The 72,089-nt window shown below is 40.4% G+C and overlaps 2 protein-coding genes and 1 non-coding gene across 4 annotated transcripts; all 3 read right to left on the reverse strand.

The window, feature by feature from the left end:
- Positions 1 to 19,791: 19,791 nt before the first annotated feature.
- LOC121313240 (sorting nexin-31-like) lies at positions 19,792 to 43,621 on the reverse strand. 2 transcript variants are annotated; one of them, XM_041245571.1, is made up of 14 exons: positions 43,442 to 43,621; positions 43,260 to 43,334; positions 40,998 to 41,112; positions 40,581 to 40,645; positions 37,764 to 37,874; positions 34,377 to 34,467; positions 33,327 to 33,414; positions 30,241 to 30,310; positions 29,958 to 30,050; positions 29,183 to 29,386; positions 27,744 to 27,854; positions 26,986 to 27,063; positions 26,530 to 26,589; positions 19,792 to 22,829 (listed from the first exon to the last, which is right to left on the reverse strand). In XM_041245571.1, exons 1-14 carry the CDS (start codon positions 43,499 to 43,501, stop codon positions 22,731 to 22,733), a joined length of 1,320 nt encoding a protein of 439 aa, XP_041101505.1. In that variant the 5' UTR covers positions 43,502 to 43,621; the 3' UTR covers positions 19,792 to 22,730. The 2 variants fall into 2 exon arrangements, with proteins under 2 accessions (XP_041101505.1, XP_041101506.1); XM_041245572.1 differs by lacking the exon at positions 27,744 to 27,854.
- Positions 43,622 to 49,164: 5,543 nt separating this feature from the next.
- On the reverse strand, positions 49,165 to 62,972 carry LOC121313241 (polyadenylate-binding protein 1). Its single transcript, XM_041245573.1, has 15 exons — positions 62,152 to 62,972; positions 59,929 to 60,122; positions 59,566 to 59,681; positions 58,908 to 59,038; positions 58,613 to 58,707; positions 57,990 to 58,127; positions 54,030 to 54,125; positions 53,459 to 53,731; positions 53,003 to 53,093; positions 52,752 to 52,868; positions 51,867 to 52,018; positions 51,630 to 51,714; positions 51,176 to 51,306; positions 50,013 to 50,111; positions 49,165 to 49,564 (listed from the first exon to the last, which is right to left on the reverse strand). The coding sequence occupies exons 1-14, from the start codon at positions 62,342 to 62,344 to the stop codon at positions 50,019 to 50,021; spliced, it is 1,905 nt and encodes a 634-aa protein (XP_041101507.1). The 5' UTR covers positions 62,345 to 62,972; the 3' UTR covers positions 49,165 to 49,564; positions 50,013 to 50,018.
- Positions 59,140 to 59,276, reverse strand: LOC121313718. Its single transcript, XR_005950028.1, has one exon. It is a non-coding gene; the product is annotated as a small nucleolar RNA SNORA5 (small nucleolar RNA).
- Positions 62,973 to 72,089: the final 9,117 nt, after the last annotated feature.

Consider the following 72,089-nt stretch of genomic DNA (forward strand, 5'->3'; position numbering starts at 1 on the left):
AAACTTGTCACTTCTCCCTCGTCTGGCAACTTGCCAAAAAAGTGAGTTAGGAGCTCCTGGTATTTTTCCCAAAAGCCCTATTTATTATCGAACAAGGTGCTACACGTGATGGTAGCATCTAAGTTGAGCCCATGGTGATTTTTCTGGTCAGGGTCATTTTTTCACTTTAGGTTGACCTTTGCCAGGTCACAGCTCGAAGGAGAAATAATAAAAAAAAAAACAACATTATTAGCATTTCTGAACTCAGCAGGCCCGAAAACCCCCAGGTGAATTTATTAGCAAAATCTGAGACGGTGGGGCAACAACATGCCCCATTTCCTGTTGAGGTGATGTGGAATGATACAAAGATAATTATACAAACTTATACTTACCTAGAATTAATAGTTTTAGACCCTGCCATTGTCATATGTAGTTGGCAGGATTTCGACTATATCACACCAGACCAATAAACCATGAGTGTACAGAACCCACCTGCAGTAGTGCCACCAGTGAGGGACAATGTTGTGGCCCCTCCATTAGTTGATACTATGGTTACTCCCTGGATGATTGGAGCCCCGTAGATCCCAAAGTTCGAGGGGATGGATAGTGGAGTTATGTTTGGGGCATGGCAGGCCCAGCTATTGGCCATGCTTCGGTCACAAAATTTAAGTGGCGAACAGTAAGTCGATTTGATAATTTACGCATTAGAGGGGGATGCAACAGAGAAATGTTGATTTTGACCTCGGCTGAGCGTACTAACTGATTCTTCAGTTGTAGTCAGACTGGGAAAGAGACTGTGGGTGCTTACACTCTCTGGTTCCGTGAATTGTTTCATAGGGTGCAGAAGAGGAGCCCAGTGGACCCGGGAATGCAAGATGTGGTGCTCAGAGCCAAGTGGATCTTTGGACTACAGCCAGGAGTGATACGCCAAGTATGTCGAATACCTGCTATGCTCTTCTCTGAGGTGTGCCTGGAGTTATAGATTTTGGAGGAGGAAGCCGTGCAGAGATCAGAGGAGATGGTCAACTTCACAGCAACATGGGGAGTTCCCCTCTCTAGACCTATTTCGATACTTGGAAGAATGAGGTACATGCTGAACTACTATCTAACGGCTTGGAGATACTGTATGTCCCCCCCCCCCCACAAAAGTGAGATGGTCCTACGGACCCTAGCCCATGCTTACGACAAAGTAGGGAGGCAGAGGTCAAAACGACAGGAGGCCGGCAAAATGCGCTATGATAAAGGCATCTGAGCAGCCTCGCTGCTATCTGGAGAGATAATTCAGATACCAGGGCCTCCCAAAGAGAGAGTCGAGGGAGACCTCCTCAGTTACCTAGGGTAAGGAAAATTACATTGTTTGGATGTCAATAGCCAAACGGGGAGGAATGTCACAAGTGACTATAATTAGGGTTGTGCATATTATGTTTTGCTTTGTTTTTGCTTTTGTATTTATTATATTAGTATTTTTGTTTTTTACACGTATGTTTCACATTTTATTTTGATTATTGACAAAGGGAGGCACATTGTTGCTTATTTTGTACTGCTGTGTTTAAGTTATTTATGGTTAAGTGTGTTATTATTTGTAATGCAGCACAGGTGATTAGAGGAAGAAAATAGTCCCATTCCCCAATTCCAAATGCACTATCATTGACAGTCCACATAAAAAAGGGAACTAAAAAATACAGAAAGGGAGTGTGCGGGTCCAGTGAAAAGCAAAATACAAAATACTACAGATTGGGTTAAGTGCAGGATTAAATACAGTAAAATAGGGAGCAGGTAAGCACAAGTTAAAGTTCATTAAAAGCAGAGTGCTATATTGTCCAGAAGGGAAGGGTTGAGTGTTACAGGTGTTGTCTGACAAGGTCTATCTTGAGGATGCACAGGAAGGTGGTCAGGGACTGGGCAGTCCTGACATCTATAGGAAGGTCCTTCCACCACTGCGGGGCTCTGGAGGCAGGGGAGGGTAGAGGAGGTACAGCCTTCTAGTGCAGGTGGAGCAGAGAGGTCAGGTGGGGGTGAAGGGAGAGATAAGGGCCTGGAGGTAGCCGGGTGCAGTTTGGTCAAGGCATTGGTAGTCGAGTACAAGTCTTGAACTGGATGAGAGCGGTGACCAGGAGCCAGTGGAGTGAGCGGAGCAGTGGAGTAGCATGGAAGAAGTGAGGCAGAGAGAACACCAGGTGAGCAGTGGAGTTCTGGGTGAGCTTGAACGGACGGGTGGCGGACACAAGGAGGCCGGCCAGGAGGGAGTTGTAGTAGTCTAGGTGGACAGTACCAGGGCCTGGACGAGGATTTGTGTAGAGTAGTTGGTGAGGAAGGGTTGGATTATTTGTATGTTGTTCAGGAAGAAAAGGCAGGTGTGTGCTAGAGTGGAGATGTGCTGGGAATAGGAGAGGCAGGGGTCGAGGGTTACTCTGAGGTTCTCAGCTGAGGAGGAGGGAGAGAGCGTGATAGATTCCAGAGGAATGGAGATAGAGAAATAACATCAACTTTTTGTTTGATTATATTAACCTGGGTCTACAATATATTCCCTCTGAGCAGCATATCATGTCACCTTTTCAGATTAGTTTACTTTCATATACAGGTGTGTGTTAACAGCATATTTAACAGGAATTGCAGGGATTTTTGCCTTAGGCCTTTGCTATGAAGCCACTTAAGCTTTCAGTGGAAGGTCCAGTTATTTTCATCTAAATTCAGGCTACTGTTAACATATTAGAATGTAATAGTATTATAATAATTGAACTAAGTCTGACCTCTTTCTCTGTTCATACAAAATCCAGTGAAAGCAGGTTTTAAGACAACCTACACTCTTGCTGCCAATTTTAGTGTTGGTTAATATGAAACACTACCGTAAGCATTTGTTAATACTATTATTTTAAACCAAATTTTAGCTTAACTCAGTAAACCATCCTACACATTATGCTCTCATCTCTTCTTGCTGCGTTCTAATTAATTTCTGTGATATACAGAAAAATATTTATTTTAATATAAACTCCTACCTTCTTTTATCCGAAAGGTATTTTCTTTGTTAATATTAACAAGATCGCTCATTATAGAAAGGACCTTGGCTTTTAAATTGCTGAACACCAAAAAACCAAGCTTCACTGGTAAAGACCAATTAGTCATCTCCAACACTACTTTTACTACAAGCAAGTAAGGCCAAGGTCACAAAATTAGTTATTTTCCTTCAATCGATTCACTGTATATTTTAAAGTTACAGTTTATACTATTTTGTCTTATTGTCCTGCTTTTTCAAACATAATATTATAACAGCTGTATTATTTCAAGTCCTTCTAGTTTTTCTAGAATATTTGCTTTTAACTCAAGGGCGCCTTTTTTATCAAGTCTTACTACTTATTCCAGATAAGATACATGATTGCTTATCTATTTAAACTATACGTTTATTTAGCTCTAAGAAATATAGAGGCAGTAAGACTGGTTCAAATATTCGGTTTTTATTATTTTAAAATACTTGCTTTTAAAGCGAACTTACTTCTTTCTGTAAATAAGAGACTTGACTGTGAGTATGTTCTTGAACCCATTAAACTGTACACTGGTTTTTAGTTTCCCTATTGTATGACTTACATTCTTTATTACTTTAAAAACCAACCATAGTAAAACACACATATTCATTTGTTTAGATTGATGTTATTCCTTTTTTGCTCAGCACAGCAATTCTCTCCAGAAAGTTGGCTACTTTTTTCTCATCAAACTGGAATGAGCTAACAAGGTCTGGCACGTAAATCAAAGAGTTGCTTTCATCTGATAACAACCTGCCAGAAGCAGGTCAGCAGGACCTCTCCAGCAGGCTCCGTCACACAAGTTGCACACAAAAGCTACTTACAATATTTCCTACTTGGTATACAGATCTAAAAAAGAGTACAGACAATATTAATATAATTATTGACAAAGAGTATATCATATTATTTCAATCAATACATGTTAGTTTAAAGCATCCAATTCATATCTAATAAATCAGCCCGTTCCCAGCAGGATTCAAACTCTGCACCAGGCTCAACTCAGACCGGTTCTGTGAACACCATGACAGGCCTTTTCATCCAACGCTTTACATCATAGGTGTTGGCAACAAGGGTCTTCACTTGATACCTGCAAGACACTTTTACACGTTTGGCAGAAACACCCTCTTTACATTCTAGCTTACCCAAATGAGCCCATGTCACTGGTTGACCACTGTCACAACCCACGCATTCAATTCTCTTTACATCCCGTGGGTCCACATTCAGCTGTGAAAATAACATCCCTTCAGGACTATTACATTCAAACAGAATTTGACAGTGTCTGACTAAGTGACTACAGGCTGGGCAAGGCTTTCAACTGCTCTGCTCTGTCAGTCAGCTCTGTACCATGAACAATGGTTCTGGATTTATAACTGTTCTCTTGATATATTTCATGTTGTTCACAGAGGGTAATTTTAGGAGGCACGCCCTCCATCCAGAATACAGAGGTGGGTCAAATTTTTTATCTATCACTCGGTTTCTAACCTGTTTTCTCTTGCACATGGTGGGCAGACTCATTGTAACTGAATCTGGGTCCATTAAAGAACCGCTCACCCTAGTAACTGAGACCTGCTATACAAAGGGTTCCAATGATTTATAGCACAAAAGGGACCCGTCAAGGCTACATGTGACAGTAGTTAACAAGCAGTCAACATTGACTCATTCTACACAGGGATCCTTACTAAAGACGTACTCAATCAATTAGTGCTAAATAAAAATCATCAATAAAGAGAAACACATGTGGAAAAAAAAGTTTCAATAATTAAATGAATTGTGAAAAAAAACTTTTACAATCAGATAGTGAAAGAGAAAAAAAAATAGCAAAAAAATAAAATGACATACTGATAAGAAAAAAGAAAAGAAAGACTCAAACCGGGATTTGTCAATTGGTGACATAAACAGCCTGTGAAGTTCATTACCCTGAACTACAAGATGTTAAATGTGGTACCAGTTTTTATTGGAATAAAATTGAGAGCAAACAACCCACCCATTTGTTATTTTTAAAAGCACCTTTATAAACCAAGTGAATTTGATAATTATGTTACTCTTATAATGCATTAAAATATGTATGCATAAATGTGTAAATTTAAGTTTAAAAATAGCATACAAACCTGTATGGCTCTTGCCAAATTCTAAACTGTTTTGGATCCTTAGGAAAACTGAAGATTTTTTTTTTTTCTAACTGTATAGAAGGAAATTATGTTTTTCTGAATATGCTTCATGCAGTATCCATGTTTGAGTTCAATCCATTATTTTCAATCCATGCTTTTTTACAGTACCAATCAATGATTATGAGAAAACGCCACTTACTTAAAAGTTATATATACGATGATACTGTAATGACCCGTACCCTTGGAGGAGAAAGCAGAAGACATATGTGTATATGTAACAAAGTGCCCGCCCCTGTGTATATTATCTGTTATGTGTTGCGTGTGGTGTGTTTAAATGTTGGTGTATAGACATTGGTACACGGGATATAAACGGGTCTGTGTAACACGAGTGTTTAAAAATGTATATGTGTATTTAGGCACGAGGATTGCACAGCACTTCACGTGCAAGTAAAATGTAGTAATATGTGAGCACGGGGAATTGCACTTTATTAATTCACGTGCTGGGATTCAAGTGAATAATTAATTGGTAATTGAATCCCAGCACAATAGTATATATAGATGCACGTTGTCACATACTGGCGGTTGGGTGTTCGGTGAGCGGAGAACGGGATTGGAGACGGAGGAAATAAGTAAAGTAGTAATAATAATAACAAAGTATCTGCTCACCGTGTTTGTCAGTGTAACCAGTCCTTGCCGGGGTGCCTCCTCTGCAACCAGGACCATCTCTTTGCCAATTGTCCCTTCCGCTGCCCCTACCAGGAGGGAGAGGAGGAACTGCCACGGAAGAGGAAGGCAGAGGTCCCACCGCTGTCTCCACAGCCGCACCAGTCTCCTGCAAGGGAGGAAGAGCCGCACCAGTCCCCAAGTGAGGGAGAGCTGCACCAGTCCCCTGTTTCAAGGGGAGACTACACCCCGCTCCCCCCTCCACCACCAGGAGACTACACGCCGCTCCCACCTCCATTGGCAAGAGCAGAGCAGCAGGAGATGCCTCTGCCTCCTCCACCGGCAGGGGGAGGGCAGAGTGCTAGGAGCTGCCTCTGCCACCTCCACGGCCAGGGGGAGAGCAGCAGGGGCTGCCGCCGCCTCCGCCACCTCCACCGGCAGGGGGCAGAGCAGCAGGAGCTGCCTCTGCCTCCGCCACCTCCACCGGCAGGAGCAGAGCAGCAGGAGCTGACTCTGCCGCCACCGGCAGGGGCCATCAATACCGTCCTCCCCGAGGCGGAGAGTCCTTCGCCACCTCCACACGGCAGGGGGAGAGCATCGAGCTACGGAGTGCCCGCCTCTCCCACCTCCGACCGGCAGGCAGGGAGAGCGAGCAGGGAGGTGCGTCTGCCCTGGGACGCCAAAGGAGAGCCATATCCGCTTCAGGGGGGACTTACCAGCAGAGGTGAAGGGGCGCCTTCCACGGGTGCGTGCCGGTGGTATTTCTGCACCAGGACTGCCTCTCCTTGCCACTCCCGCAGATTGTGAATGTCCTGGCTTGGTCCCTGGTAGAGAATTCCTGCGTGGTCCCAGGAAGGTAAGAAACACGGGGATGTAACCTCCGAGGGAAGGACAATGCCAACAAAGTAGGACACGCAGCAGAGGTCCCACCCTCCTGTCTCCAGAGCCGCACCAGTCACCTCCAAGGAGAGGCAGGAGCTGCACCAGTGCCCCTCCAAGTGAGGGAGCAGCAGCAGCCAGTCTGCCCTGCAACCTCCACCGCCAAGGGGAGAGCACTACACTGCCTCTGCCTCCCACCTCCACCAGCAGGAGAGAGCAGGAGGAGCTGCCTCTGCCTCCGCCACCTCCACCGGCAGGAGCAGAGCAGCAGGAGCTGCCTCTGCCTCCGCCACCAGCAGAGGGAGAGGAGCCTGCTGGGTGCCTCAGAGCAGCAGAAGCTGCCTGGGTCCCTCCAGCAGACCTGCACCGCCTGCTGGAGCAGAGCAGCACCAGCAGAGGGTGAATGCCTGCTGGCCACCTCCAACCCACCAGCAGAGGTCCTGGAGCTGCCTGCTGCCTCCGCCTCCTCCACCGGCAGGAGGAGGGGGAGCTGCTGGTTCCCTGTCCACCAGCCTCCGCCATGCCTATGCCTGCTGGCATCGCCTTTCCCACCAGCCGCTCTGCCTCTGCCTCCGGCTGCCTCCACCGGCAGGAGGAGAGGAGCAGGAGCTGCCTCTGCCTCCGGACCTCCATCAGGGGGAGAGCAGCAGGAGCAGGTCCCTTGCATAGGCTGCTGAGGGAAGCACGGGGAAGAACCTCCCGGCTTCAGTGGCCGAAAAGAGGGCCAACACCCGCACCCCAGCTTGTCCTGACTGCCTGCCTCGCTTCGCCCAAGGATGCCTGCCTCGCTTTGCCCAAGGATGCCGCCACCAGCAGGGGGTTGGCATCGCCCTGCCTGCCGGCATCGCCTGGGGTTGTCCACCAGCATCGCCTGTGGTTGCCTGCTCTGCATCGCCAGGGGTTGCCCGCCGCCACGCATCAGGGGGAGGAGTACTGGAGGCCGCCAACCCCAGCAGCAGAGCCGCTGCACGGAGAAGGGGGAGGAGGTGGTATCACCACCTGCCAGAGGGTGAATGCCTGTCTGGTCCAACCCCAGCAGCTGTTCCACTCAGCAGGGGGTGAATGCCTGCTGGGTCCCTGTCACACCGGCAGAGGGTTGAACCCCACCAATGCCAGAGGAGGGGGAGAGGTCTGGAACCACAGCAGCAGTTAGCAGGACAATGAACTCCTGTGGGCCCCTGGAAGCACCTTGAATGCCTGCTGGGGAGGAGGTCTCTAGGAGGTGCCCTTCCCTGCCTCCACCTCCATCAGGGGGGGAGTTGGCAGGAGCTTGCCTCTCCCTAAACAGCAGTCTGGGCTGTGGACTAGATGGGGGCGTACGGAGACCCTCAGCACCGCATCACACAGCTGTTATGGGTGCCAAGATTGACCACCACGAATGTGTCCGCTGCTAGGACTACACTGGCAAGGGGCAGGGGGTCTGGAGATTGCCAAGCCCCAGCAGTTTAGCAATGAGGTCTGGAGACCTCACAACCCGTGTTTGGGTAGGAGGGGGAGGAACCCCTGGGCAGCACGAGTGTTTAAAAATGGAGATTGTGGGGGAGGCATGAGACCTGCACTCTGCAAGTAAAGTGCAGGTAGAACGGTATTGAGCACGGGGAATTTCCCCAACACAATAGTACAATAGATGCACGTTTCCGTCTGCTGGGTGTTCGGTGAGCAGAAGTTTGGAGTCTCTCACAGGCTACATCTCACAAGGTATCTGGTCAGTGTCTGTCCGTGCACCGTTGTGTTAAGTTTAGTCTTTTTTCGTTTGTCTAAGGGCTCCTGTTTTCGTGTTTGTTTAAACCTTTTATCCTGTATTAAGCCTGAACCCCCTTCTCCATTTCTCCATTTCCATCTCTCATTCATTCGGCTTTCTTTACACTAGACTCTCACGTAGGTGGTATTTATACCCATCCCTGACTGCTCCCGCCCACTCCACAAACACAATAAAACAATAACTCCTTCCGTCTCTCCCAAGCCCCATTTGTTTCCAGTCTCTCACAGGCTACATCTCACAGGCCATCTTTCCCCAGGGCTCTGTGGCTAGGCTCCTCTCCAAGCCTGAACCCCCTTCTCCATCTCCATCTCCATCTCTCATTCATTCGGCTTTCTTTACACTAGACTCTCACGTACAGACTGACTAGCCGGGTCTATCCCTGCTCCTGTCCCCATCCTATGTGGCGTGGTTGCACCCTTACAATACACGTAACACGTACACAGGACAAGACAGACGAAACAAACAAATGGGACAACATACAAGTCCAGCAGACACAGAACAGTGTCTGGGTCGTTACAACACTATAAAGATATTAACGGATTTTGTAAGGGTTATTGTAGCTGCTAAAATAATCATACAGTAGTTTTTATTGTTTACGGTGACACTGCTAAAATTCCATACATGCCTGCAGCTGCAGTTTAACAAGTTAATTTCCATTTTAAGTAATATCTTGTTCCCTTCAAACACGTCAAAGGAGATATTCAGAAATAACGAAAAGTTAATCAAAACTATGAAACGCAAGCAAATATACCATCCTAACACTGAGGGGAGAGCGCACAAATATGCCTAGTTACAGCTCTGCTTTGGTCAGTGAGTTGTCATCTGTATCGTTTCTAAGCAAGAGTTGACAGACGTTCACAGACGTTCACAGCAGGAAAGCTTGCATAATATTGTAGCGTTGCATGGACAATAAAGGCAGGCTCACACAGGTATTTCAGTTTCTCGAATGCAGTGGGGCTCTATGCAGTGGGGCTCTCGCATGCTGCTTTACCAGCCAGCAGTATAACTACAGCTGAGCAGCACAGTGCTACTCAGACTGTGACAAAATAATCAAATAAACAAAAAGAAAGTCCAAAGCACAATGTTGGGCCGTGTACTACAGCCAACTAAGCGCAATCTCAGGTTTCTTTTTTGGTTCTCTTAGTCCTGCTTCTCTCTGGCTCTCTTTTGCTGTTTCTTCTCCAGTTCTCTCTCTCTCTTCTTCAGCTCTCTTTCATCTCACACCACACCATTTGTCTCAGCAGCCTGCTACTTATCTCCCACCCCCGATTTGTGACAACAATGTTGCAACCAGGTTCAGCAAGCCAAGTTTCTGATTGGTGGCGACTCTCCCATCTCTGACATCCCCGAAAACCTGCTGCAATTGAACCTTTGACTGGGTCACAGAACCTTCCCGAATGCAGCTACAGCAGACCCTGAGTCGTTACAATATTAACGTGTTTTACAGAACAGAGACAGAAGTGTTTAGTTTATTCCACATACCTTCAAAATGCAGACTAAGCTGTGACACACTGTGCTTGCTATTTGGAGGGTGGAACAATTCTACTAAAACACCAACAAACAAACAAAAACGTAGGAAAACGAGTGCAGGAGAGACAGAAGCTACCCTGGAACGTCTCGTGATTCGAGCTTTAAGAATGGAAAAATGGTTTTGCTGTACTTTTCTACTGTTCAATTAATACATGATTTAAATAAAACAATGTGTTGAGTTTAGTTGGAAGACTTTAAGAGCAGTGTGTGGTTAAAATCTCCAGAAAACCCCTTTTGTACTGTAACTCTAGACACTCACAACAGCTCAAATGCACTTTCACAGTTCATGGTGTACGTACCCTTTTTAAATTAATTTTACTGTATCCACCTTTACGGGTATATAGTTTTGTAGGATTTTTATCTTTTTTTTTTTGTTTTGTCAATATATATCCACAGATATACATTACACATAATAAGAAGTCATGATGGATGAATCACAGCATATTATTTTTAAGCTTATTGAATTATTTAGTTCAATATATGAAACCAATATTTTAATTGATAATTGCCAATTGTCATATATCAAATGATTGTAATGCTTTTCATCAAATTATATATAGAGAGGATAGCATACATGCCAACAGTCGCTATATGGTTAGGACAGTCCCAATTTCCTAGCAAATGTTCCGCGTTCCGATGCATAGGAAGAAGGCCCCGATATTTACACATGGATAAAAAAATAATTTATCCTGCACAGCAGAGTTAGTGAAAACCACACGCTGTGCTCTTCGTGCAGCTGACACATCTGCTGATCACTAACTTACCGGTATACAAAGGTAAGAACGCTTCATCGTGTCAATGTTTACTGTCATGCTGGTAGCGTGGTGTTGAGTTGAGGGGATATGTCTATCACTATATGATAGTGTTTTTTGCGTATGACCCCCTCCCATGTGTATGATGCGTATAACCCCCCCACCAGAGCCTTGCCCTCTTTACCTTCATGCATAATGAAGCCACAAGTGAGGTCAGCCTAGCCTTAATACTTTTAAATGAAAAAGCGAGAAGAGACTTAAATTAAGAGTTTGGCGATGTAAAATGTTTTATTAAATGTGTAAATATAAATCTAGCAGTTTATAGGTTTATAAATTATTTAATTATTATTATTATTTAACAAAAAAGCGTATGGTTTGACTAGATATTATTTAAATTTTTAAAAAGCTGACTAAATTCTCTTTTTGTTTTTTGTTTTGTTTTTTTGTGACTGGGTCACAGCTAATCCCTAGGTTAAATTGAGCCTCGTTAATGTATGGTGAATTCTCACAGTTGAATTTAATTACCATTAACTTAAGCAGATGAAAAACACAGACAAAGGGAAAGGATCAGAGTACCTCCTTGGTATTTCTCCCTGGCTGCATCTAGAGTTAAAACAGCAACATCTTCACAGTATTCTATGTATTTCATGTACTGTTGCAAATGCAACAGTCTTCTGAATCTAGACAATGTTCTGTTAAGTTTTTTATTAGATCTCCTGTTCAGAGTCATGTCTCATTTTACATTTGCTATGAAAGCAGCATTGCGTTACCATGTTGATACTTCTATTGCCTTTGTCTGTGAATAACGGTGTGAAGTGTTTCACTTGGGCTTCATTTTTAACCGATAAACAAAAACATTAAAATGCTTTTTGTATGTGCAGTGCAGTACGTCTGAGTACAAGATTTGCTTCTCAGAAGCACGTGAATAAACAAAACAAATGTATTTCTTCAAAATATGATTCAAGAGTTCAGAAATTCTATGATTCCAGTTACCGATACCACATATTGTTCATGAGTCAGTAGCTGTCATTGTAAAACCTAATGAAGGAGATGTATGTGTTTTTACAAAAGACAAAACAAAACAAAAAACCTTAGCCATGTGTCACAAAGACAGCTGTAGTGGGTGACGTCAGAGCAGAACCAGGAACCAACACAGAATAAACAGAGGTGGAGTTTGGTGAAGCTGAGCGATTGTTGAAAGAAGAACAGAACACAGGACACGGCACTTTAGCCAAAATAAAGAAACAAACAAAATGGACTACACAGACAAACACGGTGAGCTGATCTTACTTTAACGATTACTATGATTATTAGCTATGTCTCCAATCCCGTTCTCCACTCACCAAACACACAACCCAGAGTAAGTGAAAACGTGCTGCTTTTATGCAGCTGTACCGAGACTCGATTGCTAATCAATCATTCAAATGCAGTCTCGGTACAACTGCACGTGAATTAATAAAGTGCAATTCCCTGTGCTCAGATATTATTACAATTTACTTGCACATGAAGTGCTGTGCAATCCTCGTGCCTAAATACAAATATACATTTTAAACCACTTGTGTTACACAGACCCATTTATATCCAGTGTACCAATGAATATACACGAACATTAACATACTACATGTAACATACAACACCGATATACACACAGGGGTGGGGCAACATTCCCACATACCCCCCCCCCCCCTTGTGCATAGCACACAAGGCCTCAATGGCCACCTCCCCCCTTAAAATCCCAAAACAGGGACTTTAAGGGGTTCGTGGGTGGCAATGTTGCCAGTAGCCAGGCTGCTACTGGCCATGCTGTCAGCAGATGTGCTAACAGTGGGGCGAGTCTTTCCTCCCGCTGTACCACTGACAGTGGAAATGCTGCCAATGCCGAGGCTGTCAGCGGACGTGCTGACAGCTCCCAGACTGACTCCTTCAGCCGGGGCAATTCGTCCACTGCGGCCAGGCAGTTCTTCCCAGTACTTCCCTCAGCAGCCTATGCACGGGCTGGTGAGAACCGCCAGCATCTAGTCCTGGTCTTTCTGGTCCTCCTCGTGGTGGTGGGGGAATTGATACCAGCAGGCATTCATCCTCTGTTGGTGGAAAGGGACCCAGCAGGCATTCACCCTCTGCTGGTGGACGGGGACCCAGCAGGCATTCACCCTCTGCTGGTGGAGGTGGCGGAGGTAGAGGCAGCTCCTGCTGCTCTGCTCCTGGCGGTGGAGGTGGTGGAGACCGAAGCAGCTCCTGCTGCTCTGTTCCTGGGAGCAGCGTGTAGTCTCCTGGCGACAGAGGTGGGAGCAGCGTGTAGTCTCCTATCGACAGGTGGGAGCAGCGTGTAGTCTCCTGGAGATGGAGGCTCTCCCTCACTTGTCAGGGACTGGTGTGGCTCTCCCTCATTTGCAGAGGACTGGTGCGGCTCTCCCTCACTTGCAGGGGACTGGTGCGGCTCTCCCTCACTTGCAGGGGACAGCAGGTTAATCACCTTTGGGAGGTCTCTTTCCAGGCCACCGTCAGGGTCCGTCAGCCAGTCCCAGATCTCCCTCGATGGTGGCCCTCGAGCAAGCACGGCTTCTCCCACCAACGCTGGAGACGAAACCAGCAGGCACTCTCCCTCTGCTGTGGACGCTCCGACTCCACTTTTGTGGGCTGTGGACACACTGATTCCTCCCTCTTGGGCTGTTGATGTTCAGCCTCCTTACAAGCAGGCTGTGGAGGTGAAACCAGCATGCATTCTTCCTCTGCTGGAACAGGTGGAAACAGCAGGAATTCTTCCTCTGCTGGTGGAGGTGGAAACAGCAGTCCCTCGGGCTTTGGATTCCCGTGGTCCCCCCGTCTGGGTGCTGGACGCTCACGATCCCCCGTCTGGGCACTGGATGCTCACGGTCCCCCCGTCTGGGCGATGGATGCATGGGCTCCTCCCACTCAGGCATTACTTCCGCCTTTGTATATTGCGTGGGTCAGATGGCCAACGTGTGCCCATATGCCACACAGCCGCGGTACAACTCTGCCACGAGGTTCTTTAAAATAAAACTTCCAACTGTCATCCCTGACCTCCTCCTGCTGTCGCTGCAGTTGCTGCTGGAGCTTTTTCCTGCCACTCCTCACCTTCCTCTCCTGGGCCGGTTCCTCCTCCTCCTCCTCTTGAAAGGGGCAGATAGCCACCACGTGCCCATACACCCCGTAGGAAAGGCACCAGCCTTGGTCCCCCAGACCGCTGAGGAGCTCCTCCAGCTCAGTGCAGCCATCTCTCCAGCCTTCCATTTTTGTTGTTTTAAAAAAAAAAAAAAAAAAAAAAAAAAAAAACCCACTGCGGTTCCCGCTCTGGTCTGCGTCAAGGACGCGCTGGTAATCCCACGATTACACCACGTGTCACAAAGACGGCTGTAGTGGGTGACGTCAGACCAGAACCAGGAACCAACAAAAAATAAACAGAGAGGTGGAGTTTGGTGAAGCTGAGCGACTGTTTTCACTCAGCATTTAATAATGAAACAGACAGAAAATAAAAGGTTGAAAGATGAACAAAACACAGCACACGGCACTTAAGCCAAAATAAAGAGACAAACAAAATGGACTACACAGACAAACACGGTGAGCTGATCTTACGTTAACTATTACTATGATTATTACCTCTGTCTCCAATCCCAATCCCGTTCTCCACTCACCGAAAACACAACCCGAGTGAATAAAAACATGCTGCTTTTATGCAGCTGTACCGAGACTCGATTGCTGATCAATTATTCAGTTGGAGTCTCGGTACAACTGCACGTGAATTAATAAAGTGCAATTCCCCGTGCTCGCATATTATTACATTTTTCCTGCTGTGCAATCCTTGTGCCTAAATACAAATATAAATTTAATTCCACTCGTGTTACACAGACCCATTTATATCCTGTGTACCAATGACTATACACCAACACTAACACACTACACATAACATACAACATCGAAATACACACAGGGGCGGGGCAACATTGCCACACCATGTTTGATCAAAAGACTATAAAAGTAGAAGCTGCCAACTGAAGACCTTTTTGGATTTCTGGCTTTTTTTAAATGTAATTATATTTTCTCACAGCACTCACACTCAATCCCCAAAGCACTGAAGCATGCGTGGGTGAAGAAGCAGTCTGATCGCTGACCTCTACAAATCGTTTCCAGAAAGACTTTGACGCAGTGAACTGCTTGGACATACCATTTGTCAAGCACCTGAGTTTGCTCATTTAACTCATTGGGGCATTATGTCTTTGTTGATTCATATTTTGTGTTGCCCCAGGATGACATATGTACTGGTTTCTTAATGCAGGGCTTCTTCTGGGTGCCGCAAGCCAGTTTCAGGAGGGACAGGTTTGTTTATTCAATGTTAAAATAACTCGACACCCTGATGCCTGCTTTACTGTGCATTTATAAAATGAATTTCCAATGGGAGAGCTAACAGTACATAAACCATTATACAGCACAATGTGGTGATTGCAAAGAGAACATTTACATTGCTATGGACTAATTAGGTAGGGGCACTCAGTCAGGATGACTAATGTCATGTGGGGCTTTGAGACAAGAAAGTTTGGGAACCCCGATCTCACTGAATACACAAGGCGGTGCAATATATAAAACCCCAGTGCAGGTTGACAGCAGACAATCATCTTTTGGACATGAATTAACCACTAAATTAACTTGTTTTATTTGTCAAAAACTAGCATAACAAGCCCCTCAATTAACATTCTCTTGAACAGTCTCCTAAACTAGCAAGACAAGTTAAAACCAGCAAACTGGGATAAACCGGTGCTGTGCAGACCAGGACAAATCACTGCTGGTCTTTACTGGGATTTGCAACAAGGTTATTAATGCATTCACTGCAGATAGGTTAAAGTACGTATTCAAAAATATTGCATATACAGTTTATTATGTGGTGATGGATGCAAACAGCTGCAGGAATGCCCACGAAGAGTATATTAATGTAAACAATACTTTAATTACCCTTTTGTATAACTGAAACTAAAAGTTTACACAAACTTGCAAATTTCAAAATTTTGTTGTACAGTAAATTAAAACACACACACACACACTTTGTAATCTTTTTGCATTGATTTAGGTTTTCAGAGTTGGACATGAATAACATCAGGGCCCAGGAATATTTATAAACTCAGTGTAAAAATTATTTAAATGTTGGTTTGCAGGACATGTAAACCTTGCGGTACATGTTTGGTTTACAAAATGTTTACCAAATTAACAAATCTTAAATTCCATTATTGCCATGCTTTGATCTTCAGACCTCCTGCTGAGTGCATGTGTTCCACTTGTGAGATGACATTCAAACTGAGAAAACTGCAGTAATGCAGCGCTGGTTCTTATCACTGTATAGCATATTATAGGTCACGGCCCCTTAGGAACTCCTTAGAAACCCCTTAGGAACCTATTAGCAGCAACTACAGTCTGATCTCTGAGAGTGTCGTGCTCAGAAAGTCGATGAAAAATAATTTGAAATGTTTAAACCACAACAGGTTCTAGAAAAATAGATTAAGTGTGTTAATATCAGCTTTCAACTGTGTTTTGTTAAAATATTATGACTTATATGTTCACAAGTGTTCGGTAGATCCCTCTAATCAGATTGAGTGTACTTCTTACACTGACTTTGCTTGGGAGCTTGACAAACTGTAAGTGAGAAACACACTCTCAAACTGATTAGTAGCAGCCAGCAAACAGTTATAAACATAAAATAGACCCAAATTATATCTGAAACATAATTAAATGCATTTGGTTAAAAATAAAAATGGTACAAAGTGTTTCTCTAATAATATAGTGAATTGTATTCTAACCCTCTACTAAAGTATGACATATAACAAAACCTGATTGTAAGAGTGTTTACAGATGGTAAACAACCTTTGGCATTTACTGTAGAACAAGGATATTGTTCAAGGTATTTGTGCCACCACCACCACCTTGTATACACAGATATAAAACAGGGGGCTGTTTATGGAACTTACAATTGTGGATGCACTATTGAAAAATGTGCAACGGCATCTGTACCTGCGCTTTAGGCATGGTTTTGATCCTGTGCCCTTTTAAATGCACACAAGTTGGTGCTATAAATAGCCTAAATCATTGCTCACCCAGTGACCCAGAGAGTATAATTTATTAGCAATGCTATTAAAATGCAACGTGTTTACAGTGCATGGTGTTACTGTTTCTGTCAAACCCAGTCACTCCGTTAAAAGGGATTAATGTACTGAAGAATAAATGAGCTTTGACACGGAACCAGGCTTGAATTTAAAGATATTAAAATAAACAGTTATTTTGAAATGCTTAAAAACAAACAAAAGCCTTAAGGGAACAGTGTGTTCCACCTGATTAAATAAATATCAACCAACTCGCATTACATGAACACACTAATTATTAATGTTAAATAAGATTTGATTTATGTTTTGCTGTGCAGTGGAAAAGGCTTGCAATTTTCCATGGATTAAACAGGATCCCGCTCTGTTGTTAAGGCTGTTCCCTAAGATTTCTAGGTCATTGGTGCCTCCCAAGCCTCGCCTTGTATCTGTGCAGAGATGTATCCCTTTATTCTTGTCCTGGTCATTTCACCTAATAATAAATAGCCTTCATTTTTGTAATTGATACTTACTCCAGGGTCATATGTATTAAAGAAAAAGCAGCAGAGATAAGGGGCTTCTCAAAATAAGAACATAAGATCTTACAAAAATAAATGTAAACTACATCTAAAAATTAAAATAAAAACAGATAATCTAAAGTACCTCAACGGAAGTTAATACAATCTTTTAAAAAAAAAAAAAAAAAATTGTGACACAGCTGTCCTTATAGTGCTATTTAAGTCTAAATAACAAGGAAATTAAAAAAAACAAACAAAAAAAAAAACATGAGAAATCCTTTTTGCTTAACAGGAAAGACAACGACAAAAACTTCTCATTTAAACATGTATCTAATTTTATAATTACTAGATACTGAATACTTAGTGATTATGTTTCAAATAATTGGTTTGCTCCAATAGTAAATCCAATTTCTACTCAGTATTGGAGAATCATTGGCAGTTATTGGTATTCATGTAAAATGTTACCACTAGGGGTACCTCTGGATATTGGGGTGCTGAGTTGGTTTTCCATTTGCAGTTGACTCAGTCTACATTGCAAGCAAGACAAAGTTGCTTAATGCTAACTGGTTGCAAGAGTGTAGTCATAGGAACCGGCTTTTTCTGTTAGATCACATAGCAACTGCAGAACCATTAGAATTCCATTGAGATTCTGAGTAGATACTGTAGAGTGGTACAGGAATAGATCTGGATAACCCCACATAAAAGGACAATTTAGAATAGTACACATGATCTACACAGCATGGTTTTAATTCCTAATAAACTGAAGTGCACATGCACTGTCTAAATACCGAATTAGAAAGAACCTCCACCCCAGTGAAGCAGTAGCCTCACAATTGTGCTTTTCAGGACCTCTTGTTGCCGAGATGTATTAATCCATTGCCTGCGAATCACCCTTTAGCATTGAAATTGAAACGTGCTTTATACTGTTCTCACTAAGAGCATTAGCCCCATCCCAATTTAAAGTAACATAGACTTTCTACATTCAATTATATTTATTATACCCCAGCAAGCTTGGTGTGATGTTTTATTGTTTAAAGCATTGAATAAAAAAAGGACATCTTTTTCAAGTTCTCTTTACCTATTTATTCTTGGAAGTTTCACTTTGCTTGTAATTTACTGTAACATCACTGATAATTTCCATGGCATTTGCATTACAAGAAAAAGAGAACAAGGGGTTTTTCTAGTGTTTCAGTATGTTTAGACCATGGTCTAGTTTTCCCCATTTGCACACAACACAGTATGACTCACCACTTCCTTGTCTTAATTTTAAACTCAATAAACCACAGATAGTAAAGTTGGATACTGCAGTGCATAGACTGGTTAAATCTTCTTAGTGTGATATTAGTCATTACAGAAGCATATTAGGCAATCCTTCTGTATTTCACCATTCCACAGGAAAATACTTGTTTATTAAGAACTGATTTCAGAAGAAGCCTAATTTCTAATTTATGTTTCACTGTAATAGTTATCAGTAATTAAGCAGAAATATCTGGAACAGAATGAATTACAAGAGGAATACAGACCAGTCTTTGGAAGTAATGAGCCTGTTTTTGACCAAACTAATTAATGGCCTTAGTAATTGCGGATATGGAAATCTGCTGTGGATTTGTTTCCCCTTTGTTAAAAGGCATATTACTTTTATCTTCAGGCAGGTTATCGGGGATCACAGAAAGTTTCTCTAAATCAGAGCAACCCTCACATATAATTGGGTTATCCTCAAAAGTGAAAGTACGTGATGGTGCTTCCTCAGATGCTTGTCTGGTTATCTTTTTGTAAATGCAGTGTGAATTTCCTAGTTCCCTTGTTATGTCACTAAACTGGTTTTGACATGGCTAGTTTCTGACACAGATCTTCACAGTCTCAATAAGTTAGCAAATATCAAACAAAGGTCAATATCAGAAGCTTTAAAAAAAACATGAAAATAAACAACAAAAAGCAGAGAAATCTTAGTCTTAAATGAGCTCTTCTGAATAAACATAACATATGGAAAACATAGTTCATGAATGTCACTAAAAAATTGTTAAAATAGACTTGTGATGCTGTGCTGTTGTGCAGGCTTAATCCTTTTAATTACTTGAATTGTTTCAAATTATTATTACAAAAAACAAACAGAAACACCACCTACACAAACAAACCCTGTGGCTCAATGGCTATCCCTAATGCCTGAGTCTTGGGAGGCTATGAGGGCCACTGTGTGCAATGTAAGCTATTGTTTGTTGGAAAATTAAACCTACCATGTGGGTACATTGCTTCATATTTATGAACTTGCTTTAGTGTGGAGATGGTTACACTTAAATAAATGTCAGAACTGGACAATACATAAAAGTACCCTACTAATCACACACACACACACACAGCTATTTACCTTAACATTCAAATCTACAACTAATCTGATAACATAAAAAGCTACTTAAACATTGACTTTCTGATGCTGGTCTAGAGACAAGCGAAATCATAGCTGTGACAGGACACGGTAATGAAGGCTCAATTTGCAGCTATTGGACAGCAAATTAACAGGGAAGACACAATTGGTCCACAATTCTATCATTGGCTGGATCCAAATAAAAATGATAAATATTTCCACAGCAGCGCTTCCCTGCTCCCAACATTAATGAATTATTCTCTGCTGAGTCAATAATATCCGTGAAAACGGGCAAAATAATATTTATTTGTCAGTGTAACCCATGTGCTAGGACTAAAACGCTGGTTCACCCATCATACAGCAGCAGTCTACCTTAAAAGTGGCTGTAAGGCTTCAATAACCTACAAGACACGTTGTTAGCAATACAGGTTCACATGAAGTGTGCCACTTAAAAAGGTAGTCACAAGAAATGTGGTAAATGACAGAATAAGTGAATACATAGATAGTTTCCATTTGGATATTTTTATGCTGTCAATTTGCCCTGCCCATGTATATTTTATGTTTATATGTTGCGTGTGGTGTACTAATGTTGGCGTAAATGTATTGGTGCACGGGTAAGATGTGCAGCATAAGTCTTATAAAATGAATATTTGTATTTAGACACAAGGATGGCCCAATCTCTTTGTCCCATTTGTTAACTTGTTTAGGCCAAAGTGCTTTTGTGTAGTGTTTTTCGTTTGTTTAACCTTTTTATTTTGTTCATTTAATAAACAAGCAAACAGCACATTTACCATTTCCCCAGTCCGCTGTGGATTCCTTTCATTTCACTCACAGTGCTGTACGTTTGTTCCGGGTCTGATGTCACCGCTCAAGCCAGCTTGCCAGTCAAACAACAGGCTAAATGATTTATTTATTTAAATCACTCAATAACCCTTAGTAATTATGCTCCGTAGGAATAAATAGCAGAGTATATGGAGGGAATGGCATTATACATATGATTAAGATTATTATATAAGAGGCAGGCAACTTCTGTCCACAAGGGCCAGTATAGACAACATTTAGATAAACGATTAAGAAAATAGTGAAAGTTTCAGCAAACATTTACGCCAAAGTACAAAAATAAAATGTTAGCATTGATTGCTGTCTACTGCACATTTCACATTATTTACATAAGCAGTATTTATTGCTGTAGTTCCCCAAGATGTTCTTGTTCATATCCTGAATATTTATTACACAAGTCTAGCAAACATACTTTAGACTTTCAGACTAACAGTCTAAAACAAACCAAGCATATAAATGTAGTGTATATAAAATGAACACTTGCATCTCGCATACTCTTAACCACCCATCTCCTGCAATAAACAAACCATGATTGATTCTAATATTCTTTGATGGTTACATCATTTAAAATAATATTTTTTTAATGCAAGGAGGGTAAATTCTAGGACCACTCCAGTATTATTTTATTAGGGATCTATTAGCCCTTGTCAGTTTGTTAAGGTTAAATGGGTTCTCTAATGGGCACTTTTGAAAGAAACCTCTTATATTGTGCATTTTCATTTTAAAGCATGACATGTGGTTCTACACTAGAAAAGTCTACTAGGTCATTTCACCTCAGCAGTGTTTCTGGGTCAAGGATCAGACTGGTTGCAAAGCACGTCCAGCATTAGGAGAAGCATCTGCTTGGTTATAGTTATGGACGTATGTGTAATGGAAAATCTATGGAACTCATGTGTTCGCTACAAGTACTTTAAACCAAGCATAACTTCAAATGCTCAGTCACAATCCCGAGGCAATCCCGTTCATCAACTTGGCTCAGTTTCTTATAGTTTCCCACCCCCATTGCTTAGCCCATGTTGAAAGCACATGCTTCAGGGGTTTCATATAAAACCAATTCTGTCTAACAAAAGACAATAACTGGATAAAAAAAGTGAACAATATTGTTTTTCTAAAAAAACAGAAACGACAGACTATGGGGAAAAGAAATGACATTTTTGTGATCAAGACGGGAACATGGCAGACTAGCAATGGTAATAGACTACAGTGAATGAGTTAGGCATTTAAATAGAGCTTGCGCTTAAATGTGTATACAATTTCCCCGTCTACTCATTATAGTTGTAAAGCAGAATTGGACAACAAAAGCCACTCTCAAAACACAAGAGTCAGAACAAGCTATCCCCTTTTAACTTTTCTTCTACATAACGGAATGCAGTGAATACACTGACATGGGCTTGTCACTCAAATATGACCTCTAGGGCTAACCAAGCCATATGATTTAAAAGTGCTGGTTTCAATGCAACTTTAAAACAGCATGTATGCAGAAAAAAAAAAGGGGGGGGGGGGCTGCCGATACACTCACCCCAGTTTCCACCTCCCTGCCCCCTTTAGGAACAAATCTGTGATTGTACGATGATAGTTTTTGCTGGACTCTCTGCCTGGTATACTTGGGAACATTTGTTAACATTGGGTCGCTGGTAGTGATGTGAAGCAAGCTTCCACTGCTGTAAAGACATGGATCTCTATAGCGTTTATATTGGGTCTAGATGAACACTGGTGCTGCTTGCACCCAATAAAAAGAAGTCCTGACACAGTGGACCATGATATTCCAATCCCCTAGAGTCCCCCCCCTCCCGCTTGGTTGGTGCCTTGGTCATGCCAGGAGGTGAAATGTCCGAGTGCCTTGTTTGTATAGTCATTGCCAAATAAGGTACAGTTATTTCAGCTGTTTCGTCAGTTCGTTAGCAATGAACAAGATGCTAGTAGTGTGTGTGTGTGTGTGTGTGTGTGTGTGTGTGTGTGTGTGTGTGTGTGTGTGTGTGTGTGTGTGTGTGTGTGTGTGTGTCTAATTTATGGCAAATGATCTGTTTGTCTCCAGTTAGCAGGATTGGAGAGATTAAGGATGGCTCAGTGTTGTGGGGGTGGGAGATAGATTATTGTAACACCCCTCCCCCACTGTTGAGCCATGACATAGGGCACCCCGATACAGTCAAAATAAAAACCATCTATTCATAATTAAATATCACTATATCAAATGATCTTTGAGGTTGGCAGTGGGCAACCCAGATACAAAGATCTTCAATTCAGAGGTCCTTGTCCTCAATACCTTCAAACACGTCATCTTCTTTGCTTCCCTGGACAGCGGACTTGATTCTGGTCAGTAATGGTCTGGCTTTGTCAGCCTAGAAATAAAAAATAATGCATTGAAATGAATTAAATAAATGAATGAGACAGTGTATGCATGGTGTTTTTATACTCACTTCTTTTAATCTGTTTTTTGACATGGTGCTGGAAACCAGTGATGCTAATCTTCAATATCTTTTTTTTTTATATAAATTAATGCCATTATATACACAGATGAACCCGCTTTATATGACGATTGCTGAGCAGGCATAATTTGTGATATAAAGCGGGTCATGATATAAACAGAGTTTCACGTTTACCTACGACATTACGAGTGCGAGAAAAAAAAGAAAGAAAACTAACACTGAATTAAAGAGAAGTGTTTTAATACTGTACATTTAGCCGGTCTTACATTTAAACAAATGCATATAGTTTACTACAGGATAAATGTGTTTTGTATCATTAACTGGAACGAAACAATGTGTGTCATCTAAAAAAGGCATACACTGTCGACTGATGAGAGCTATCAATATTTGGGTGTTTTTTTTGTGTGCATTTGTATAGATTATGTTAAAATCTGGCGATGTTGGTGTTTTGTAACTGAACTGTATCATTTGACAGGCTGCACAAAATGTCAGTTTATCAGCCGAGATGATTATTGGTTGTTAGCTGCGTTGGAAATTAATTACATCCTGTGGTTATACTTAGAAAGGCAGCGGCCATGCACACGGCACAAAACATGACAATAAGCGGGTTTGCGAAATGATATTGAGAGGTCATTTCTCAAAAAGAACCAATGTTGCATGGCGAGTGGTTTTTCAAACATTGTGATACTAAACAGGGCATGATATTTGCAAGGTGATAAAACCGGTTCATCTGTATATCTATCTATAAAAATCTATACCAGTGGTTCCCAACCCCAGTCAGTTCATTCCAACTGAGATTTTACTTAACTAGACGCTTAATTGAACGGATAATTTGCTTAATTAGACCTTTTCAATTATTTTCAGCTCTTAATCAGTTTCAGAGTATAAGTTACTCATAAAATGTTATAACCTCTTGAAATATGCAACTGTTAATTTCTGAAAACAATTAAAAAGGGCAAATATCAACAAATATTCAATTTAATTAAGGGTCTAGTTAAGCAATTGAGAATTCAGTTGCAATGAAAACCAACAGACACAGTGGGTCCTCAGGACTGGTTTGGGAACCACGAAGCTAAAAATAATAAATGAAAGGATCTGCCAGATAAAGTTAATTTTGGGTTATAATAATAATAATAATAATAATAATAATAATACTACTAATAATAAATTCAAAAGATGGAAAGGAGTGTTTACCCTAAAATAAGACCCTAGTTACAGTTAATAAAATTCAGTAATGTGACATTTCATCTTGTGAAAATGGTTGCTTTTCTGTTTTTTGGTCGTCCCACCCCTCCCCTCCCCCTGTGGTTGCTGTGACTTGCGGATGCAACTGGGAGCAAGACATATGGTTACTTTAATATGGTGTGTGCATTACTGGAGTTAATTTTGGAGATGCAACAGGGAGCAAATCTTTACATACTTCAAGATGCAAAGCTTTAAAAATATGTTTGAGAGATAGGCTTGCTATTACAAATACGTTAAGAATCTGAAACCAAAATAACTGGCTGTGTATTTTATTTTGAAGAAGTCAATTATAATGGATGACACAAAGTGCACCATTAACAATGCACATCAAACATCCAGTGCACATTACACTTTCAATTAAGAAACATATTTATTCTGCAACTGAACATATTTTAAAAAAAGGGTTGTCTATATAAGAAACGTTTTGCACCCTTCTACCTGTTGATAATCATTCTGCATGGTTCTGCTTACCCAAAAATAAAGAATATTATCTACATTTTGCATCTCAAGGAAATGGGAAAATTCCACTTAAGGTCCAGGAGGGAGTAAATGTGTGCACTACATTTTTTTAAACCCCCCTCCCTCCCACACACAGCCCCAAGGCAATGAACTCGTACCAAGACAGATCTGGACAGAGTTATGAAATTAGTTTTAATTTATTTATTTATGTATGTATTTATTTATTTTTAAAGTGGTGATGGTGGGGGTTTATAATATCAACCAGCTGTTCTAAAGTACCAAAAAAAAAACCTTTACCAGGTTCATTGTAGTCACTGGCAAACTTGCAACTATTAGAAAACTATATGAAAAATGAGTAAATGGAATTTCATTTATGTTCAAATGTTTTTAGTATTTTAGTAATAGGCCTTGTGCTTTTACAACAAAAAGTACATGCTCAACAAAACAAAGATATTAGGTAGGTCAGAAATGCAGTGTTTTTTTTTTTTTAGATATGAAGTTCTTTTTAAACATAACATACGTATTATATATATCTATAAAAAAAAAAATTATATATATATATAGATATTTTATTTTTTTTTTTTTTATTTATTTATTTATTTATTTATTTTACTTGTGTTGCCCTGCCTTCAGCTCACAAACTATTAGTTTGAGACAGTTGCTTGTACAGCAGGGAATCAGTTTTTCCTGATTTTTTAAAAGATGTTGTGCCCTTAGAAAAACCTTGCTCTATTTTATCACGTCTGTTGCCTAACCTTCAGACTGCCTTCCGAAACTCACTGCAGTACCCCATACTGTCACACCAGTGGCTGCTAAACAGTAACTCAGTAAAGAAAACATTGGTTTAGTTTGATGGATAATAAACTGCAGGCCGAACATCTGACAAAGCAGCCTTAAACATTAACTAAGCAGAGAATGGTTGAGCAAAGAACACACACACACACAGATACATCCCCTTGTTCATGTGTAAATAATAAATTCACACTTTTGCTTATTAACTATTTATTTTAGTTGGCAGTGCAAAAACTACAAAATTAAGCACTCTTCCTTTAAGTAAATAAGTGTGTGTTATTGTTGCTGCTCATATTCGCTGAAGGGATTTTGAAATGAAACTTCCCATAGCTCATTATATTATTTTACCAGGTAAGTGCTGCTGATTAAAAAAATAAACAAACATTTTTAAAAAATTACACATGCTTTTATGTTGGAAGCCTAATTGTTTCAAATGAATTTACTTTAGGAGTGAAAACACTTCCTCCATTGCTACCGCTGCTACCCTGCAAGCAACAGAGCAGTGCTGTAACAGTTCTAAAGGGCTCAGAAGCAAATCTTATTGATACGCTGAAGGGAAATTCAGAAAGACACTTCCCATAGCTCATGATATGTTATCAGGACCTGTGGCTGCTGTTAGCCACTCTCTAGACACTGGACTACAGTTGAATCCTGTGCTGAACAACTCAAGAACAGCAATACTGTATTTCAACCAGGGGCCCCTCAACAGGACAAATTCAGTGACATACCATAAAACTAAGGACTAAACTAAATAGAGGGAAAAAAGTGCAGTGCCATCAACACAAACATCATAAAACAAGGGTATTAATTTGTGCTATATTCCAGATATTGTTTATTTAAAATGGAATCTATTTTTAATCAATTTTTAATTTAAATGTTTTAACTTGCTGAAACAGGAAAATTAATAATTGAAATACAGTTACACATATACTGTATATAAGAAAGCTGATTTTAAGAATAGAGAAGAAAAGGAAACACAGTCCACTTTGTATTATTTATTTCTAGTCTGTTCTAAATTCCCTCTGTCATTATAGTTGAAACTTACATGTAACTAAGGGCTACAGCCCTGACCTAAGAATTTAGGGTGTGTGCAATGTGTGCTTGACAAGGCACTCACCTTCATGTACTTGAAAAAACCCTGTTTCTTCTTAATTTGCACATCAGGCACTTCAATCTGCTAAAAGACATAAAACACAACATATTAAGGTTGTATGGCTAATTAAGAAACTCTTGCAACTTAAATGCACAAACATGCAGAACAGATGGCATTTAAACCCTGTGTGATTTATAGCTACAGAAGATAGATTACAAAATAATTCAATAAAATAAAATATGCTATGAAAGCATGCATGCTCATTAAAAAAACATAAAAACCCATAAATAAATAAAATGTATGCAAGGATGGATGGATGAAGTGGGCATTAATTGAGCTGCTTCTTTGGTGTCCAAATGCAGGAGATACTGTTTTAACTGAACCATTATATGCTTCCCTTGCAAGAACTTAAATTACTAAATATTAGAAATGCTGTCAGAAGAACCGAAGGACGCTGTTAAATGATACTTCAGCACTTACCATTTCACCATGCATGTCAAGATTCTTTGCTGCGTGTTCTGCCCCAACCTGGTTCATGAATGTGCTCAGCAGAAACGCCTGGAAAAATCAGCGTCAGCAATCAGAAACACTGGGAACATTAAAATAAGCCTTTTTAACAATTGAAGTGTGTCTTGAACAGAATGTGTTAAATTAAAATGTTTATCAATGGGTTTCATACACCCTCAAATAAGCAACAAGCCATGCACAGTTGTGATGTCAGGTCTCCCTTTGAAATGTATATTTTTTAATGTGTTTGTAAAGAGTAAAAGTCGAAAGCCTTACTTTCAATTTGGCACATACTGTATGTGCGTCATGTTGACTTCATTTTAACCTTGACTTCATTTTTTTTTAATTATTTTTTTTTATATAAAGATAAATATCCCTTTGCTTACAAAGAAGTTGACTGACCTTTAAAAGGGGAGCGAAAGGCACTGAAGTGGAAAAGGCTATGCTAACTTTGCATTATATTTCGTTTACATCTGTGAGCGTAAAATTAATAGCTACAGGAACCTTCCTGAAAGTCAACTAGAACTGAAATAAATGATCAGGGCGAGTTTTTTCTTTTGCTTGCTCTAGCCATCAGATCAAACCGATATGAATGGTATGGAAATGAATCCAATCTGTGCCCTCTGGAGCTTCACATGTCATATTTCAGCATCACATACTGTGTTAAACAACTTCAGGTGGTAAAGAAGGTCAGTGATTAGAAACTCATTCTGATCCTTTCTAATCTGTACCTGGTGTGTGTGAATAGTAATCCATTTCCAGGTATCGTTTCCATAGCAATACTCAAAACTGAATTCCAGTTTAATGTCACCTTCCTCACTTGGGTTTCCTGTTGATATCCCCTATTAAAAATGTTTATGAACTCATTAGAATTGTCACATTACAATACATTTGGTGCAAATTATTTATTTATATACAAATAACTATTTTTAAATTAATTAAAAATAATTCAGTCCCCCTCACAGATGGATTTTATTCTTTAGCACACTGTATAACCTCAGATTCATTAACCTAGCTGCAGTTATCCCGGGATAAAGTGGTTCGAAGGTGATTCCAGGTGGGGTAGAAACTGACCAAATCAACCCCCAAGTATGCTTAATAAAACACTTACATTTATATATTAAAATAATAATGCAAATCTTATTTCTATGGATGCGGTGCTTGGAGGTAACAAGCGCAGTAGTGGATAACGAACATGAAAAGTTACAATGGATGGTCATGCATTTGCTGCCTTACTGGAGTATTTGCAAGTAGCAGATTGTTGATTTGCTAGCAACAAGAATGAACAGAGGAGTTTAATAACAAAGATGCAGTGCATTAGCAGCTATGCACTCTTGTCTACTGCAATATCTGCCTTGCGTCTGTGTTGCCATAATTTCTTCTGGGCTGAATTAAGTTATTTGAAATTAACCATACAAGTCTGAAGAGGACTGGATCAAAAATGATTCCATTCCAAAAAATGTGAAAGGCCAGAGTATGATCTAGGCTTCCTGAAATAATGATGTTGACTGCTAATCTACTTAAGAGGTTCAAAAGGACAACAGTTTTATAAAAAGACACATCTGCAAAGTCCACCATAGGAAACAGTTTTTGGCGACCCTTTTGAAATATTGTACAGGACACACAGACTTTGTTCCTGTACAAAAGAACCAATGTGCTGTAAATCTTGGCAGGTTACTTATCCATGGATTTCCACACGTCATCTAGACTTTTTTTAATAGTGCTGTGTGGCTCACCTAATGAAATACTGATTGTTTTTGAGACAGCCTGACCTCTGAGCTATTATTAATTTCAATTTGGAGGCTGACTGATTAGATTACAGTTTTATGACCTTTGATTAAGCATCTGAGCTACACTCAACTGCGTGTGATCTATCCGGTTTTGTGTGTGTGTGTGTGTGTGTGTGTGTGTGAGTTAATGAGCATCTAAGTGTTTACTTGTTAACCAGGATTCATTTTCATCATTACATTTGCAAAGCAATCCATTGGGGGAGGGGGGCTGTAACTTGCATAAAAACAAACGCACACAAAAATCAGTTATTCTGTCTAAATATTGCTTAGTGTGATTAATACAGTAAAAATAATTTATTTGGGTAAGAAATGCCTTGTCCTTTTTGCTTGGCAATTTAAAGTAGTCATTTTCAGCTGTGTGTTACAATCCTGATACTTACCAGCAACCTGACACTCCAACATCTCACTTTGCTGATCTCAAAGCTGGTTTCTTCAGCTTGGTTGCTAAGTAACTGGGTGCAGCAATTAATTTCTTCATATCCCACCCTAACAACAGCAGGGCTGTTTGGCACTGGGTGATCACAGATACAAACTTCAGCCTGCTCATAGCCATAGTGCTTTACTTGCTGTGCAACTTCTAAAAACTGAACCAGAGAAGAACAATTAACAAACGGCAGGTAGTGATTCATATTAGGAAGGCCATTTTAAAACAATGGGTATGCAAGGGAGAAATCTGAAACAGATTTCTGGATAACGAATACGTCCATAAATGTTCTTCAAAAGAAGAGTGGCCCAACAACATAGTCCTGGTTTATAGCATCCGGCTCAATCACCTACCTACCTAATCCTGACAGTGCCCCTTATGACTTTTCTATCTTTTTTTTTTTACTTCCTTGGCCTCCACCCCACCAGTTTTATATGGGAAATGTTAAAATAAATAAATAGGCAACGGTAACACATAAATCAATTCAAGAATGAAAACACTGACAACTCCTTAAGGACTCAGCTTTGTTGCCTGGTCACCCAATTCTGATTTAAAAATAAATTCAGTTTCTATAGAAACCCTACAGCAGCCTACAGCTATCATAATACAACCTCTAAGGACAGCATATTCACTGGTTCTTTATTGGTTTATTTATATATATATATATATATATATATATATATATATATATATATATATATATATATATATATATTAAATCGATTTATCACCTCTTTCTTCTGTCCTGTCTCCTGCAGCAACCTCAGTTTTTCAAGTTGCTCATTTGTGGGTGTCCAACATCCCATCTCCATGTCACTAACAGCCTAAAAAAAAACATTTAGAAGAAAAAAACACAAAAAACAGTAGCACTAAAATAAATAAAACTAAAATAAAAATAACAATCAGTTGTGCAGGATACCATTATGGCATCCTTCGAATGCCTGCAGGGAAATGCACTTTGGGTAGCAACCGAGACACAAACCACTCTATCACTGGATTTGATTTTTTTCTTACCTGTATGTACAGGAGATTCAAGCCACAGCTGCTTGCCATTACTGTCTGGTCAATCTCGGGATCAAAGAAGCTGCAGATACACATGAAAAAACATCTACAATATTAATTATGCTTTACAACAGTCAACATTTAAGCTGATTCACAGAGGGCAAGGTCTTCACTGTTTTTCTGTCTTTATTGTTATGAAACATTACAATTTAGATTTCCTTTTTGATTGGAACGAATGCAAATTGCCTATTACTTTTCTCACTCAGTGGTGTATGTATGTAAGTATATATTACACAAGATTGAGCCTTGGAATTACATAGAAAAGGCCACCAAACAAAAGGCAACTGCACATACTACATCATTTCAGGTCCATTATCACCCAATAACGGACCTGGAGTTTGCTACATGATTTGATTAATGCAGTGTTCAGACGTATGTAAATTCTACTTCATTAGTGGAATAATTTAACCCATGGCAGCCAGGGTACTGCAAATGCATTTATTTTTTAACACACAGACTTCATTGGTGGTTCTCCGTTTCATCATGACAGGAAGCAGAACGTTCTTTGGTCAAGGATTTTTATTTAATTGTACTTTGCTTCCCGAGATTTAACAGAACTCAGTTATGCTGTTATAACCCACTGCTACAATGGGCAGTTTCATAGCACATTATAAGGACCCAGCGATGCTCTGGGAAGTTTGCCATTCAGACAAACTATCGAACTGGCTCAGAACTACGGGAAAAAAAAAAAAAAAAAAAAAAAAAAAAAACCTTCCTCAACTTCAGCTTAGTGGTTGCAAAATTCTCAAATAAAACATGACACATGTGGTTTTAGCTTGAGCAGCAGACGCATTTTTGCTAAAAAAAATGGGCCAACACTTATCATGCTGATACAGTGTGTTCAGGGCAGAACCGAGGCACCGTCAAGAAAAAAAAAAAAACATAATAGAAAATAAGGAAATAATCTGTACGTATTGTACGTCATTGTGTATGGTTTTATATAACCAAATATGTGTACTGTTGATGATGCGTTACTATAATTGGAATACATTTTTCAGTAGCTTGTAGCTGCAATGGTTACAACATTACATTTTATGTAGTTTGTCACATTTAAAAAGAAAAAAAAGAAAGGGACTAGGGCTAATGCATAACATGGGAATTAGAAAACGCTTTAGCAGCGCTAGTCAAACCTTACATCTCACTTGGACATGCTTTTTTATGTCATCTTTCTAGAAAATGGCATCATGGGCTTGATAGCAACTGGTTAGATTTTCATCAAAGTAATAAGTTACAATAGTGGTAATTAGAACAAAACAAGCACAAAACAAGATTGTTGTACATACCTTTACATTTATATCCTGCATATAAAAAAGGACAAAGGTAGATTTAAATAGATTCAAGTATATCATAGATATCTTGACAGTATATCTGACCATTTATTCTATTTTTGTAAAATGTAACATTTTGTTTATTCTAACTTGGCAGGAGTGAGACTTCCAACTTCCAAAAGTCACAGCTATATCCAACGTTGCTATAATGATAATTTGTTCCACAAGGAAATACCGTACTGACTTTGAAGCTTTCTAATTTCAAACTACTGTATGCAACACAGTTTATTGTTGAAGCAGTGCCTCCTAGTGGATGTTTGACAAAACAACCAACTTCTACTTTATTAGTCCAGGGGGTGTCAAATTCAGCAGTTTGATGAAACCTTGTGCTTAACTTATTCATTTCTTCAGTTTTGCTGAATAGCTGATTGAGAACTGACATTTCACAAAAGACTTTGACAAGACACCGACCCCAAAATACATTGAACACATACCAGACCAAGGACAGAGGATTTACAAGGACACAGCCATTTACAACAGTTCGGAAGTATCAGAACCTATCCATAGCAATGACTTAAAGGGTATATAAGGACCTTTGTATTTTACTGTGTTACATGTGTTGCCACAAGTGTATGTAAGGTGTGTATATTGTTTTATTTTTTATTTTTTTTCACTTAAATTGCAAAGCTCTCCGGCTGTTTCTATTATAGCTCCAAGATGGTCGCTCGTATTTCTCAGAACTACATTTCCTATCATCCTCCTGCTCATTGGTAAATCCATCTCAGTTACATATGTGAGTGGGAGGATGATAGGAAATGTAGTTTGAGTGGTCCACGCAGGTCCATGTGAAGCCATACTGGAGGCAGTTGAATGCAACTGTAAAGTTTTTAAAAAGTGGTAAAAATGTAAATAAAATAATAAAACACACACCTTACTTAAACAGTTGTAGCAACACATGGGAATATGTAACAATAAAATAAAAAGGTCCTTATATACCCTTTTATAAATAACTAAATTAATTACTTGGGTTCAACACACGTAAACATCACACAGAAGTTATAGACCTTTTCAAATAGGCCCAGTACTTTCTAAAATAAGTCATTTTACTGGGTATTTATTTACAAAGCATGTGAGAAGTAGTTTTAGGAATTAAGAGCATCAAAAAGTAAAACAAACATATTATATTTAAATGTAAATGTATAGCATATTTAATATTCTTCACTATAAAAAAACTGCAATATTTCTTTGTTATTAATTTCAGCCATTGTTTGACTGGCTGCACGCATGTTTGAAGCGCACTCTGGTCTGGTATGATGAGTCAGCTGTTGCTCTTCAGTTCTACTGTAAGCAGTAATTATTGACTTTTGGGAAAGTTTTTCTATGGTCTGTTATGTAGAGAGAAACCACCCCAAAAACCATTCTAATTTGGCGTTTAAAAAAAAAAATCTTAATTTTAAAGTTGGTTTACTTTTTATAAATCCTTCTGAAAAAGAACCATGTGATGTTCAGACCTTCTGAATAACCTTGAAAACAATGCACTGCATAACCACAAGGTGGCATTTTAAAGAAAACTCCAAAAGGTGAAAAGTACCTTCTTGTGGAATAGAGATTTTTGGTGGTCAGTTGCTCCAATCAAAGGTGAATCCTCATTGAGTGCTCTTTACTATATTGTGAACACAATCTACCCTCTCTTTGTACAAAATAAGTATGAGACGAGGCCTCAGCTACAGCTAAGATAGATTTCAGTGACTGCATAAGGAAATCGCCTACCTTTTTCTGATCATGACCATGCACGGCTCGTCGTTCATACTCTTCAGAGACACGTAAGGCAGTTCAAATGGAGCCAGCTTTTTCAAAACTAAGCAATAATAAAGTAAATAAAAATAACATATGTTAAAAGTAAACATTTTCTTTAGATAAGAGCAGATTCTTCAGTATAAAGACAATACATATATATATATATATATATATATATATATATATATATATATATATATATATATATATATATATATATATATATATATATATATATATATGTGTGTGTGTGTGTGTAAGCAGATTCTGCTCAGATTAACTGTGTGTGTTTTCATTTGAAGTACTTCCAAATTAACCAAAATCTGTCTTGCCGTAAAAGTAGGACCCAATATCATAATCAGTATAGCTAAAGGGGAAATGTGAACTGTTTAAATTAATTTAGGCCTTAAATGAAGAAACAAGAACAAACAATACTTGCTAGAAATCTCCCAGTTACTGATGGTTGTCACTGTAAACTAAAAGCAACAGGTACATCAACCTCCAGCTGTTCCTGGTGGTCAATTATCCCATTCAGCAACATATCTTTCTACAGTCCAACTAACTGACACTAGTTCACTGAACGGCAATTCTGTGCCTATGTAATAAATCACACAAGAAGCACAAAAGGATATAGGACCCCAGCAGTTTTCTAGGACTATGAACGTCAAGATGTCATTGTAGGTTAAATACAAGTTTAACCTTCTCACTCTAGTTAGGAGTTACGGGTGGCACCAACAGATTTGTGACTCAACAGGGCTTGCTAACAGGGGCAACACTCATTGAAAGCTTTTGACAGAGTGAACAGTAAAAACAATTCCATCAAACCACTTTCTCTTTCTCCTCTCCACAGTAGATATTGCCTCAGCAAGTCTTTGGCATTGTCAGAAAAATTAAACACTGTACGTTTTGGCCATGGCGCTTGGTACAAGGCCCAGGCTTGTTAAAAATAATATCAGATTACACAGCTAGACAATAACCTGTCAATCCCTGTCACGCTTTAAAAGCTGTATATTATACACCTACCAGAGTACTGTCCTCCATTGATCCCTTCCACCAGAAAGAGACTGAAATATCCCATCAACTGCCTGGGCAACTCCAGCTTACAAAACACAATCTAGAAAGGGGGATTGACAAATTAGGATATTATTAGTCTGTATTCCAGAAGTCACCTATTTGCTATATTAGTCTCAAAAGTGCAGTTTTAAAGAAATGAATATTACAGCAAACCTGCATTTTAATTGTAATGATATATGGTATTGTGCAAAGTCAAAGAAATTTAATTGATGACACTTCCTAGGCCACTTTACCTCAGCAGTGTCTAGGGGGTCAAAGCTTGCTCCTGATCGCACAGCATTTTCATTAACAGGGGAAGCAGATGGTTACTTATGAAATGCCCAAGGAAGGCAGAACCACCTTGAAGAAAAGCTTCCAGATTTCTTCAATCAAGTGCAGCACCAGATATCATGTTTTTAAAATGAATATACATTTGAAACCCAAGCAGTGAACAGAGTTTTGCACCGAGTATGATGTGTTATAAGCTCCACCACACACTGGGATGGTTAATGGATGAATGACCGGATGTGTCACGTTACAAAAAATAAAACTTGCCGTTCATAACCCGAGGCTGTATTTGTTCCGCTGAATGAACCGGCAAGTTGTAAATGTGAGCTGGTACCATTGGTCCTTCAATGGGGGTAAAGCTAAAACAGGTTCCAGGTTTCTTATGTAAGCTGGTAACAAGATTACATGAATAACGAACACTTACTCTGGACACTTCCAAACATGTTTTGCCAACCAGATGATTGTTACTCAACAGTTTGAACGTGGGAACAAAGCAATATTCTTCTCTTTGCACAGCTAGGAGTTGTCCTAACACATGTACTGGACAAACAATCAATGTGTTGTCCTTATGTGGGGAATTTAACACTGCCTTCGTGTTCTTGAATTTGTTATGGCTCAAACTGATGGATGCACCTCAAATAAAATTAAAGAGCTTTTAAATGTGAGCAAAAAAACCGCCAGACGTCATAGCTAAACACCTAAACGCGTGAAATCTTAAATTAATTTGCGTCATAGCAAGAGCACTAGATAGTTGCGCTTTCTTATAAAGTGCACAACCTCATTTGACAATTTCTAACAAAAACAAAACAGCAATTGGGAAAGTTGTGCTGCAATATCAATGCAATATACTGTGTACCCCTTATTTCACAATTCCATGAGACCTGTATTACTTTGTGAAAAGATGTATTTGAAACTGCAGAAAAAATAAAAAATGCAACAGTTATCAAATCATGATGAAATGAAGGTTGGTTTGATTATATATTGCTAGTCCACTGCATGCTATGATATAAAAAGTCCAGTGAAGGAATGCCAGTGGTCCCGAGTTAGTGGAGCTGCTATGTTAAACAGTGGGATATACATCCTGTGACCTGTTAAATGTGGAGAAGAACAAAATAAAAACACACACAACATACAAACATGCTTTTAGCAAGGCAGTAATACTGTGCTTTTTAATTTTGCAACTGCAAATTCTCATATGACATAACTAGATGAGAGTGTAATTCATGTATTTAAATTGCTTAATTTCACACAGATATATTTACTCAAAAGAGGCAAAAATAACTTTAATGAGATCACAGGATAAGTGACAGCAAGTCCCTCAAAAAAACAAGCTCAATCAGTGCCAGTTTACCATGTCATGAAAATGCATTCCTACAGATAAAATGCTGGAAATTGTTACTTCACTTCACATTACCAACTTATATTTATTATTCAATTTAGCCCGTCTGTGGTCATCACACCAAATCCTGATTACAACAAGCCCATCTGTGCTTTATCATGGACCTCAAGCAATTAAAAAAGTAATTAGAACAAGCATGGTTGATTAATCTGGAATACTCTGATCAACCTAAAAAACAAACAAAAAAACAAACCCTGAAGGAGTCCACTATATTTACTGTATGGTTATTAATGTTAGATGAAAGCGTATCTGCCTCAGGAAAATGCTTTAAGCTTTGCATTCACGGCAGACATTCTTTGCTGACAGAAACACTCCTTACAGACCCACAAAGGGGATTTCTCATGACAGCAGCAAATCTGGACAGGGGCCAGGCAAGTAACAAGGCATGTTAGTGTTGCAGTTGAACACACAAGATAACAAATCCAGCTTCCTCTATGAACGTCATATTGCCGCATGCCTCTGTGTAAATAAACAGCCCCGCTTTTAAAACAGACAGGTGTGAGCGGCAATATAAGCAAGCTGTAGATTTTCTGATTGACATTTTACGATTAAGTGATCGGGAAGTGGCTTTTCTTGGGAAGCCGCAATACCTTGGTTTATGAAATAACCCAAGACAAACATAAATAAATATAAAGATAAATACATAAATAATCCAGAACATATATTGCAAGTAGTGAGAACGTTTTAAATGCAACACTTTAATGTTGATATTTAAAGGGAAACTTGGTATAGGCGTGATGACAGTCGTTACCTTAAATAATGTATTTTCTTCTTGTTGTATAGATTCACTTTATATCATTTTTCATTTTCGTGACAACCGTCTGGTGACTTTTTGTTACTCAAAAGTTTAAAGAATCCCTGTGGCTTAACAGAGCCCTCAGAATGATGTCTAAACTGAAAGCACATCAGGCGCACCACAGTGTAACCATTAACCTGCCCGTGAAGGACGTCAGAAGTACTACCGTGTGTTCCATGTGGTTGTTCTTACTGCTGTAGTGTTTTTGGGGGGGGGGTTGGGGGGGGGGGGGGGGGGGGTGGGGGGGGGGGGGGGGGGGGGTGGGGGGGGGGTGGGGGGGGGGGGGGGGGGGGGGGGGGGGGGGGGGGGGGGGGGGGGGGGGGGGGGGGGGGGGGGGGGGGGGGGGGGGGGGGGGGGGGGGGGGGGGGGGGGGGGGGCTCACTCTACATTACTTTTTGGATTTGCATACCGCTTGTATGGTAAACCATCACATTTAAATTTAGTCTGTCTTCACAGAAATTAAAACCAAAGGGTGTGGAGTAGGTTTTGATGTTGGTGAGGTCTTTGACAATGAGTCACTGCTAAGCCACAAACACAACATTCTTGAAACAAAAAAAACTTCCTAACCACACTTGTCATTAAACTTGACAGATGCTTAGGCACTTTGTCATAAACATATGTCAACATTCATTATCCATGATGAAAATGTTGACAAGCGATCCTATAGATGTGCGACATAGACAGATGGATGACTGGAGGGGGGGGGGGGGGGGGGGGGGGGGGGGGGGGGGGGGGGGGGGAATCCGATCTCAACAATTTAAGTGAAATAATGTTACTACCCAGATTTATGACAATAGAATAAGCAGTTACCCAGTTATTTGATAAATAATCAATACAACTAAGCAATAGAATGAAGTGACGTTTTTATCCTTACCTCCAGGACTCTCTCAGCTGGGTCGGACGACTGAATATCTGCCTTAACCTTGTGCCCATCTGGCAGTAAAACTTCTTGGAGACAATTATGTACAGGAATGTTGAATGTTTCCTGTAAAAATAAATAAATAAATAAATAAAAAAATAAATAAGACACACCTTCTGATTGCAAGTGACTCTATAGCAGTTGTTGATGCATAGTTCGCTCTCTCTAGTCTCCAAGTCGCTTTGGATAAAAGCGTCTGCTAACGTGCCTTCTTTGCAATACCCAGTGCCATTAACGTCATATTTCATGAGCATTAAATTCATGCTAAAGATCTGAATGGAAACTATATTAAGATTAACATTTAAGCAATGTAGCTTTTGTTCATTCTGTATTTAACATGAAATGTACTTTATACCTATAAATTCCTAGTTGGTGAAATGTCACTGCATTTATGATTTATATGGTTATTCTTGACTTGCCAAATAGTAATGTTTTGCTTTCTGATGACACAGAATACCTAAAATTAAAATATATATCACCCATTAAGGGATTTATTAATTGTAACAGCCTTCTTGAGTTCTGAATAAATACGGGTGTTGACCTGCCCTGAAATTGATTCTTGTCCCCTCGCTTGATTCCCTCATCTCACTAGGATCGAAAATGCACAACATATATAGTGCTGGGACAAATATCGAAGTTTCGAACGAATGTTTTTTGACATGACATGTACAAAATTCAGATGTTCGTATTCGCTACAAATGACAAAAACACCTTGGACTTATTTACCGCCTCACCAGAAGTTGCGCAATAGTTTCAAACATGGCAAATGAAAAAGAGCTTTTGATACGCTACAGACCATGTTTTGTTTTTGTTTTTTTTTCTCTGAATTCTTCTGAAGGGTAAAGTGATGTTTACATTTAACGCTTTCAACACTGCAGACCTGTTTACTGCTCTGGAAAAAACAACGTCACTGAAAAACTACAGACTGCTCAAGTAGAACAGAAAAATAACTCCAGTCAAAACAGCAAACTAATACATTTAATATAATAATATGTATATCCATGGGCATTTGTTACTTATTTTTTTTAGTAGAGGAAAATACTGGTAATTCATTTTGCAAGGGTAGCCTTTCTGCACTGTTACCGAGTGTTGACACAGTTAAGGCATAACTAAAAAAAAAATAAAAAGTAAAAAGTATATGGCCAGTCATGAAAAAGGAAAGCATTTTGCTTTAGACTTTTTGGCTTTTTAAAAGTATGTAGAAAACAGAGGGTTACCGTCCCTAACAATTAACACTCTGTAAACCCCACAACTAACAAAATGTCAGTGATTTTGGATTGAAATAAAGATTGGTATATTTGTACTACTTTGCAGCTTTCCCAATGAGCTCGAATTACACATACCTACACCTTGTGATGGCAATGAAAGGTATCAAAATAAGAATGCAATTAACAATACTGTGCTGAAATTAGTATGTGTTTTTTTTTTTTTTATATGATGTGAGTGAAAAAAATAGTAACAAAAAAGTCACCAAGTCTGTATGTCAGTAAAAACAGAACTGCAACCCTGTTGTTTAGTTCATTATTTACTTGTAAACTGTGTACACAAGGGTGACTAGCAACTAGAAAAGATATTTTCTCAGAGCTGAATTAGGGATGATGAAGGCAAAATAATTCCAAAAGCAAGTGAGCAAAAGCACCATTAAACAACAGTGGCTTGGGGTTCAAGAAAAGAACTCTAACACCGCCCACTGGGGAAAGAGAATTTGTGTTTTGTTCTATCAAACACATCCTTGTTGTTAAAGAATGTACAAAACCCTCCTAAACATTAGTGATGCATGATGCAGAAAATTCCTTTCCTTTATCGTAATGGGCAGTTTTAGGTTTTTTTTTTTTTTTTTTTTTTTGTAGTCTAATTTTAGGTCTATGATCAATGGAGGACAGGAATGTGAAGACTGGGGGTATACTGACACAGCAGACCAATCTCTGGACAAATAATCAAGAAAATTCCTGGGCAGACGTTATCAGTGAGTAAACAGAGGCCATTACTTCACTTCTCGTAAGATGAGTTTTTTTTAAACTGTCAAAAAGGCAGTTGAATATTTTAACTATTTAGTCAACATTTGTTCCCATTCTGTGGTACATAAGGTATGTATTTTGTTTTGTGTTTAAAACACCTGTACATCCGTGACAACATAACAGTGATTTACCACTGCTTGTGCCAGCAATGGGTACAGCTCTTGTCACTGAGCAACTCCTGGGGGGGTGGGGGGTGGACCAGAAAACCAGTTAATGTATTTGCTTAAATGTCACCATGGCAAAGCAGAGAATTTGTTTGCCAAATTTGTCCAGAGCATATTGACTAACGAGGATCACAAAACCAATACGACATCTAAGCGAATGCTTAAGTCCAGTTCAAGTTTCATTACCAGGGATGGAATTAAGAACCACAATGCATTAGTTTGATGCATTCATGGCGTTACCATGAGCTTAATAAGATATGTTATAACCTGTGATTTTCAGAACGCATTGGAAACCCTGGGATGCTTCAAACTTCTAGCTTTTAAAATCTTATCCCTTTGAAAACAAAATTGCTATTGATTCTCTCAATTGACAAAGACATAGACATTGCACTACAGATATATACTATGAAGCACCAGTGTCATACCCAAAACAAAAACAAAAAACTACTAGTAAAAAAAATAATGAAAATAATAACTTCTAGCTTCAGCCCCCAAAAAACTACATAAACACATAGGATGGAACTCCTTTGCAAACAATTATAATAATACTTTTTAAAATGAACAGTCTAGTCAAAATATAATTTGCTTACCTGTTGCATTTTTATTAAAAACATGCAAAATACGTCATATGTCGAAATGCTTGCGTTGGCACTGACTGAAAGGAGAACAAAAAGCATTTACCATAAAGTGAATATATTATGTTAATTCTAAACACACACACACACACACATATATATATATATATATATATATATATATATATATATATATATATATATATATATATATATATATATAAAAATGTGTATATAGTTGTTTACTTCATCATATCTGGTGATTCTGTCTTGTAAGTAAATGGCTTAAGAGGACAGAACTGTGTCAAAAGTATCAAACCCAAATGAACCGTACCTTGACTGAGCAACAACCGTTAACGCTAGTTATCTTGTGAACAAAATGTAATCGATTTGATGAATAAGTCAATTTGTGAAGCAATGTAATGGACCCACCTTTTTGAAGGTACTGCTCCAGTAACAGTCTTCGCTTATCTGCAATAGTCTCAGTCATGGAGAGGTAGTATTTAGGGGGAAAGGGTGGAAGACAGTCCCCAAAGACCCTTCTCAGCTAAATAATCATTGCAATGAAAACAGAAAATCAGCCATACAAGATGAAGTGCCTCATTCTATCAAAGCCATTCTAGTTTGTCAACTACTTTAAAAACAAAATGAGGAAAAAAAAAAAAAAATATATATATATATATATATATATATATATATATACACACACACACACACACACACACACATTACTGTTATTCATATTGATAATTGCACAGTATGGTTTTAAAAACTATTAATACGGTGTACGTGTGTGCTTTATTTACATAAGATTTCAACTGTATATGAAATCAAACAAAGTGCATGCCAAGTGTAAAGAACAGCACACTTCCGTGGTCATGGTAAACTGCACTTGTATTATCATCAAATAACTTCTCCCCAGACACAATCAAAAGAATACAAATCCTGTCTAGAAATAGTGTCTTATCAATTCAAGATAAAAAGGACTTAAAATATGGAAGGCTACAGAAGGCCACCTGGCTTAAAACACATTATTTAGCACACGTTTTGAATATTTAGTACTGATGTATTGATTTGGGCCCATCAGAAAACATAAAATAGTATGTGTTCTAAATGAATGTAAATTGAAATTTGCAATTAAAATAAAAGTGAAACATGCAGCGGTTTACTTGCCATCAGACTACTGCCGCTTTGTAAAGGAAATCTGTTTCAGTCAACCACATGAAGTCACTACCATCACCCACGATGACTCTGTTGACTGGAGTTCCATCAATGGCCACTGTGGTTCTGTGCATCACATTCGATATGCGAAAACTTCCAACTAGTTTTCAGGAAGATAAATTAGTGAAAATGAAGAACTCCTTCAAGTCCACTACAAAAAGCATGGGAGACCAAACCTCAGCTCTTCATTCTGAAAAAGGCTTACACACACACAACCTCTTCTAATTGATGCACACAAGAAGAGAGACCTTCTGGCCCTTTGCAAGTTCCTTCCTCCTGATTGCAGAGGCTTTTATGAAAGCCTTCCTGCAAGGTCTGATTCTTAAGATGGCTTCTACTTAAAATGATCGGTTTGCAGATACTGCAAGCATGATTTTCAAAGCTATTCATGTGCTCAAGTTATTCACGTTTAATTAAGGGTTCCTCAATGAACAGTCCCTGCATGTTACAGTTTTACATGTATTAAGTTTAAAAGAACAATAGCATTATATTTAGAATAATCTTTTTAATTCGAAAAGGTAATCAGTAAAGGTGCATTGTCGCATGTAACTTTACTCACATGTTCAAATATGCCACTTAAAACAGAACTGTTCAAAACTGGCACCCAATACAAGCAGTCTGTGGTAAAGATGGTGTTCAAAATATTTGTCATTTTATTACTACAAATGCATTTAATTCAACTGCAACAGATTTTATTTAACATATGTACATACTTGTGTGTGTGTGTGTGTGTGTGTGTGCGCGATTGGCTTTACTTGATGAGTTGTATGCTAATATTTGAATACCAGTGATTTAAGGATGACTAGTGTTTATGTTCTAGTCTAATGGATTTTGATAAATGTTACCAACATTGTATTAACTTTAGGTCCCTGGAACGGTTTAAATGTTTTACTTAACATGTTTGTGTTCTTGGTCCTTGAAGACTGCACGTGTATAAAATTATTTAATATACATCTGTTTTAGTTATGCAGGTCCACATAAAATTCAACCACTGACAGTCAAACACATAGACAATCTAAGATGTACATCTACATTCAAATGTTTACAGGCACTTAACTATGCGAGAAATGTTACGCTGCTATTCATATAATACTTTCTTCATAAACACATCTGGCTTTGTGTGGGCTTTTCAAAGCAATTTCATATGACATATCAGTTTAACATACAAGAAAGTAGTAATTTTATGGAAACGTTAAAACATTTGATGTTTAATATCTCAAAAGTAGATAGCGGTGTTACTATGTTTTTGCGCGCTGCCTCCGATTTATTACACTTAATATTTTCTTTAAATATATCGTTTCTCTTTTCATTTTAAGTGATCTGATTGGTCAAATTAGTCCGTGTAATAACTAGAATCACATTACGTACTAAAGCCAAATTATAACGTGTACTAAATATGTGAAACTGCCACTAAATAAAGCGTTTTTTTGACCCGGATGACCTTCCATATTAAAATACGTGTTTGCTACTTACCTCTTCATCCAACCTGTATATATCGCTGTACCTCATTTTACAGCAGAGGAACCCGTCCAAGTAAATATGATACACCTGCAATACATTTACCGTATAGGCTAAAGCACAGACATCGTGGATTCCAAAACATATATTTTTAAAACGCTATATATAAACAAACACATAAAAAAATATATACTTACCATAAACCGCCCACCTAGCTGATCTATTTGTTCTTCTATAACAGGTATGTTGAAGTGCATCGTTACTTTTTTGTTTTTTGTTTGTTTTAATATTCCAAGTCTGTGTAATATCTAAACAACACTTCCTTACCGTCTCACAATATAATCTCGCTTCCTCTCACACCACACCAGCCCAAACCAGACAAGACACATTTAAGTTAAAAAAAAAATGGGGAAACCGTGTGCTCCTCCCACTCAGACAGGTGCGCACATTCCTGTGATTCAACAGCAAAAAAAAAAAAAAAAAAAAAAAAAAAAAACTGGTTGCACTGGAGAATCGTTCTCAGCACATTACGTTTTACGTTTGGATTTCTTGAGTTGATTTAATTTACTATTTCCCCGTAGGAAGTTATGGGTTGTATGTCTTTACATTCATCATCGACGTTGCAGCTTTAAAAACATTTTGGGCTGTTCCCTAAATGCAAACCTTATTTAACCCATTAAGTGGCATTGTCTTCATTTGAGGACAGGCTACTTTGTATTTTTTGGAGTACTTTGAACTAGTATAGACTATACCTGTATAGCCCCGGTACACATAACGATCCCGTGCATTGTATTGCTGTACATAGCACCCTCGGTACCCTATGCATTCATCTGGCAGCAAGACTAGCAAACACCACTGGTCTGTTGACTGTGTACCAATCGCAGCTGCTGTAGGACCTGTCTGCCCAGCCTTCTCCTCATATTATTAATAAGCTGAGGCTGGTGAATGACCAGCTGCACTGCATAGCTCGGCACAGTGGCCAAGCTATCGGACGTAACCTGGGACCCCTTGTGGTTGCCCGATGTAAGCTTTGGCTCTCCCAGGCCAGGGTCCTGGAAGCGGACAAAGCGCCCCTGCTCAATAAGCCCATCTCCCCCGGCTACACCTTCGGGCCAGCCGTGGAAAAGATGCTGCAGCGGTCTCACCGTGAGAGGGAGTCGTCAAAGCAGCTTGCAGAGCTGCTGCCGTGACCCACAAATACCCAGCACCAGGGGCAACAGCGATGGAGACCCAGAGCTACTGCTCCACAGACCATTGTGTGCACTGTCCTGGTGGCTGCTTCACCTGGGCCAAGCAGACAGTACCCCCTCAACCGACCCTTGGCAGTGGCGGGCAGTGCCAGGCAGAGACCCCAGCAGCGCCATCAACAGAGGCAGCGCCAGTCACAGCCCAGCAGGCTCAGTAAAAGCAACAGCAACCATGATGGGTTCTGGCTTCAAGCCCTGCACCTGTTCAGCCAGCACCACCGACAATGGTTGCTTACAACTGTCCACTTCGGCTACTCACTCCAATTTCGACCTCCTCCCTTCCAGGGGCTCATGAACACTTTGATGTCTGACCCCTCACAGGCCTCTGTCCTCACGCAAGAATTGAACGCTTTACTCACAAAGCATGCAATTTGTCTTGTAGAACCCCCATGTTAACAGGAGGGTTTTTACTCAAGGTATTTTCTGGTACCAAAGCAGGACAACGGGCTCCGTTCCATTTTGGATCTTAGAGGCCTAAAAATATTCCTGAAGGAGAGGAAGTTCAAGATGCTAACTACCCGTCACATTCTCCAGTCCGTCTGGCCGGGCGACTGTTTTGCGACTGTAGACCTCCGGGACGCGTTCTGTGTTTTTCCATTCAGTCTGTCTCTTGCTCTCAGGACTTTCTCCAATTGCATGAATGCAGTTCTGGCACCCCTGTAGCTGCAGGGGGTCAGGGTCCTCAATTACTTGGATGACTGGCTCATCTGTGGCCAGTCGCGGGAGCAAGCCATGTCTCACATGGCTCTAGTGATATAGTATCTTACACGGCTGGGGATCACACTCAACCTAGAAAAGAGCTCCCTGCAGCCAGCGCAAGTGACGGATTTCCTGGGGATCCAGCTGGATCCATGCTTGCTTCCCTGTTGGCCCACAGGGTAAGTGCATTGCAAGCCTGTCTGTCCATTTTTCATCTCAGACTATCAGTGCAGGTGGTGCTGTGCCAACAGTTGCTAGGTCTGCTGGCCGCAGCCTCCTCTGTCCTCCCTCTTGGTCTCCTCCATATGCGCCCCTCGCAGGCATGGCTCAATACCCAAGTAGTTCACCCAGCTTGAGACAGACATCATCGGTTAACGGTGTCTCTGTCATGCTGGTGTGACCGGATCTGGTGGAAGAATCCTCACCACCTCAGCAAAGGAGTAAATATGGGTGTAATATACCAGAGAGAGGTGCTGACCATGGACCCCTCGAACCTCGGTTGGGGCGGTTTGAAACGGCAAGGTGACCCTTGGGGCTTGGGCTGGCAGGTTGCAGTCCGCCCATATCAATGCTCTGGAACTGAGGGCAGTTTCAATCAGTGCTGCAGGGCAGGTTCCAGTTGCTCACGTGGGCACAACTGCTTTTTCCGTCCCTCACGGCAATCCATCTGCCAGGGGTTTCAAACCAGGCAGCAGACCTGCTGTTGAGGGGGTCTCCTCGGCATGCTGAGTGGTGCCTGCATCCCCAGGTGGTAGCCGTGATTTGGCACAGGTTCGGCAGCACGACAGCTGACCTGTTTGCCTCAGAGGAGTCCACACATGCAGGCCCTTTCCGTACAGGGTTCCTGTTTGCGCTTTGCCAGCAGCGGTGATAACATTACTTTACGCACTAACACTGATTTTCTAGCTAAAGCTGTTTCAGTTTCACTTGAACCAGTCTGTGGAATTGGAGGCATTCCATCTGCCCCCCTTCTCCTCTGATCCAGATCAGAGACTTAATACACTCTGCCCTGTCAGGGTGCTGAGGTGTTACATTGATAAGTCTCAATCACGGCAACAGACAACCCAGTTATTGGTGTGTTGTGGGTGGCGTACTCAAGGTCAGGCACTTTCCAAGCAGCATTTGTCGCACTGGATAATGGATACGATCCGGCTGGCTTATGAGCTGGCTAACTTACCCTCTCCAAGTGATGTTACAGCTCACTCCACTAGAGGGACTGTGATGTCTTGGGCAGAGTTTCATGGGGCATCACTACCTGGCATATGTAATGCCGCAGTTTTACTGACTTCAGCAGTCTTCTGTGGGGTCCAGAGTCCTTGATGCAGCTTGCCCTCTTTCATAGCAGCTTTCCAGTTAGGCTCATGCCAGGGCAAGGCTTGTGGCTGCTTTGGCTCACTGTGACAACTTGGGTATTCATTTCTCAACTCGTAATGGTTGACATTTTTAGATTGAAAGGGAACGTTAGGTTACTTACCGTGACCCTGATTTCCTGAAAAACAAATGTCAACCATTAAATTTGAAAGGTCGTTTGCTTGCCTTCATTGCCATACAGAATCAAAAGGCAAAGACTGCTGTGTGATGTAGCATCTTGTTCCAGAATGCAAGACACGTGGTCACACCAGGCCGTTCAGGCAGCTTTTTAAATATGTGCTCAGGTCATGTGACACGAGGGTCATTTCCTCAACTCATAATGGTTGACATTCATTTTTCAGGGAACCAGGGTTACGGTAAGTAACCTAACATTCTCTTACCCAATACTACAAACCATCTTTGGTGTCAGTAAGCAGTACAGTAACCAAAGTACTGACGATAAAATCTTACTGTTCTCATTGCGACCCCTCATGGTTGAATCACGTTTATATTGAGTTATACTTTCCAGGTCATCTTTACTGACAAGTGGTAGAAGTCTTGATCATATGATCACATACCATGGTCTTCTCAACAAATCTGAAGTTTTTGTTATTTTAAATGGTGAGGAATAGATTGTTTTTACAAAGATGTACTCACTAGAGATGGCAGCAGAGAATTATGGAAAAATCCAAAACATTCATGTCCATCTTTTTTTTTTTTTTTGTATTGTGGGTTGAAGGACTAATTTCCCAAAGGGGACAAAACAAGACCTATTAAAATTGATCCCCAAATGATCATCTAAAAAGGGGGACAGGTCACTTTTAGCCTACTCCTTGATTATTCCAGTTTCCACATCACTATCATCCTGTAATCTAATCCAAAGAAACACTAATTTAAAAATCATTTCAATTTTTTGTAGCCTGAATTTTTACCTTTACATGCCTCTTGCCTCACTTTGACTATAACAGTGTCATCATGGGAACTGGGGCACTTGATTGGACAGTGTACCTCATTTCTTGTTTAAATAGCGCATGATTTTGGATAAATTAAATGCAAATATTTGTGTACAAGTACAACTAGAACACATACAAAGGGTCCTAATAATCTCAAATATTTGACAATTCAAATTGTACCAAAACCCAATCTAAAAGGAAGCAAGCGTATTCATGATTATAGTGGCAGATTGACACCATCAGTGTAATATACTTCTCCCACAAGCATGGGCATATTTAGCATCTACTCTCAGAGCTCATGCTTTACTGGGACAGCCTCCTGCGGCAAACAAAACACATATACCACAAACGACCATTTAGTATTCTCTATATATTTATCCCTTAAATAAATACAGCAAACAATAGCCTTCTGACACACTACCTTCATTTAGCAACCTGGCAGCTGCCCCAGGTAAATGATTGAAAAGTGTATAGAACTGCACAATTTATTTAAAATGTCAAAAAAAAAAGACCCCAGCTGCATCAAAGCCTGGGAATATCTGTGCTAATGATTGCTTTGTCCAGTAAGAGGGGTGCATTTCATGTCTCATTTCTCCTTTTTGTTTTTATTTTTTCTTAATTCACGGATGGTAAAAATAGAATGTCTTTAAAATGGTGGCGATACACAAGCACCTACAATTTAGCAGTTTTTCAGGTACGCATGTAAATATTTAGGAGCATTTGCTGTACAATAACTGGCATAAATTATCAATTTCAAATACTTTCCAATCAATTTCAAAGACACTTCTGCTTTAATTTTGAATTATCTTTAAAATACTATTTTCAGAGCATGAAATAAGCTATAAGTGACCCCCCCATCTTAAAGTCGTATCGTTTTTCCACCTCGAAGACAAGCACTAACATTCCTCACCCCACTTAATTGTATTAAGCCAATAGACTGCCATCCAGGACATGCTTACTGGCAATCCCCCATCTATCTTGAACATCTAAATAAGAGTTTAATGGATTCAGAAAGTAGTTGTACACCAAATCTTTACATTGTTAACAAAGTAGTTGAAAAACAGAACACTTTTCTAAAGATGTTTAGACATGGTACACAGCCTAATTTAAAAAGGGAAAACTTGCAAGATATGCTCTATTTGAAGCAGCAGATAATGCGAGATTCAATCAGGCAGAAACAATAGCTGAACATCTAGAAGATTAATTGTCTGTTACAAAACATACATTTAAACATTATGGTCCTAAACTACAGAACAGGTGGTGAAAAGTGGGCCAATCTCAGCTGAGGGCAATAGGGGTATTAATGACTTGGCATTTAGAGCAGAGCTTTGGAATGCAGTAGTCTTTATTCTCCAACAGGGCTTGCAACTCCCTATGGGCAATATTTATAGCTCTAGGTTCATAAGCCAACTGTTTAACTATGGAATTTCACAATATGCCAATGCAGGAACACAAATATACAAAAGCAATAGTGCACTAAATTGCATACACTGCACAACTGGTACAATAACTGAAGCAGTACCATTTTAAAGTGTTTTGAAGTTCTGGATGTATCATCTGATAAGACAAAATAACTCTGGTAGTGATAAATGTATCATAAGTGTACACGATGGCAATACAATAACTACCATCTGCTCTTATAGATCGTTTACTGCATAATGAGGACAACGATTCAGATGTTTTAAACTTTTATTAAAGCAAGCATTTTTTTTCAACGCTCAGCTATCAAATACCACTGCCAACCGACAGTGTTGACATTCTGAGCATTCACACAGTAAAGGAATACAAAATAAAAGAAAGGAATGCTTTGTTTCATGTACTGTGGTGAAAATGATCAAACCCCTAGTTTTTATAATTTAAAGTTTCTTTTTCCTTTTTTTTTTTTTTTTAAATATATATCTAGGTCTAGCTTTAGTTTCTCTAGACCTGGCATCAGTTCTGTAAAGTTTCCTTTCCTTTTTTATAGGTTTTATTTTTTTGCAATGTTTTGAGTGTTTTAGAATTTTTCAATGTTTAATTTTTTTTTTTCCTTAGGTGAAGCAAGTTGGTCTCATTTCAAGGTCCCTCATACCTTTGAAAAAAGCAAGACACAAAAAAGACTGTTAAACCACCTCCCTTGAAAATGTGACTTTCTATCATAGAACTATCAGGTTATAGACTCACTAATTCAAATTCACCCGAGGTAAGTCACCTTATCAAGGACTAACATTGCAGGTGTCACGAAACACTGTAAACAAACAGATCAGCAGAATGCCCACTGTAGTTTCAACAAAAACACTACATTTCATGTCAATGCAGTGTGAAAACTTCATGTAACTTAACGCTATCAAATTAACATGGTTGTCAATCTGATAGTACTCTGAACAGTAAGGCATATGAAGATAATATTAAACATTCAGCAAATATTTTCTTCCATTCAAACTAATTCAGTACCCTTTAACTTTCATATAATAGAAATAAACTATTAAAATATTTTAATTTTCAGTAATTGGCTTTTTTAGATGATTTACACTATTTACCTTAGCTTAGACACTTGGAACACCAGCTGAATTCGTTACAGATTTCTGTGCAGCCTCTTTGGCCTGATGGGCCTGCAGTACAGCTACAGCTTCATCAACCTGAAAGGCAAGAGGAAAGGCTTGAAACCAAGCAAACAATACAACATATCGCTTCAGGTATGGAAAGGATTATAAGCAGGTGTTCACGTAACTGATACGCATGTTTGTTTGTTTTTGACACAAAGGCATACATTCAGTACATTAACAGGAAAGAATTTTTCAGAAAGCCAGCGAGGGTGCTCACGCTTGCAAGGTGACTGACCTAACCTCTGGGTTGTTCCCAGAGACTCATGGTCTCTGGGTAACTGAGTTGATCATAATTAAATACCAGTCCCCATATTTCACTTAAGACCAGAGGGTTCCAATTTGACTACAGTGCCTCCCTGCTAGCGCTACCATTGGCTGCTTCAAGTTTTTATTAAAAAATGGAGTGATAGGTGGAACCACTCCAGTTCATGTTAATTTTCTTTTACTAGGCACTTGAAACCACCAGTGATAGCTGGGATCTCTATCAAGCCGTCCATTCAGAGAAGGGGGATGCAGTTACAAGGAGTGGCAACGTGGAAGCTCAAGATGACGCGTCGCTTCCCAAAATGGGCGTGGATGAGAGGAGGTGTCAATTTTTGAAAGCTGTTACATTTTAGTGCATTTAAGAAAAAAAAAAATTTACTTAACCATTTTACTTAAAATAATGTATTTGTGAGAACCTAATGATAAAAGCTATGTGAACCCCTGATAATAAGTGACTCTAAAAACAAATACTGATTACTATGTACTGCCTACCCATAGCATAAAATACCATGGAACTTAATTGGCATTTCTTGGGTATTACAATCTCCATTTGTTCAAAGTTTGTTAGTCACTTGTCACGAGATTCTGCAGCTGCACATGCAAAGGTAAATGTAACCACGACCTGACATAGCTGTGTAAATGTGTTAAAGTCCTTATTTATGATTTACATTTCCAGTGTTATAGATGTAAATACATGGTCAAGTATAATTTAAATATTTTAATTATCATTATCCAAGTGGTTCAATACAATTACACATGAATAGGTTTATTCTAAAAAGTTTACAGTACCAATTTAATAGACATAATAAAGGCAGCTTGGTGATAGAACTGACCTTGGATCTCAGAGACTCTGGAGACTCCAGCATGTGGAGCAGCTCAGAATTGTCAATCTCCAGAAGCATTCCAGTGATTTTTCCAGCCAAACTGGGATGCATCGCCTGGATCAGTGGGAAAAGACGCTCACCTGCAAAACATCCACATCAGTTAGCACAAGTCTAGTTACTATGTTTACCACTGATCAAAAGAACAAATACTTTTCAGCTCCTATTACTCTTCTATTCATATGAAGACAGCTTTTGAAAGCTTTACATAGCAGTCATAATTTAGTAAAAACTAAATAACTGCTTTGAATAAAAAGTTAATGTTTTTAAAAGTGAATGTTTTCAAGTGAGGGGCAACTACTATAATAAACCTACTGTTACTTTAAAACAAGTGACAAACAGGCTTGGTGCCAATACTTAACTTACATGTGGCAGATTGCGTTAGTCTTGTTCACGTCAAACTTACCCAGCATCTGCTTCTGCTCCTGTGGAGGAGCAGAGGCTAGCATGGAAGCAGTCAAAGGTTCCTGGCCTTGCACATGGACAGCAGGCTGAAGAAGAAAAGCGTTCCAGTCAGTGTTATACTGCTTATTAGACACTTTTTCTCGATTAATTCAATACATCAAGTCCCACTTTTGACTTGGCAAACCTACATTTCCTCAAGAATTAAGCTGATTACACTTAGGACTGCCACACTTCTCACCTGCTGCATGGAAACCTGGGGCTGACTGTTGAGATGCTGCTGAGGATTGCGGACACCGGCAGCGTACTTGTACTGTGGAACACCTCGGACCCCAGGAGCAGCTGCAGCAGCCGCAGCAGCAGCGGCAGGGCGTGGTCCCATCGCCTGTGTTGCTGTATAAGCAGAAGATAAAAACACAGAGCTTTAGATGTCTGGATTCAGGTACATGCAGAATAACTCAATGAAACAGTAGAGTATTTCACAAACAGTAGTTTCAGGAAAAGCCTTCAGGAATTTCAGTTAGCAAACAAAGCAATAGTTTATCTAAACAAGTCTACCAGTGAGAATCAATGCCTTACTAAGTTTAACAAAAATGTACAGGGGCTCCAGAGTGGGGCATCCAGTAAAGGCCCTCCACCCAGAGTACAGGATGCACCCTATAGCTTGGAGATCGCCAATTCAAATCCAGGCTATGCCACTGCCAACTGTGGCCGGGAGTTCCCAGGCGCACAATTGGCCAAGCGCTGGCCGGGCAGGGAGGGTTCAGGTCGGCTAGGGAATCCTTGGCTCACCATGCACCAGCGACTCCTGCAGATGGCCGGGAGGCTGCAGGCCTGCCTGTGCGCAATTCAGAACTGTGTGGTCCCCTGACACTGTAGTTCTGTAATGGCTTCACGGCAGGCTTGCAGTGCAAAAAAAAAAAAAAAAAAGATGGCTGGCAGCACACGTTTCAGAGGAAGCGAGTGCCCAACTTCGTCTCTCCCGAGTTAGTGTGGGGGTTGCAGCGGTGACCCAGGTAAAATCATTTTTCAAGCTGTTCTCCACATATAGCTGCTGTGGAATAGCTGCCATTAAATATCAAGATATGTATGGGCGCTAGTAGAAACAGTTAAGCAGAACACCAACCAACTCGCTGAGTGGACATCACGCGTGGAACCCCCTGAGAGGAAGTTGGTCTCATTGCACTGAAGGTTGGTGCTCTTGGGGCTGAAGGGCGGAGGGCATTGGGCATGCCTTGGAAATCTGTATTAAAACAATTTTTTTTTTTTTTTTTAAATTATATATATTTACATCAACAGTTCAACAGATGGACACCGAGTTCAGTGAAGGAAATCACTGAATCTTATTTGACGCATTGAATTAACTGATGTACTTACGCTGCGGCCTCACACCCTGTGTAGTCCAGCGAGGGCTAGGTCTCAGTTGTGCAAGCTGGCTTGTTGGGTAGTATGCAGCTCGGTTCTGAGCCTGTGTAAGAAAGCAAAGAATGGGTTAGCCATATACATATTACATTTTAACTAGGGATGAAACGGTTATGATTTTCCCCAAACAGATTTTTTCAAATGCAACTGAAGCAAACGTATGTACAATGAAAAAGCATTGGCAGTCTCAATACTAAATCGAGATTTTCTGCACCGCTGCCAGATTCTGGTGGTACCCTCAAATCAGTATCCAAATCCAGCTGATCCTTTAGCTAAACCTGAAAACACAAGTACCCCAAGAAGTCACAAGAAGTGCACCTAATAAAAATGTATCCACGTAGCACTAAACAAGTTAAAGGTACCACTGATTACCCGCCTATTTTACGTATAATCAAGACATGAAAATTCTACCTGTGGAATAGCTGCCATGAAGTATCCAGAAGGAGGTGCTGGCTGGTAAGGGTTGATGACTGGGTTTGGAACAGCTCTGACACTTGCCATCCTCTGCATGTACTGGTTGGTCAGGTGAGCCTGTCGCTCCTCCTTGCGCTGCGCCAGAGCAACGTACAGAGGCTTGGTAGCGACAATCCTGCCGTTCATTTCAGTCACAGCCTTGGTGGCTTCCTCCGGGGAGGAGAAACACACAAAGCCAAAGCCCTTGCTACGACCACCCTCCATCATAACCTGAATAAAAAAAAAAAAAAGGAATATTAAAACAGACATTTCAGATATTACTGTATATACATAGTTTAAAATTCAAGAGTATATTCCCCTATTTACACTGGCTCATTCTTTGACAGTTCAGCCAAAGCTTTAACTGGTTTAAAAAAAAAAATGACAGGAAATGTATGTGTTCATAAAACACACTAATGTGAACATTTCACATTTTTTTCCACAAAGGTTTGTGTCCGCCAACTCCAAAACAGCAGACAGGATCTATATTCTAAATAACTTCCAACTAGAGAAATACATTTGCTCTTACCTTAGCACTAGTAATGGTGCCAAATGGTGTAAACTCCTTGCGCAGACGCTCATCATCGATGCCATCATCAAGATTTTTCACATACAGATTGACACCCTAACAAAAAAACACAGGAATTAGTATGTCTGACAATACATACACCATTATGCCATACATTCACATATGCCAGACACAATGTACAGCAATAAACAAATGCATTATATTCTATTTGTACCACAATTCAAGGTAAAAAGATTAGGTACACACGTTTCATTTTAATAAATGAAAAAGCTAAAAACAAATAATTTCTATTAATTTAGCAAATCTGTCAAAAAACAAACAATTTCATTTCAGGACAAAGCATTGGCAGCCCTGCTTTAATTACGACACGCAGAAGTTTATATTTTTATTATTCTTAACCAGTATGTTGCATGTTGGTGAAATTTGGGCCCATTCTGTCTTGCATATTTCCTTGCTTAGACATCCTGGATACACAATACTTGACTACAGCTTTTACACATCATGCAAAACATTCCTATTGGATTGAGATCTATTGATTACGAAGGCTATTCTAGAACATTGATCTGTTTTCAAGAATTCCATTTTATTTAGCTGAATGCTTTGGGTCTTTGTGTTGGGAAGACAAACCATCTGCCTATCAGCCTACAAGCAGATGGTATTGTACTTTGTAGAATGTTATACATGGCTGCTTTCATTCGATCTTCAATATGAATGTCTCCAATTCCTGAACTTCTAAAACACTCCCAATATGATAATTGAATCACTTCTGTGTTTAACTGTGGGCGATACCCTTTTTTCTCCAAACATACCGTGGTCCATTTTTGGGGAAAAGTTATATTTCAGTCTCATTGGACCAGATTTTTTTTGAAAAAAAATCAGGATTGCTGTGCATATTTCTTGGCAAATGTTAGACTTAAGAATTTACTTTAAAAGTGGTTTGCAGTGAAGTCTACATGTATACAGTTCTGTGTTCACATGCCTTTGTACAGATCTCTTGCTTTAAATCCTTTGCTATTAATCTTGGATTTCCTTTGGGTGCTCAAACGATTCTCCTTCCTACTGTACCTGTAATTTCCACTTCTTTCAAGCGTTTCCGTTAAATTAGTTCTGTGGTACTTCTTGATTATTGCTGATTGTGGATTTTGTTATTCCATATTTCTTAGAGATTGTTCTGTAGCCATTTCCTTTGATGTAGTTTCCTACTGCTTTTCTCAAATAAATTTAAACTACTTTGTCTTGTCCATCATCTGCTGTGTTGCCAAAATGTTTTCTTCAACAAATGTTGGAAATAAATGACCTTTTTCTGGCTATTGACTTTATAATGCAGCTTAGTTACGTGAAATGGTTTACAATCAACCCATATAATTTTAAATTGCACTATAACATTTTTAGAGACAATGTGAAGGTGCCAATATTTTTGTCATGAACAAATATTTAACAGAACCTACCAGAAATTGTGTACTTTGGTCTGTCATTAATTAGTGGCTCATGTTCACTAAATGGTTTTATTGAACATGTTTTCTAAAATTATCTTGCATTAAGTGTAAGGTACCAAAACATTTGACTGTGACTATGTCCCTCAATAATAACCAATTAATTGTGACACTAGGTCACTGAATTGTGTGATCTAAAAACAAACAAAAAAAGTGTAATACGGAAAACAAGAGGGACAAAAATAAACGTTACAGATACAACTAGTGCAACTAAACTACTAAAATGAAATGTGAGGACACATAACTCATCCTCTCCAGATTAAACTAATTGCGATCAAAAAGTTGGAAAAGAGCAGGAACCTTTCAGAAATACTGCTGGACTTCAAAATGCAAGATGCGGACCACATTAATTCTGACTTTTTAGTAATTGCTTTTTGCAAAGGAAAGTCTGGCTCATACCACAGAAAACAAAAGTAGCGTGTAGGCTATGTGTTTAATTTGCAGCCACATGTATGCTGTAAAATCTTCGGTATTTGTAATGTATAAAAGAGATTGAGCATACATGACTCCACATACCTCCGCATTATGATATATGTAATAACTTGCGAGGTCCTTCACAAGCTTCATTACAATTGGATTAGATGACATATGTTTAACTGCAGGGAGGCATGTGTGTCCACTTCCATTACATCCCTATTTCTGGTATACAAAAATCAGCCCTATCATTTATCAAGCAGCATTTGCATTGGTTCATTTAGTGGTATTTCTGTACTCGCAACATTTAGCAATGCCTTTTGCAGGAAAACCACACCACAGTAACATTAAGGCAAAATAAAGTACACGATTCTCAAACTGGTTTCAATACAAAGAAAACTGTTGCCATGATTGTGAGGTGCAATACCAGCTCTGGTGCATTCTTTTCTACAAAATACTTTAACATATCGTTTAAATAATCTTGTACATTAAAGGTTAAAATGTAAAGTTACTATATTTACTTATAAGTACGGATTCAAGTTAAGTTTAGGGGTTTCTGGACGAATCATACCCAATGGTACTTTATATGCCATTTTACTTATGGCCAATTGCTTATTTTTAGCTAAAAGTGGATAATTTCCAAACTTAAATTTAATGGGTGTATGCACGGTCCCCATTTTAACTTGTCACACGCTAAACAAAATTCAAGTCGCACAACCCATCTCCATAAACTATCTTTTTGCAAAGCGCCGCACCACGTGGGGAGAACAGTTTTGCTTACGCACAAGCAGCATTGAGTCACCTAATGTCCTCCATGCTGAACATGCTTGTTGGCAGGGGCATAGGGTACTATAGAAAACGACTAACAAGCAATTTACCGTTCAGTTAAAGGTGACTTAGCAAAGGCGGCTTAAGCGACATTTTGAAAGACAAAAATTAACTTCACAATGTATTGTATGGCACATTGTGTAGTTTAAAAAGCTAAATCAACTAAAGAGAATATGCAAGAAAGGCGTGTAGGCTATGTGTTTAATTTGCAGCCACATGTATGCTGTAAAATCTTCCAAGTATAATTAAAAAGGATCAATTTTTTGTAAAGTTTGCGCAGTATTTGTAACATGATAGAGGCATCATTAGATAGTAGGCTATGGTAAAAAATAAAACAAGAATGTGATGAACAAGTTTTATTTTAAAACGTGTATTCTGCATTGTACAGTAATGTGTACAGAAATTGCAACAGCGTTATTTATTTGGTGTTACCGGTATTTACAGCAGGCTACAGGTTAAAGTAAAAAGAAAGTGCACTAGCTATTAATTTTATTTTACTACTACAGGAACATTGCAGGTTAATTCAGTTAGGTCAGGAGGCAGCTGACCTAGTCTCTATGACAACCAGAAAGATAAGGAAAGTACTTATTCTTGGTGTTTTAAACTTTAATTGTACTGAATCTGCACAACTGTTATAAAAGGAGGTAAAAGGGAGTGAGTCTAGCTAGGTAACCATAGCTACACCGATACGCAAGGCCCACAGGCTCGACCAAGTTTGACTTCCTAGAATTGCAGAGTTGCGGCTGATTCAGTATAGTTATTGTGAGCAATGAGAGATTAAGTTTGGAAAACTTCAAGGGCAACCAAAAAGGCTGTGTGTAGTGAGTTTGTACAATCAATCAGTTAAAGAGCAGAGGTGACACCTTGAACTGCAACGCCTCTATCAACATCTAGCAAGCAGTAAGAAAAAAAGAGCTTGCATATAACATCTTTAACCAACAGCTCTAAACATGAATGAAAAGTCAAGAGAAAAGGGAGATTGCTATTACTAACTGGACTGAAAGTATATATATATAACTGATTGATAAAGAATTAAGAATAATTTTGTAATATCCTATGAATTCACTGAATTTAAACCAAACACGTCTGCTTAAAGGAAGGACTACTGTACCACTTTGTCAAGTGTTAAGATATAGTAAATGAGTACACTGTGCTGGTAAAGAAGAGAAATGTGCAATGACCACAAATGAAGCAAACACCACTGTTGGCAAGAACGTTTACATACCTGGTAACGGGTCATTCTGTCCTGCTTCATTTGCTCAAACTTGCGCTTAAGCTCCGTCTGACGTTCAACTTTCTTCTGAGCGCGGCCAACGTAGATTTGTTTTCCATTGACCTCTTTCCCATTCATCTCATCCACTGCCTTAAAACAAACAGTTTTTATTATTTAAAAAAAATATATACTTTCAAAACACTACTGACCAGTTATTTCCTCAAAAAGCTCAACTTAACATATATAGGTTATCCCTTTACAGTCCGATGTTGGACGCTCTCCGAAAAGGAAAGGATTTATCAGTATGCACGTCAATAAAGAGGTACGTGAAATACAGCGAACAAGGGGTGGGGATGGGCTGGAAATAACAGTACTGAGTGTCCTTTTGCGATTCAATGCTTTTAAACCTGTTTTACGCTGAAAAATATTATTTTAAACAGCGTGTGTGAAAATAAATTGGACCTGATACGCCTGACAAGCACTGAATAAATGGACTGCAAAGGGTTAAAACTGTTTCCACAACATGTGCTTCAATTATTTTCCGGAAAAAATGTGCTAGATTTAAACTTTAAAAATAGAAGGCACTTTAAATTTGGTGCAAAACACACTTACTCAAGAATGTTTAATTCACTTACTTTTTGTGCATCTTCATGTCTCTCAAAGCTAACAAAGCCAAAGCCCTTTGACTTTCCACTGTCATCAGTCATTACTCTGATACTCAAGGCTGGTCCTGAAATTGCAGAAAAGTTAAATCCTGTTATTTGTCAGGTAGCTTTTGATAGTCCATCTTAGTATATGATTTTACAAAAGCACAAATTCAGCCAGTCTAATAAAGCAGAGCAGACCATGCACCAACACCCTTAGAAAATTCAAGCACAGTTGCACCAGTGTCTTCTAACCACCACCAAAATAAAAACTCACAATATTTACCAAAAATTTCTTTAAGCTTCTCATCATCCATGTCCTCTCCAAAGTTTTTGATGTACACATTTGTGAACTCCTTTGCCCTAGCGCCAAGCTCGGCCTCCCGCTCCTTGCGAGATTTGAAACGCCCAACAAATCTGTAAGAGGATTTCACAGAATACTTTGGTACATTCAAGTCAAGGCCACTACAAGTCCTCAGTTTTGCAAGTTAACTCAAAACACATGATCTGTCAAATCGACTTGTCTGTAGAATTGATATATCCCCATTATCCATTAGTTTAAGATGTGGGGCACATTAACTACAAGTTTCCTGTTGCAGCCATTTTGGCCAGTATAGCCCACAGAGAATGACATACTGAATTTGACAAGGCTGCATTTGTTTTTTGAATGAAGATATACTTGTGGTTTCACTTATTTTTTTGCATCGCAGTTCCTTTAAGCAGTATGATACATCATCTTAGTTAAGTCAGAATTAAGGATTAAACTTTATTAACCAAATGCTTAAAATACATGTGCACTCAAATGACAATTCTTTAGTACAGCAAAGAGATTTCAGTACTTTGGATTCACTGATAAATTACAAGTGTCTTGGTTTAACTGATCCCCCTTGATCCATATGCAAAGTTACTAATGTAGTAAACATCACTAACAGATATATACTTACACTTTTCGGTCATTGAGAAGCATGCCGTTCATCTTTTCAATGGCTCTTTCTGCAGCTTCCTGGGTTTCAAAGTGCACAAATCCATATCCCTTTGAACCATTTTCATCACATACCACCTAGACAAAAAAATAAATAATAAAATCATGTCAATCATGGAATGTTTAAGTCATTGTACTGTAAGAAATTGGGTTTGCTATACATTTCACACAAGTCAGTTTGCAACCATGAACACTTAACAGGATATCCATGTTTATGGGAACAGTCCTCATTTCTTACTTCATTAAGTCCTGTGTATTATGTTTCAATACAAATTATCTACCTCCTCCAAGATTGCTTTGATTATATGCAACTGTGCTCACTCACCTTACAGGAAAGGATATTTCCAAAAGCAGAGAAGGTGTCATATAGAGCTTTGTTATCTATGGATTTGTCCAGGTTCTTGATGAAGATGTTTCCCACTCCACTCTTCCTCAAAGAAGGGTCACGTTGAGACCACATGATACGCACAGGCTTTCCCTTGATGACATCAAAGTTCATGGTGTCCAAAGCACGCTCAGCTGAAAGATGTTTGACATAAGCTTTTATCCTCAAAATCTAGTATCTAGCGTAGTACAGAAAGCAATGCATTTCAAAACATCACAAAGGAAATGTGTTAACCCAAACCTGGACCTTGCTTCAACTCAAAGTCCTTAACTACTTAATTGAACACCTAGGTTGATTAAAGACCTGGTTGGAAGGTGGTTCTAGAATGCTGAATCCAAAATAAATAAATAAATAAATACATGGAGGGAAGAGACACGGTTGGAACAAGGTGCTGGACTTGAGTGGAATGAAAGTCGTAAGCAAGTATCACTACTTCAAAATATACATGGTATATAAATATACAAGGTAAGCAAGAAAGTCTACTGGACACTAGTGAAGCCTGACAGTCATGGGCTTTTCTTACCACTTATCAGAAAATACTCTATCCAGTGCTTTACAAATAATTTTAATATTTAAAAGCAATGCGGCTGTATTAACTTTTTAGAGGTCTCTGGGGAAATCCATATTTCATTACTTAAAAAATTGAATTTTACAAACACCACTGGTCCCAATTTACTTTGAATATAGCTGAAATGTACTCGCAAACTGCAACTGGTTTACTTAACCCATACAAATGTTTTTAGAGATAACATGTTGACAAAGCAGTAGGGGATTCACTAAAAACATAACTAAATACTGCATCTTCATAATCTCAGATTGTGATAATTAACACACACATATATATATATATATATATATATATATATATATATATATATATATATATATACACACACACACACATATTTGTAATGTATAAAAGAGATTGAGCATACATGACTCCACATACCTCCGCATTATGATATATGTAATAACTTGCGAGGTCCTTCACAAGCTTCATTACAATTGGATTAGATGACATATGTTTAACTGCAGGGAGGCATGTGTGTCCACTTCCATTACATCCCTATTTCTGGTATACAAAAATCAGCCCTATCATTTATCAAGCAGCATTTGCATTGGTTCATTTAGTGGTATTTCTGTACTCGCAACATTTAGCAATGCCTTTTGCAGGAAAACCACACCACAGTAACATTAAGGCAAAATAAAGTACACGATTCTCAAACTGGTTTCAATACAAAGAAAACTGTTGCCATGATTGTGAGGTGCAATACCAGCTCTGGTGCATTCTTTTCTACAAAATACTTTAACATATCGTTTAAATAATCTTGTACATTAAAGGTTAAAATGTAAAGTTACTATATTTACTTATAAGTACGGATTCAAGTTAAGTTTAGGGGTTTCTGGACGAATCATACCCAATGGTACTTTATATGCCATTTTACTTATGGCCAATTGCTTATTTTTAGCTAAAAGTGGATAATTTCCAAACTTAAATTTAATGGGTGTATGCACGGTCCCCATTTTAACTTGTCACACGCTAAACAAAATTCAAGTCGCACAACCCATCTCCATAAACTATCTTTTTGCAAAGCGCCGCACCACGTGGGGAGAACAGTTTTGCTCACGCACAAGCAGCATTGAGTCACCTAATGTCCTCCATGCTGAACATGCTTGTTGGCAGGGGCATAGGGTACTATAGAAAACGACTAACAAGCAATTTACCGTTCAGTTAAAGGTGACTTAGCAAAGGCGGCTTAAGCGACATTTTGAAAGACAAAAATTAACTTCACAATGTATTGTATGGCACATTGTGTAGTTTAAAAAGCTAAATCAACTAAAGAGAATATGCAATAAAATCTCCAACCATAATAATTACACATTTGTTTTTATTAACTGGCGAATTTTATACCCATGACGAAAATTAGGCCAGTAAATATAATTATTTTTGATTGGTGTACATGTTGATCTGTATTTAATTACTGTACATAATAACCGTACAGTAAGATCTCACAATACGTCAGTCACATGGCATATACTGCACCACTAGGCCTCTTGGCAGCGCTTCGCCAAAATGACTACATGCTTCGTGCCCTAATATTGATCGTTAGTAAAATATATAAATTCAAACTTAAAAACATTTTGGGTTCGCTTGATACTCACCATCGGCGGGTTGCTGGAAGTTGACGTATGCATATCCAAGGGACCTTCGGGTGATCATGTCCCTGCAGACCCGAATCGACAGGATCGGCCCAGCGGGACTGAATTTCTCGTATAGCATGGCCTCGGTTACATCTGGGTGGAGATCGCCGACATACAGGGAGGCCATCGGGTAGCTCGGAGCGCTGGGATTCATCTTCGTAAACGCAATCGATTATAAAACAAGGAAGTTTTTTTTTTTTTTTTTTTTTTTTTTTTAGATCTACCCTAAAAGTAATAATTAAAAATAATACGTTTAAAGACTATTTAAAAATTTGTTTATAAAACACAAACTCGGTTTTATTTTTAATTTACGAAACCCTTAAACAGAATTTAAACCTAACTTAGTAAAGGAACGCGCGGCTTGCTTCCTTAACGTAACGTGAAAAATGAAAAAAAAATAAAATCTTAGAAGCGTACCGATACACCAAATATACTTCAATATTTGGAAATCGACGCTAGTTTCTGATATGTGTTGAAGATTTCTCTCAAACGCAAATCGCACATGGGCAGCAGCCAGATAGACACGACAGAGAAACAGAGATAAGAAGTCTAACGCAATTCGAAAATCAAGCACAGGCCTTTTTCTTCAACACGTCGTTTTTTTCCGCTATTTCTTCTTCTTGGTTTATAGTTTGGTAGACGTTTCCTTGCTTCACCTGATTTTTTTTTTTTTTTTACAAGAGAAAGGCAATGTTTTTAGTTATTTTTGTGTTTTTAATTTTTTTTAATTTTTTTTTTTTTTTTTTTATAGAATAGACGTGTGCCGAGACTAGCTCCGGAACACACAGCACTAACAGCCGGGGTTTAGGGGGTGTGAAGATTCAAACGTGTCCCTATTTATAATCTCGTATACGTCATCAGAATGAACCATTTCCCAACATTCAGAGGGAGGCACTAAAAGCAATGGTTAAGCATTATGGTATATCCCACAATGACTTGTGTGAAATGTCGGAAGGGAAAGCAAAGCGTCAGCAGCTTTACCTTATACAAATAGCTAAAAAAAAGCCCAGCTCTATTCATTCTAAAATTTGTGAATTAGTACATTAAATGTTTTTTTTTTCCTTCTTCCACCGATACACATACTGTCTTCAGAGTGACGCATATAGTAAATTAGTTGAGGACTCGTAGAAATTGCCTCCAGTTCAAACAAAATCCAAATCTGGCATGCTGCACAGCAGCAAGAAGTTAGTACCTACCGGTATTTACCCCTTATGCCCCCATGAGAATTTGTATTGTTAACTTTAGGATTTAGATATGAACAATTGCACACCATTAGAATGATTAGAAAATGCTAAATAATGTATTTATTTTATATAAAATGGCCCCCAGTGCAGCATTCCCCTTCTAATTGAGTGCATACATGGCATTCTTTTACATAATATGCAACATTTCCACATGAGGAATCTGAAATCTTGTTGTTCATGCAGTAGACTTATCAACCAGATCCTGGTTTTGCATCCAAACAATTGAGGTTTTAACTTGTCCTTAACCTGTTTTTTTTACAGACCCAAACTTCAATAGGTGCAGGCAATCAATTTTGGTGAATGTGAGGTCATTTTCAGCTTGCATGATGGGAAATTACACAGTACTATAATTCAAGCCAGGACTTTGTTATGTGTGTCTGTGCTTGAACTGTGTGTGCAGACTTTGCTGGACTCTATTGTAGTGCACTCTAAAATGTCTGCAGCCTTGTCTTTTACTGTTTGGGATGATGCATGCAACTGGCAGGAGGTAGGGGGAGGATGTACGAACAGCCTCCTGATTGGACAGTATTCTTATTACTGTACTACATTGTTGACGGGTGGGGGGGATTATAGCTGGGTGGTGTGTTAGAGAAGTGTTGTTCCCTTTCAAGTGGAATGACAACCATTACCGAACGGGAAGAGCCTCTCTGACCAGTCAGTCACTGAGCATATATAAAAAAGCTGCCCTATCAAGGCCCTGCTATGAGGAGGAAGTCCCTCCCACCTCCTGCTGAAGAGGGTCATCATCACAGTAGCATATCGTCATTTTCTCGCTCACCTCACTGAGACAATACACAGATTACCTTTCTTTGTGCTGGAAATTGGCTCGTTTGTACGGTTTCGACATACAAATTGGATTTCTGACGGTAAGTTACATTAATACAAGTGTATTTTAATTTCTCTACTACTGCCTTGTATAGTTCAAATACCATTTCTAGAGATATTGTGGTGCTGTAGGGTGACCCCGCGGGCTCGCGGCGCCGTCCTCTATGCCGATTGACTTGACCTCAGCTACCATACAACTCGGGCCTACGCACCCTTCTCAAGCCTTGGGCTCTCCTAGCGCTACCGTGCTCATCCTCGATGCAGACACCAATTGACTCGGCTATAACAGCCTGGCATCAACCTTGCTCTTCCTCGGCACCGACCCCGACGTCGATTAAACTTGGTACCGGCTTGAACATCCTTGGCGCCGACCCCAACGCTGATTAACTCGGCACTGGCTAGAACAGCTCGAAACTGATCGCGCTGTTCCTCGGCACGGATGCCGATTGACTTGGCACCTATCAACAGCCCAACACCGTCCATGCTCATTTCGGCACCAATACCAACGCTGATTACTCGGCGCCGACTATGGTCACCAACGCAGACACCTCGGCACCAACACATATTACTCGGCACTGACACCTCCTGCGCCATGTCTGTGTGCTCTGCAGGGTCCTCCACTGGGTTCCACCAGTGCGACCAGTGTGCAGCCAAGCTTCCAAAGCAGGATGGGCACACCTCTTGCGCTCGGTGCCTAGGGCAAGACCACACAGCCAGGGTGCTGGCGGATGATTTGGACTGCTCTCCCTACAGAGGTTCTCAAAAAGAACAAAGCGCAGGAGGGCAGCCCTCTCCCCAGCGGATACTCACTCATCAGGGCATGGAAGGATGAGATCCGTGGTCCAGGGTCCTCCTCAAAGAGCCTCTGGAACCCCGCCTGCCACTATGACCAGGGAGCTCCCCCAAACCCCTGGCCTGTAGACGCTTCTCAATAGAATCTAGATGGACACTGCCGAGGCGCTCCCACTCTGAGTCGCCGGAGAGATGCCAAAGCTCGGCTGAACGTCGCTTCGAGAAGCTCGTTCAAACGATGAGAGCCCAGCAAATCATGCTGGAGACTCTTTTACAATCGCAGGGTAGACTGCCCCCTACTACTGGGCAGCCCCAGCTTCCCCACTCCTGTAGTCTATTCCCGTCCTACCTAGACCCCCAAGCCCTGGCGAGCTGTCGTTTACAGCATTCAGTTAGGTAGGCCACAGCGGGGGGCTCTATACCGCCCATAACGCATACTTCCCAAAGGGAGGAGTTCCGGGCCCTGATGCAGCGCACCGCTGCTGCCACGAACTTTCCCTGGCCGGTAGTACAGGACAGGAAGGGGAACTGCTTCCTGAATCGGAAAGGGCACCCACAACACGCCCTCCCTCTGTGTCAGGGCTTTGTAGAGCTGGTTCACTCTTCATGGAACCACTCGGCTTCTGCTCCCTCGGGCTCCAGAAAAGCTGAGTCCCTGCTGCACACCACCAAAGTCCAAGAAGCTGGCCTAGGCACATTCCTTCCCATCGGGGACACGGTCACGGTGTTGGTGCAAGGATCCATCTTCACCAGAGGGGACAAAGACCCTACCTTCCCGTCTAAGCCATGCAGGACTACTGACGCCATTCTTAAAAAGGCATCTGCGTCAGCGGCGTGGTCAGTATGAGCAGCAAACGCAATGTCCATATTGGTGCTCTACCAATCACAGCTAGCGACGAGGCTGCAGGAACAGGCAACGGAGACAGACGCTGGGAAGCTTCAGGCGGTGACGGGAGCAATGACTGACCTGATGGGGGAATTAAGTCAGGCATCAGGGAGGTCTCTAGCGGCGCGGCATCTTTGATCTTTGGCTGTCCCAAGTCAAGGTCGTAGAGGTGGAGAAGGTTGCATTGTTGGATGCCCCTATAACACCGGGCAGGCGATCGGAGCGACCATTGATGTGAGCCTTGAGAGGTCCCACAAGACCACGGAGGTCAATTCCAAATTCTCGCGCCTTACCACCTATCGCCAGCACCCTAGGTGGCCTTTCCAGCCTGCTGGGGCAACTGGGCCCGAATGTGGCCCTCCACTCCAGACCAAACAAGCAGGTAGAGGAAAAGCCAGCGGCAAGGGACCACCGCCGGCCAGGGGTAACCGGTTCTCCAGCTAAAAAAGATGTGCTGCCTCCAAATCCCAAGGGAGACTGCCCCTGAGGGGCTCTGGCTGCCACCTCACCCCCCTCACAACCGGACTGACCACTGGGCATGACCCATGGCAAGGCTGCATCCAGGACTCCTGGGTGCTATCGACTATGAGACACGGTTACACTCTGCAATTCCACTTAGGATCGGCACCCTTCAAAGGTGTGCTCTTTACCACCATCGAAACAGCGTGCGCGATTCTCCTTCAACAGGAGATTGACAGTCTTTAACAGAAGAACACTGTGTGCTTGGTAAACCCAAACGATGCCCTCAGCAGCTTCTACTCCAGGTACTTCCTGGTGCCCAAGAGGGACGGCAGTTTCCGACCTATTCTGGACCTCAGGGTCCTCAACATGTTCCTCAAACAGAGGAAGTTCAACATGTTGACAGTGCAGCGTATCCTCCAGTCCGTCCAGCTGGGTGACTGGTTCACATCGCTCAACCTGCAAGACGCCTACTTCCATGTCCTGATCAATGTCGCGCACAGAAAATATCTACGCTTCGCCTTTCAACGCAACGCGTAAGAATTCTGTGTTCTGCCATTTGGCCTCTTTCTGGTGCCCCGCACATTATGCATGGATGCAGCACTGGCTCCACTCAGGCTGCAGCGTATCCGGATCTTGAACTACTTGGACAATTGACTAGTTTGCGTGCGTTCCAAAGCACGCGCCGATGTGCACACCAGACAGGTCATAGATCACGTGACGAAGTTAAGGCTCTCCATACATCAACAGAAGAGCAACTTCATATTGTCTCAGTCCACAGTGTTTCTTGAACTCTGTGAGTATGCTTGCCTCACTGTCGGAAGACAGGATTCGGTCATTGGAAGTCACCCTCTCCCAATTCAGAGTTAGAATATTTCAAAAGTTGTTGGGGCTGATGGCAGCTGCTTCAAGAATCCTTCCCCTAGGACTGCTGGAATGCGCCCGCTTCAAGCCTGGGTAAATACGTTCAAGTTGCACCCGGTCCGCGATCAATACTGGCTGGTGCGAGTGTCCAGACAATGCTGGAAGACATTGGAGTGGTGGCTCTGCCCCGGTAATCTGTGCCTCGGATCTCCACTCTGTTATGGGTCCCGCTCTAGAGATCAAGCCCTATCGAAGCAACATCTAGCGCACTGAGTGGCAGATGCCATACTCCTGGCGTATGAACAGACGGACTCCCCCATGCCGGGGGACATTACGGCACATTCTAACAGGGGCCAAGCGATTTCGTGGGCTCTCTTTCATGGCGCCTGCTTGGATGAGCTTTGCAATGCTGTTAAATGGACAGGTAGTCAGACGTTTGCGCATTTTTAACACCTTGATGTTGTAAACCAAGCAAGGTCATCTTTGGGCTCTAGGGTGTTGCAGGCAGCATACCCTTAGGCGTCACGAGGGCTATGAATCTATCGCCGTGGGGCTGTACTGTTGGTAATCTGGAGCCACGACAGCTTTGGTACAGCTTCCCATTCGGTAGTGGTTGTCATTCCACTTGAAAGGGAATGTTAGGTTATTACCATAACCCTGGTTCTCTGAAAAGAATGACAACCATTTGAGGTCGTGTCCCCAGCTGACTGTAATGGCGATATGCTACTGTGAGGACGACCCTTTTCAGCAGGAGGTGGGAGGGACTTCCTTCTCACAGCAGGGCCCTGATAGGGCAGCATTTTTATATATGCTCAGTGATTGACAGGTCAGAGAGGCTCCTCCCATTCAGTAACGCTTGTCATTCTTTTCAGGGAACCAGGGTTATGTTAATAACCTAACGTTTGTGTTGCTGAAAAGAACCTGCTGAATTGCTGTAGCCTGCTATTACAATAAAAGTGTTATTGTTTGGAAGATTCCTGCTGTTGCAGTTTGTTCTTTGCTAATTTATTAGAGTATGTTCTCAAAGTTTCTGTAGTTCACATGTCAATTTTTGTTTCTGTCCCACATTAACTTGTATGTATTGTGATGAGACAGGGGTAAATAAATAGCCTTAAAAGGACTTCACGGAAGAGATCACACTGATGTGATTGGCAACAGAGAAAAGTAAGAAAAGACTGACATCCTCAATGAATGCTCAGGCAGTATATTGTTACAGAGCCCAAAGGGTGTCTGCTTGAACACTATAAAAACAGGGGGAGGGGGGGGGGTCGCAACAGAGCGGCCCCCCTCTCACTGTGACCACGGTCTCCAAACCACCGCCACCCAGTGTCCCCCCATGTTTACACAAGCATACACCTCCCCAACGTTTAATTACCCTCAGATGGCTTGATGATGTCAGCATCCCGCATCTCCTATATAATGTTTTCAGCCACTTTACGTCGGAAAAGGGGGAGGCGGCGAAGGGGTTCCTAGCTTGGGGGACCACCTCTGTGTGGATTTAATGTTGCACCAGACTTGTCCGACCCCCATCAGTTTCCTTGGAACTCATGAAGTAGCTGCCTCTCTGATCCTTTGCCACGCCCCCTCCACGGCTTTGCTCAGTGAGTTGCGGCCCTTTTGTTGCAGCTCGGGTTTGACTCAGCCCTATCTCCCCTTACTGCAGTCTCGACTGCCACCTGGTGGAGACCAGCTGCTGATGCTTCACCCTGAAAAGGGCTGTGGTCAGTTTCAATCCCCCCCACCCGGCCTGCTGGGGGAGACGTCTGTGCCAGCACTTGCAGCAATGCAAAGGTGGCCGCGCAGCCATTGCTTTCCGGATGGTCACTATCTCTTCCATCACCTCGGCCAGCCCCAGCTCCCTCCGATCCAGCCCCTTCTTCACCTCGGCTGCTCAAACAGCAGGTCAGCTCTGGGGCTCATCTTCCTCTTTGGAGATGTCCTCCCACTCCTGCGCTAGTTGCAGGGAGCGTGGCTTGGACAGCCGCAGGCGTTTGCGCAGCTCCCCCGGCATGTGGGATCTTTGTTGATAGGGATATAAATCCACAAAATGAAATCAGCAGACAGTAAAACAAATAATTTTTTTCTTTCTTTTTAAAGACGATAAGAAAGAATCTTGGGAATGAGGAGCTATCACAATGCCAGCCCCAGGGCAGTATCGCATTGTCTATTGTATAACCACAGTGTTTTTTAGATTTTACAGCATCAACGGGCAAACCATCCCAAGTATATTTTATTCTCTTTTAAGAAAAAAAAAACAGTGCTTCATAAGAAAGGCTTTGGTGATGGGGAGGGGTGCGAGGGGGCTGAGTGGGACAAAGTAATTTGGTTAACAAAGGTGATGCTTGTGGCCTCAAGCACAATCTATACAAGTAGCAGCCAACTGTTTTCCACAGAGTTATTACATACATTCAGTAGGTGTTGATTAAGAACGTTTGAAAAAGGGAAAAGGCCTGGTAAAGTGAAGTTTGAACTATTAGAGTAGGGCTGCGTTATTTTTCATGGCCTAGGAGCTATTTCAATATATATCACGATTAAGCAGAAAAAATTGTGTTTTCAAAATGGATAATTTTCTTTAGAGCTATTATACAACAAATGTTCCTCAATATTTAATGCTTACCTGGAAAATAGTAAATGCTAAATTGTAAATACATTCTGTTTAAACCAACAGTGAAATATCAAACAAAATAAATAACACACATAAAAATAACAACAGCCATATGAAATGTCCCCTTCAGGTACTGGACACAATGATCTTTGATGCAGCTGGTGTCTTTTTTGTTGAAGACATTTTAAAAAATCGTGCTGTTCTATGTAGTGTGTTCAATCATTTACCAAACCAGCTGCCAGGTTCCTACATGCAGTGTAACGGGTAGTGTGTCAATATGGCAAAGGTTTGTTCTATTTATTTTTAAGCGATAAAAAATATGTACATTTGCAGTATTCTTTCAGAAATGAAAAGGGTAAACAAGATGGTAAAAGCATCGACTGCATTGTATAACAATGGTAAAAACTGTACATGGTACACTTCAAAATTGTTTGGTAATCTTTTCTAAGGTTGATCCAGATGGCATTACGTTGTGAAAGAAACATCGAAATGTTAAAAACAGTTGTACTAACAAACCCCATAGGCACACTTTAGAAATTTAACATTGAGTTACAAGGTTTATATACTGTATATATATATATATATATATATATATATAGTATATATATAATATATATATATATATATATATATATATATATATATATATATCTGACTTTTTTTAAGTTTTTTTTTTTACTTTTTTTTAAGTAAGTCAGCAATGGGTTTAAAATGTGAATGACATAAGAGTGAGACAAATGGTAAAATAAAAGTTCCCTAAAAGTTATCCCCCACACACACACACCAAACAGGGTTGGATCACTTGTGCCACACTAACATTCTTACAGGAACTGGGCATTGGGATCACCATTAATGGTGGGTCTTTAACCATAAGGGCAGTAGCAGGATGCATTGCCATCTTGAAGGGTGTCCTATCTGGTTCGTCAGGTTCTTGATAATCAATCAGGTATTCACCCTTCCAGTCCAAGAATAGGATCCTCGATCTGCTGAGAGAGGGGTGGGAAGAGCACAAAGGCTTGTCAAAAATGTAGTGCAGCATGTGCTCCTACTAAGAGATTGTCTGGATTTGGTCGGTCGTTTGGCCCAGGACAACCTCAAATCGTCTCAGCACTGACAACAGCAACATTACAATAAAAATGCAAGAATTTGAACCTTTAGACCGGGAAACAAAGTAATGCTGCTGCTTCCCTCATCGGAATCGAAACTATGTGCTAAAATTATGAAATTAGACAGCCTGATCACCGTAATGAAAGAGAAATTTATCACATAAATTTATTAAAGCCCTGGCAGGCAAGAGATGCCTTATTTCTATCCCCTGCCAAAGTAGAGGATGATTTAGACGCCTTGTACTAAAGCCATTTCGATGGGGGAACAGTTACTTCCAGATCAGCAACGAGAGCTGCTTAAGCTTATTGAGGAGTTCAGCAACACTTTTTGTGACTTGCCTGGCAGAACTAATCTTGTTGAATATGACATTATCTCTCCCTCAGGTGTCACAGTACGAGAGAGACCTTACCGGAACCCAGAAAGCTGATGAAGTGGCGTTAGCAAAGAGGTATGGGCGATGCTCGAACTTGGGGTGATTGAACCTTCCAGGAGAGACTGGTGCAGTCCAATTGTGATAGTGGCCAGAAAGAATGGCACCAACCCCTTCTGTGTTGATTTCCGTAAATTAAACGCTATTGCCAAGTTTGATGCCTACCCCATGCCTCGGGTCAACAAACTTCTAAATAGACGATGAAGTTCACTCTGTACCTGACAAAGGGATAATGGCAGATCCCCTTAACCCCTAAGTTCTAGAGAGAAAACCACATTTTCAACACCAGAAGGGCTGATCCATTTCAAAACCATGCTGTTAGGGCTTCCTTTCAGAGACTTATGGACCAGGTTTTATGCCCACATCGTGAGTATGCGGTAGCGTATATTGATGATATGGCTATTTACAGCTCCACCTGGTGAGAGCATTTGGCTAGGGTTACAGCCATCCTTCAGTCTCTAAGCGTAGCCTGGCTGACAGCCAATTTGTGAAAATGTGTGTTTGCCAAAACAGAAACACAATATTTGCGATTTTGAATGGGGAATGGAGGGACGAAAACCTGTTGTCACCAAAATCCAGGCTTTGGATGATGCAGCAATCCCCAAAAACAAGACTGAGGTGAGATCTCTACTGGGGTCCTCTTTCATCCATGTGATCAGACTCAAATTGACAATCAATTTTTCAACT

The sequence above is a fragment of the Polyodon spathula genome, chromosome 3 (genome assembly GCF_017654505.1).
Source record: "Polyodon spathula isolate WHYD16114869_AA chromosome 3, ASM1765450v1, whole genome shotgun sequence".
Classification (NCBI taxonomy): Eukaryota; Metazoa; Chordata; class Actinopteri; order Acipenseriformes; family Polyodontidae; genus Polyodon; species Polyodon spathula.

What these genes read in the sequence shown, in the direction of transcription:
- LOC121313240 (XM_041245571.1), bottom strand. Translation starts at nt 43,501, where the DNA reads ATGCACTTCAACATACCTGTTATAGAAGAACAAATAGATCAGCTAGGT. An exon ending in TGAATCTCCTGTACATACAG is followed by an intron (nt 30,051 to 30,240) that starts GTAAGAAAAAAA and finishes GTTTTTTTTTAG; the next exon opens with GCTGTTAGTGACATGGAGAT. An exon ending in TTACTATTCACACACACCAG is followed by an intron (nt 27,064 to 27,743) that starts GTACAGATTAGA and finishes TGATTTTTCCAG; the next exon opens with GCGTTTCTGCTGAGCACATT.
- LOC121313241 (XM_041245573.1), bottom strand. Translation starts at nt 62,344, where the DNA reads ATGAATCCCAGCGCTCCGAGCTACCCGATGGCCTCCCTGTATGTCGGC. An exon ending in GCACCATTACTAGTGCTAAG is followed by an intron (nt 53,732 to 54,029) that starts GTAAGAGCAAAT and finishes TTTTTTATTCAG; the next exon opens with GTTATGATGGAGGGTGGTCG. An exon ending in GATGTCCACTCAGCGAGTTG is followed by an intron (nt 52,019 to 52,751) that starts GTTGGTGTTCTG and finishes CTGCTTATACAG; the next exon opens with CAACACAGGCGATGGGACCA.